General features: G+C 41.1%; 6 protein-coding genes across 6 annotated transcripts; 5 read left to right on the top strand and 1 right to left on the bottom strand.

Moving 5' to 3' along the window:
- Positions 1–3,493: 3,493 nt before the first annotated feature.
- Positions 3,494–7,606, bottom strand: LOC127622822 (extracellular calcium-sensing receptor-like). Its single transcript, XM_052096924.1, has 6 exons — positions 7,389–7,606; positions 6,930–7,227; positions 5,373–6,206; positions 4,977–5,198; positions 4,483–4,606; positions 3,494–4,389 (listed from the first exon to the last, which is right to left on the bottom strand). Exons 1-6 carry the CDS (start codon positions 7,604–7,606, stop codon positions 3,494–3,496), a joined length of 2,592 nt encoding a protein of 863 aa, XP_051952884.1.
- A 12,314-nt stretch (positions 7,607–19,920) lies between these two features.
- LOC127622834 (extracellular calcium-sensing receptor-like) lies at positions 19,921–23,405 on the top strand. The gene is made up of 6 exons (XM_052096936.1): positions 19,921–20,042; positions 20,176–20,464; positions 20,721–21,530; positions 21,767–21,991; positions 22,278–22,401; positions 22,504–23,405. Exons 1-6 carry the CDS (start codon positions 19,936–19,938, stop codon positions 23,403–23,405), a joined length of 2,457 nt encoding a protein of 818 aa, XP_051952896.1. The 5' UTR covers positions 19,921–19,935.
- Positions 23,406–30,225: 6,820 nt separating this feature from the next.
- On the top strand, positions 30,226–36,121 carry LOC127622821 (extracellular calcium-sensing receptor). The gene is made up of 6 exons (XM_052096923.1): positions 30,226–30,446; positions 30,545–30,833; positions 32,580–33,395; positions 33,491–33,715; positions 35,017–35,140; positions 35,223–36,121. Exons 1-6 carry the CDS (start codon positions 30,226–30,228, stop codon positions 36,119–36,121), a joined length of 2,574 nt encoding a protein of 857 aa, XP_051952883.1.
- Positions 36,122–37,623: 1,502 nt separating this feature from the next.
- On the top strand, positions 37,624–41,068 carry LOC127623040 (extracellular calcium-sensing receptor-like). Its single transcript, XM_052097247.1, has 6 exons — positions 37,624–37,850; positions 38,048–38,342; positions 38,611–39,396; positions 39,567–39,788; positions 39,862–39,985; positions 40,176–41,068. The coding sequence occupies exons 1-6, from the start codon at positions 37,624–37,626 to the stop codon at positions 41,066–41,068; spliced, it is 2,547 nt and encodes an 848-aa protein (XP_051953207.1).
- Positions 41,069–50,741: 9,673 nt separating this feature from the next.
- On the top strand, positions 50,742–58,947 carry LOC127622820 (extracellular calcium-sensing receptor-like). The gene is made up of 7 exons (XM_052096922.1): positions 50,742–50,803; positions 54,307–54,477; positions 54,682–54,976; positions 55,521–56,306; positions 56,573–56,794; positions 57,010–57,133; positions 58,034–58,947. The coding sequence occupies exons 1-7, from the start codon at positions 50,742–50,744 to the stop codon at positions 58,945–58,947; spliced, it is 2,574 nt and encodes an 857-aa protein (XP_051952882.1).
- A 7,906-nt stretch (positions 58,948–66,853) lies between these two features.
- Positions 66,854–70,362, top strand: LOC127622824 (extracellular calcium-sensing receptor-like). Its single transcript, XM_052096925.1, has 6 exons — positions 66,854–67,074; positions 67,419–67,710; positions 67,880–68,701; positions 68,853–69,080; positions 69,235–69,358; positions 69,461–70,362. Exons 1-6 carry the CDS (start codon positions 66,854–66,856, stop codon positions 70,360–70,362), a joined length of 2,589 nt encoding a protein of 862 aa, XP_051952885.1.
- The last annotated feature ends 552 nt before the right edge of the window (positions 70,363–70,914 follow it).

Here is a 70,914-nt window from a genome sequence, read left to right as displayed (position 1 = left end):
GCGCAAGTACGTATTTCCCCCAGTGAGCCTTCTTGCACTGGTGTTGTGCAAGATCAGGAAGATGAGGTACAGGTCACCTTGATGGCTCCTTATTGGCCCACCCGGACCTGGTTCTCGGATTTTACGCTCCTCATGACAGCACCTCCCTGAAAAATTCCCCTGAGGAAGGACCTTCTTTCTCAGGGACGGGGCACCCTCTGGCACCCTCGCCCAGACCTCTGGAACATCCACGTCTGGCCCCTGGATGGGACGCGACAGACCTGTGTGATCTACCACCTGCAGTGGTAGCTACGCTTGTTCGCAAATTAGTGTTCTTCCCGAGCCCCTCAGAGATGCGCAGTTCGGTCAGTGCTTTCATTCCTGCAGGAGAGGCTGGAGGTGTATGTAGCTGCTATTGCTGCCCACCACGACGCAGTATAGGGCAAGTCCTTGTGTAAGCATGACTTGATTATCAGGTTCCTTAGAAGCGCCTGGAGACTGAACCCTCTCCGGCCAAGCCTGTTCCCCTCCTGGGATCTCTCAGTGGTCCTCTCAGGCCTTCAGAGACCCCCCCTTCGAGCCGCTTGACTCTCCCTGAAGATGGCCCTCCTGATATCGTTAGCCTCCATCAAGAGGGTTGAGGACCTGCAAGCGTTCTCTGTCAGCGTCACCTGCACATACTCGCGTTATCCTGAGGCCGTGACCAGGCTACGTGCCCAAGGTTCCTACGACCCCCTTCAGGGACCAGGTCGTGAACCTGCAAGCACTGCCCCGGGAGGAGGCAGACCCAGTGCTTTTGTTGCTGTGGCCAGTTCATGCTTTGTGTATCTATTTGGACCGCACACAGAGCTTTAGATGTTCTGAACAGCTCTTTGCCTGGGCAACACCCAATACCTTTGCAAGATTTTACAATCTCAGGGTTGAGTCTGTCTCGTCCCGTGTTTTGTCAGGTCCGAGCCGGTAGAACTCTGTAATGCGGAACAGCCGACCGGGTGTTCCGCTTGCACACATCGCCCTTTACCAAGTTGATCCAGTGCGCCTTCTCTCCCAGGTTAGCCACTAAAGCGAACTTCCTGGAGGTTCTCCACCCTAGCCTTCTGGCTTGTGAATTCAGCGGAGCAATTCGCGTCCAGACCCATTATGAGCCACAGGTGCTCTGTACTGGGGTAGGGCTCCACAGGCTTATTTCCCTCTTCAGGCAACTCCTTGTAATGTATGGTCCCCCTGTCGGCAGACCTGCATCTCCTTTGGGCAGTCCCACTGTCCCCGGTCACCATGCTAGTAGAGCTCCTCCCTCATCAGGCAGGACCTACCACCGCGCCGCTCCCATGTACGGCTTCACAACCCTCATGGTGCATTTGCCTCCCCCTAGTCTGGGCAAGATGTTGTCTCCTCAGGGTCATGAACAATTAAACTGCCTCAGGACTACCCCATAGTGCAATAATGTAAATACATGTCTCATGTACTGTACATATGTAAATTCACATATTTAATTCAATAACTGTACATAATGTACATGTGCATACGCCATTCTGTTGTATATCTTATTATTTGTATATTATATTTATTTGTATAGTCTATTTATGCTCTTACCTAGTTTTATATTCTGTCTCACTGTACTGTCCTTTGTGCACTTGTTTCTCCTATCATCAAAATAATAATAAAAAACAAAATCCTTGTGTACGTGTGAACACTTGGCATTAAAGCTCATTCTGATTATTATTATTATTTACTCAAATGTTTTTCAAGTTTCAAATAAAGAAAAGAGGATGTAATTTTCATTTATACAATTTTTAATTCAATGACTGGATTTTTCCAAAATATACATTACAATATGTTTATTGTAATATAAAAACCAATATTTTTTTATTTATTTAAAACAAATGTAACTATCATGATATATCTTGTTATAGTGATATAAAATTTGTGATCTAGTACTGTAAAGATACTGCATGAATCGTTATTTTACCCTGAAAGTTGGCAAAAATGTCCAAATCCGATACGAAAGTGCTCCACACAATGTCAGCGTTACAAGAACATTAGTTACGGTGTTTGACAAAGGTCAAAATAAATTAAGGGATAAGTAATTTACCATGATTGCAGACATTCCTCTTGGATGGGATTTGAGTTCTCAGTGAGGACACCAGAATAAGTGGAACATTTTAGGTAATTGTTTTGTATTGTTTTGTCATTTTTATTTCTTTAATTGTGTAAGAAAACAAAGATGTCTTTGATTTGGATTCGGACTACTAACCACGGCCCCTAACCACATCCACCACAGTTTTAGCAATAAATGTGTTAAGTGTTTACAGGTATATGCGTTATTAATAAAATTGTTATATCCTTTCTTATAAAATGGGAACTTTCATGGCCCATGACCTATAATAAAATATATATAGATTTATTTATTTTATTTTATTTGTTTATTTTTTTCCTTCACCTGTACTCGTCTGTATGACTCAATGATGAGTCATTGTATTTATACATTGTTTGGTCTTAATGAACCTTTTATATAGAAAAAAGACCAGTAATTATCACAGTTTTAGCACCATTTGTGGACTTTTCAGACGGTCCCTTACCCACCATAAGCAAATTTTCAAACTTAGGCCCTATGTTAATGTTAAATGAACGATCGGGAATGATTTCACGGTGACGCCATCTGACCAGCATAAATACGGGATAAATCACTTCCAGTATTGATTTGAGAGGGATGCATCATTTTATCTTTAAATGCAGAACGATCCCATATTTTACAGGATGGTTGCAACCCTGGCTACAAACTAGTTCCAGAGTTTACTTGCTATCGTAGACAAATGTAAATGTCTACAAGCTGTTTTAAGCTCTCTGTGTTTTGTCCTGTTTTAGTTGACTTGTAAATACGTATTTTGACGGCTAAAGCAACTGAGACTTTCTGAAGCGTACAACTAACATAAAGTGTACATTACTGGTGAATTTGTTTGTAAACTAATCAGTGCTTTTTAAGGAATCTTTTAAGTTAACTAATCATTCTTGTTCATTTAAAATGTTTTGGTTGTGAACGATTTGAAGGATTAATCCAAATCCCAACAATTTATTGGATAGCCACAAACACGCAGAAGTGGAGTGATACTAAACATCAGAACAGGAACACCCCTTGGCTGGAACAAAATGTTGAACATTTTTAATATTGCTTCTGAATATTTACATCTCACATCCTTAATTCCACAATTTTCTCTATCTGTGTTCTGTGCATGTGTTAACTGTAGAGATAATGAGTCTGTCCTTCTACTGAAAGTGAATGCCAGAACTTAGTAAACAATATATTCATTTGAAATAATAAAAACAGCAACAACAAAGTGTATTTAAAAGCAAGTTTAATAACCAGGCAACTTAGGTCATGTTAAATTATTTTTGCTGATGGACAATTGTTGGCTCTCCCTGCCCATCAAATAGGTGTCTGGATGCAGTGTGAAATTCACGCGCATAAATACAACTTATAAGTGATGGCTTGTGACATTCTGTGATGGCCTGTGTACTATTTTTTCATCATCTGCTTTTTGTTATTTTTTTCAGGCTTTAGTAGTACAATATAACATTTAGGAGCAAATATACACAGCAAGAGACCAAAGGCAGAGGCTAGAATAGCGAAGACATGAACAGCAACCATATACTTTCCATATGCGCTCACATAAACTGGAATGAAGGTAATCCACACAGCAAAAAATATGAGCATGCTGAATGTGATGTATTTAGCCTCATTGAAGTTATCTGGCAGTTTTCTGGCCAAAAAGGCCATTAGAAAACACAAGCAAGCTAGGAAGCCAATATACCCTAGCACACACCAAAATGCAACTTCAGATCCTACAGCACATTCAACAGTTAAAGTTGCACTCATGACTTTGCTGTTATTGAAAGCATAGGGTGACTTGGTTGTCAACCATATGATGCAGATTAGGACTTGCACACAAGTACACAGGATTACACTTGATCGTTGTTTAGCAGGGCCAAACCACTTCATTTTATTTCTGCCAGGTTGCGTGGACCTGAAAGCCATTAAAACTACCACAGTTTTTGCCAGGATGCATGAGAAGCAGAGAGCAAAGCTGATTCCAAATGCTAGATACCGAATCCGGCATAGCCCATCAGTGGGTTTCCCTATAAATGTCAGACCAATCAGGAAGCATGCACAGAGAACCATGAGGAGAAGAAAACTTAGATCCCTATTGTTCCCTCGTACGACTGGTGTCTTCCTGTACATTATAAACACACCAAGCACTACCAATGTTGCAAAGGCCCCTAATGCTGAAAATGTCCATAGAATTATTCCCAAAGGCTCCTGAAAGGATAAAAACTCTAAAGTTTTGGGAATGCACTGGCTTTGCGCTTGGTTTGGCCATGTCTCCTTTGAACATGTCAGGCAATCAATTGAGTCTGTGTGGAAATTGAGGGAAAAGGGCATAAAACACAATTTATTTATTTATTCAGAAATACAATTTTAATGAGGAGCTGTGATGAAATCCACACCTGTTTGATTACTGATCTCTCCTTCTGCACATGGTATACAGTCAAAGCAGCAGACTGGCTTTCCTTTTTGTCTGGCCTTCCTGTAGCCTGGCAGGCAGCTTTTACTGCAAAATGATTCTGGTGCCTAATGACCACAGTAGAGAAAGCAGTAGAGAAGCACTACATAGTATGAACTCTGAGAGTGCATACCACTAAGCACTTTCATTACTAAAAGAAAAACCATACAGATAATTCAAAGTGTATTTATAATGTGTAAATTAATCTACTTAACTGAGCAACTCAAAATCTAAAATGTTGCTGAATCATCTATGTATATAATGCAATTGTTTTATTTATTAAACTGGTATAACATATTTTAAAATGAAATCAGCAGAATTAACGGTCCATTTCCATTTACAAAACTGGATTCTACTTTCAACCTTAAACATTAAGAAGAGTTGATGGAAAAGCAAACATAGCAAGGAATATCTGGAGGTGAGTGGGATGGCACACACCTTCTCTCCTCTATGCCACACAATTAGTGGCTCATCTATTACAAGGTCCTTGTCCTCTTCAAGGGAGGCATCAAAGAAACCCACAATAACCAGATGAAGGGAGCCATCAGACCCTCTTTGCATATTCAATAGGTCATAAGATGCAATGGGGTTACCATTGTCATCAAGTCGGACTTCTTCCCCATGTGTTGTGAAGTTTGTTCGTTTCATGTAGTGCAGGAGCTTGGGTCATCATTGAGAAACAGAATGATGCAAAGTAAAGCAAACACATTAAAATACAATAAATGTACATTTGTAGAGGTTAGAGGTTCTTTGTTTCATACAAAATTTACACTGTCTTGTCATTTAGTATCAGGAAAATATAGGGAAAGCATGTCAAATATTAGGAACACACACCTGCCATGGCAGAATTGGATTCAGACTCCCACATGTTCCATTCTGAAAGGGGCCCTGTCCTGGTACACATGTGCTCATGTCATGTAGTGCATGTGCTATTAGATACACAGCCTTGTAAACATTGTATGAGACTCTGAGTTGTGACACGTCTGAATAAATAGTGTACACATCATCCAGGCTCTCTCTGCCATTGCAAGGTGGCCGGCTCTGTGCCATTTCTCCATGTACATGAGTATTTAAGGAACCATTTAGCTGACAATGGAAAGTCTCTTCCCAAAACTCAGAAAGAAAATGAGACATTTGAACATGTGAAACATTTATGCTTTTGATGTAACTGAGAAGTTTTGGAATATCAGCCCTTCGTATGGCAAACCCAAATGTTCCCTTTAACAGATCACCAAAATCATCCCAGAGGGGTTTTGAAGTGGACCAGGCCTCACTGGTAATCCACTGAAGATGCGTGACATTTTGGCGTCTGCACTCTTTTAGTATGCTACGCAGTTCCGTTTCCCCAGAGAAGTTTAGTATGACTGTGGCAGAGGAGGATCTTAAAATGTTCACAAGCTCCTCCACTGCATTTTGGATCACTGCAACAGGATAAAAGTGGACATAAGCGGGACAAATATGAAATCTTTCAGACTCTTTCAGGAATAGCTGGATGGCGAAGCGGGCGTAGTCTGAATCCACACCAATAACTCCAACCCATGTCCATTGAAAATAATGGACAAGCTTTACCAAAGCCTTAATTTGAAAAGCATCATTTGGTATCGTCCGCATAAATGTAGGGAACTCTCTTTTGTTACTGAGACAGGAACATGATGCAAAGTAGCTCACCTAAAATCAAGTCAAAACAAAAGATTTCAGTAAAGTTAAAAATGCAGCTCATAAACTACAAGCCAACACCCAAATTGAAGAAACATTAATGCAAAAACATTGTCAATGGACCTCAATGATAAATATCTATTTTATGTGAGAAATTATGAAAAATAAACATATGCAAAATTATACACAGATATATTGTGGCATGTGTTTCTTTTATGGACACTGAAAAAATGTACTTCATGTAGAAACAGCTAAATTAATTGGTATCATTCAAGTCAAAAATATAATATAACTGAAATGTCCTGAATACATTAGGCTACACCAGCAAAACAAATTTTAAGGGTTGGATGAGGTAGAAATATCTCCTTAAGGTAACCATTACAAGTTTTGGAGTGTTTATTTTTGATCGTAAGTGATTCAAAATAAAATGATAAAAACATAATATCATTCACATCATAGCCCTACTAAGGCAATGGAAATGTAATGATGAATTAATAAAAATGAAAATGTTAAAACACACTGTAAAAAAAATAAAAGATTTGTCAGGTAACCTTAAAATATGCTTCCTGATGTAACATCTTAATGAACTGGTTTTATTCAAGTTATATGAATAATTTATATATATATATATATATATATATATATATATATATATATATATATATATATATATATATATTATGAAGAGGGAGCTCCTAACAACTGCACATTTTAGTTGTTACTGTGTATTTTTACCAAAGGTATTTTGAAAGGTCCTAGAGTTCTCAGAACAGCCATGGACACTCCTGATCCAGCATCTCCCACTATTACAGGGCAGGGCTGCTTTTGTGTGTCTTCACAGCCTTGTCCAATGCCCCTCTCTGGCTGTCCATTGACCAGAAGAAGAGAGTTCTTTAAAGATTCAGGTATGTCATCACAGCTGTCTCTGATGTGGTAGCCCAGAGTTAGGTTTGGCAAAAAGTCTTGCTGCTGGTTTATTTCATCTATAGCAAAGATCATCGTCTGCATCCACCTTATGGCTCGAGAGCTGAAGCTGCAACAGATATAACATATACTTACGGTATAGGCATTGGAATAACTACAATACAACAAAGAAAATTAGCTTAACAACCACATAGATCAATTAATACAATTTCTAAACAAGTGTATTCTTCATTTACATAATATCTTTCAGAAGTTGAAACCAAGACACACAATTTATACTTGGTTGGCTTAGGTTTAGTCTTGAAAGAAGAAACTGATGATATAGGGCTGTTATGCAAAGGGAAAAGTCCTCCCAAAACTATATCTCCACCCTGGTAAAAGCTGTAAGTATTATCATCTCCCTGATAGATGCATTTATCCTTGTTTTCAGACTGACTCTGCACACCGGCACACAGCATAAGCCAAAGAGTTGCATGAAGCCGTGCCATATCTGACACAAATGAAGCTGCTGGGTGCAGCGTACAGTATATAGACAATCTGTGCTGGAGGGATGGTCTTAATTTTACTCGAGGAAACATACCAACCAATAGCATGTCAGCATGCTGTCAATCTTTTATCACGTCACTTTGAAAGTAATCCAAATTCAGCAATGTGACCATGCATAAATATTTTATTAAAAGATGTAATCTGAAAACTCAGTCTAAAATGCTCAAATAAATAAATTTTTCATGTAGGTAAATTTAAACTTAGCTATGCTGGTGCTTAATCTTTGTGCACTCTTCGTTTTTAGAATCACACTAGATTTTATGGAATTTAGACCATGTTTGGCTCTAAATTAATAAATTACACCATTCATTTTCATATAAAATAAGCAGATTTGATCACTTAACTTCAATAAAAACATTCATTTCAGTAAATTGAAAGCATATCTAAACATCAAATTATGTCATGCATTGGATGACTTCTGTGTTTGTCTGCTAGAATAAAAATTACAATTATTACATTAAAAGACAGCTTTGTCCAGTAGATGGCTTCAGTACTCCATGCATTGGGTGATCTCTAGAAGACAATGTTGTAACAAACTTAATTTCTAGAAAGTATCACAAGTTTGCATTGGATATGTTTTTTTATATCCAATTTAAATTTCAAATTGGGTTGTCATGTCATATTTTGCAGTTATGCTCTAAATTGCTGTTAAACCTGACCATGCTGCCACAGTTAAATCTGACTGATACAGAGTAATTATTTTGTTATCTGTCATTTATTTCAAACATCAAATAACAGAATTCTTGCATTGACTCACACAGGGGCCAGACTCAGACTTGTGTGGTATGTTTGATATGTGTGGACAGGATTATCTACACTTGTGAGGGCCAAATGTCCTCATCAGTTAAAGGGTCAGATGATGTTGATCTTCAGTTCTCCTGATGTGCAAATGGTTGTGTGGTGGTTAGGTTTAGTGGTAGAGTTTGTGTAGCAGTTGTACTCTGGTTGTGTGGGCAAACTTGTGAAACCAAGGAAATACAGACACTGTAGATTGAAATCTGGGTGCTTTTATTCCTGGGGAAGTAGGAAGGATCATGATGCCGAGGGAGTGCTTGATCCGGTGCTGCTGGAGCTCTGTGTCAACCGGCAACCGAAAGGAATGACTGAGGGGTCCAGTGCCATTACAGTATTAATGGCACTGGACCTCGACTGAGGTCCAGTCGAGCCCACTTCTCTCGCTCTCTCTCTCTCTCTCTCTCTGCTTTCTCCTCTCTCTATCTATTCTCCCCCTCCCTCTCTGCTCTCCCTTGTACTGTTCCCACTCCCAGGCACGTTCGGGTCAGACCCGGAGACCATCCTGATGCGTCAACACTCCCTCCCTAAACATGGGGGGAGGGGGGTGTATGTCACAGGCCGGAGAATTCTCCGACCTGAGTTTGGCGGTGGGGGTATGTGGCGAGTAGGGTGGGCTGAGCGCCGGCTGTGCAGAGTGAAGCCGGGAAGATAAGTTGCACCTGTGTGTCACACTGGCCTCGAGTTCTAGTGAGGAACGGGGAGCATTTAAGAAGAGGATACAGTGGCAGATGAGAGAGCGAGAGAGAGACTCACAAAGCTGTCTGCATGTGTCTGCATGTCAGTGTTGTGTTGCTGAAAAGGAAACCTTTTGTGTACTGCTGAAAAGTGGCCTTATTGTTTTTGACAGAAAAGTTAATCAATAAAACGTCTTGGTTTACTTAACTGTAACCCCTGTTCCCTGATAAAAGCAGAACGAGATGCTGCGCTGATTTAGCGCTTTGGCAACAACTTTAGGCGTGACCAGCTGTGAATATGTGTGCAAATTGAAATTGACCAGAATTTCTAGCCTCTGCTGGTGACATCATTGGATGCACCTGTAGCAGGGCTATAAATAGATAAGTCTGAAGGGCACGGACTGGACAATGTCTGTGAAGTCTTTCCATTGTAAATGGCGGGGAGCAGAAGGCTTCGAGAGTGACCGGATGTTCAGTCGAGAAAGGAACCTTAGGCAGGTAGTCAGGATGAGGGTGCAAAATTGCTAAAATCTAAGCAGGCTGGCAAGACAGACAGAGCCTGTAGATCCCCAATTCTTTTTAGATAAGTAATTGCCAAAAGAAAAACCATCTTGAGAGTCAGAAATTTATCAGACGTTGACTCTAGAGGTTTGAAGGGGGTCTCAACCAGACCCTCAAGGACTATTGCTATGTACCATGAAATGATCCTGGTCCTATCAGGAGGTCTCATGGCTCCACGAACAAAGCGAGTGAGCAGAGGATGTCTCCCCAACGGTACCCCGTCAATCAAGGCGTGGCAAGCCGATAGAGTGGCAAGTAAACCCTGAGAGTGACGGGGCATGTGCCTGCTGACAATTTTTGACTAACTGGCAGTTAACTGGATCTGCATTATGTGCACTAGACCATATTTCAATGACACCCCATTTATTGGTGTAACTTCTTCTAGTAGAGGGAGCCCTGGCACTTAAAATGGTCTTGATAACTTCAGGTGAAAGCCCAGTTTACCTCAGTTGGTACCCTTCAGGGGCCAAACATGAAGGTTCCACAGCTCAGGCCGGGGATTAAATATTGTTCCCTGCGCCTGACACAGAAGGTCCCTCCTGTCCTATCAGTAAGAGGAAGGACCCTTGCCTGCGAACTCTGGCCAAGACTCCCGGGAGCAGAGAAACTGGGGGAAATGCATACAGGTGCATTCTGGGCCATGCATGCGCCATCGCGTCCAGAACCAGGGGGGCTGGGTGACTCAGAGAGAGGTAGAGGGGACATTGCGCTATCTGTTGAGAGGCGAAGAGGTCCACTTCTGCCCTGTACAATATCACCCAGATTTGTTCCAGTACATCAGGGTGGAGTTTCCACTCCCCCATCGGTATTTTCTGTCTGAACAGTAAATCTGCTCCCACATTCAGGCATCCAGGGATATAAACTGCCCTGACTGACATGAGCTTGCCCTGGGCCCAATGGATAATCTGACATGCCAGAGTGTTCAGCTGGCGTGAACGTAGACCTCCTTGTTGATTTATGTAAGAGACTGCTGCTGTGTTGTCCACCCGCACCAGGATATGGCAGCCCCTAAAATGCTGGAGGAAATATTTCAAGGCCATAAATACAGCCATCAACTCGAGGCAGTTGATGTGCCAATCGAGCTGATGACCCTCCCATTCCCTTTGAGCTGGAAAACCACTTAATACCGCTCCTCAGCCCGTCATGGATGCGTCCGTCTGTGCAAGACGCACCTAGAGTGGGACCCAAAGTAAGGAACCGTGGTCTGAACCACATAGAAAGGGTACGAAGCATGCGGCGCGTAACCCTTATTAGCCTTAGGGGACTGGCCCTTGGATGAAATCCCCTGGCTTTGAACCACAACTGAAATGGTCTCATGTGCTCTAGGCCCAAAGGGATCACCAAGGACGCAGATGCCATGAGACCTAGTATTCGTTGATACTGACGAACCGTGCAACTTTGGCCTAGCCTGACTTTGCTAAGGGTGTTCTGAATGGACACGATTCCAGCGGAGACCACACCTGCCCGGAAGGGGATGTAAGATTGGTGAATACATCACATGGGTTTTTAGGCGGCATGTGGAAAGTGGCGCAGTTGTAGATCCAGCCTCGCTAGGAGGGGGGAGTTTCTACAACACGGCGGCCGGAAGGCAGCTGGGATTGCCTAAGGTAGACGCGGGTCCACTCATAAGGGGACCGTACCACGTAGGAGTCCTGCCCTGTGGAGCACCTATTCCAGTACAGGGTAGATTAAGTACCCGCATTGGATTGGGTCGGCGAGTTCCCGCGCTGTTCTCGCCCTGAGAACATAGACCATTCATAAAACGCTGCTTGCGTGTAATCGCAGCTTTTATGACCGTCAGAGGTGGGGAGAAATCAACCGCATCCAGAAACTACTCAGAGGCGGAAAAGACGTCTTTAAAAAGACGCGTCCTGAAAAGGAAATTCAACACCAGCTGTGTATTTGCTCTTTTTAGAGAAAATAACTCTTTTAACTGTGCTGTCGAAGCACCCAGGGGCAAACTGCACTGCCGTGCAGAGAAGGATAAAGCCGCTGTAGTGCGCCATAGATTCAACAGCAGGCAGCGTCAGAGGAACAGGAACGGGTGTGTAACTCGCAGCTGACTGTATACACGACCATCGGCTCCGAAGAAAATTTCTGAATGAACTCGACGTATTTCCTCACCTTTATACCCGTATGTCCGGGGGGCGGGGTATGCAAATACTGTCTGCCAACTTCACATTGGCCTTTTTTCATAGATCAGAGGCATATTCAGTGCTCAAGAGAGACCCCTAGTGTCGCTTCTTCGACACAACGTCGAAGTGAGCGACAGACAGGGAACATGAAACATAAGTACTGTTGCTTACATGTTGCATGTTTTAAAAATGCACTCTTTTAACATTTTTAAATGTTTTCACTGTTGTGTTCTAATTGCAAAATAGAGTTATTAAGCTTTAATTTGATACCAAGTTTGTGAACATTGATGCATTTTTTTATGGCCACATTCAAACGGCCCACCTGTTGGCCAGTGACAGTTAACAGGTTTAAAATGGGCATGTAAGACGGACTCTGTAGCACCCCCCATTTTCACGTACAGTCACCAAAATTGGTATGTATATAGTTCTCATCAAACTGGACAACTTTCAAAATAATAATTATTATTAGCTCCGCCCAACAAGAAGTCATCCATTTTGGATTTTTTGAATATTGCTTTCTAAGAACTTTTAAATACTCCGCCCAAGGGATTCATGAGACTGTAACCACATTTAGACAACATTATGCCAAGATATTGAAGATTCTAAATTGCAAACAGATTTTTAAATATCGAACAGTGTGTGAAGTGGACCAAGGACTTAAAAGGCTGGAGGGCCAGATACCAACGGGTGATCCGGGCATTAGTATCTTTCATGCGGTGGAGCCACTGCAGTGGGGCATGATCCGAGCAGAGGGTGAAGGCCCGCCCCAGCAGGTAGTATCGGAGGGTGAGGAATGCCCACTTGATGGCCAGACACTCCTTCTCCACGGTGCTGTACTTAGTCTCCCTTAAGGAGAGCTTCCGGCTAATGTACAGCACCGGGCGCTCCTCTCCCTCCACCACCTGCGAGAGTACGGCCCCCAGCCCTCTGTCTGAAGCGTCCGTCTGCAAAACAAAAGGGAGAGAGAAGTCAGGTGCATGCAAAAGCGGCCCCCCACAAAGTGCAGCTTTAATCTGTGTAAACGCCTGTTGGCACTGCTCTGACCATTGGACCGGATCTGGAGCCCCCTTTTTAGTGAGGTCAGTCAGCGGGCTGGTGACGTCCGAATAATTAGGCACAAATCTTCTGTAATAGCCAGCCAGCCCCAGGAAATGCCTCACCCCTTTTTGGTCTTAGGTCTAGGGCAAGTCGCAATCGCCGTGGTCTTATCAATTTGGGGACACACCTGGCCATGACCCAAGTGGAACCCCAGATACCGTACCTCCACACGCCCAATCGCGCACTTCTTAGGGTTTGCTGTGAGCCCCGCCCGCCGCAGCGATCTCAGGACGGCCCTCAGATGTTGCATGTGCCGCTGCCAATCATTGCTATAAATGATAATATCATCTAAATAGGCAGCGGCGTACGCTGTGTGCGGTCTGAGGATCCGATCCATGAGTCGCTGAAACGTGGCCGGGGCCCCAAACAAACCAAAAGGAAGCGTCACAAATTGGTGTAATCCAAACGGCGTAGTGAAGGCTGTTTTCTCACGGGACATTGGTGTCAAGGGGATCTGCCAATAACCCTTTGTTAAATCCAAGGTCGAATAAAATCGAGCAGTACCTAACCGATCGAGCAGTTCATCAACACGGGGCATTGGGTACGCGTCAAATTTAGACACCGCGTTGACTTTTCTGTAATCCACACAGAATCGAACAGACCCATCACTCTTGGGAACAAGAACAACCGGGCTGGACCAATCACTGTGGGATTCCTCTATTACGCCCATATCAAGCATTGCATCTAATTCCTCCCGTACTATTTTCTTTTTATGTTCGGGTAAGCGATAGGGGCGGCAACGCACCACCGCGCCCGGCTCGGTCTCGATGTGGTGCTGTATGATGTCTGTACGGCCCGGTAGAGGGGAAAACACATCCGCAAATTCCTTTTGTAATCCAGAAACCTCTGTGAGTTGCTGTGGTGAGAGTTGGTCTCCACAAGTAACCGGAGTGTTAAGATTGTAGTTTTTGTTTACCTCCGGTCCGAGCTCCGCCCTCTCCGGAACTACCGTGGCCAACGTCACAGAGGCCGCCTCCTCTCTCCATAATTTCAGGAGGTTGAGGTGATAAATTTGACGTGCGCCCCCTCTATCGGTACGTTTAACTTCATAATCGAGATCCCCTACTTGTCGTGTGACCTCAAAGGGTCCTTGCCACTTGGCGAGTAATTTAGAGCTCGATGTTGGGAGTAATACGAGTACCTTATCTCCCGGTGCAAATTCCCGTAGCCGAGCACCCCTGTCATACAGCCGGCGTTGGCATTCTTGAGCTTGGAGCAAATTCTCCTGTGTTAGTCGCCCCAGTGTGTGGAGTTTTGCTCTAAGATCGAGAACGAACTGAATTTCATTTTTGTTATTAGAAGGTCCCTCCTCCCACGCTTTGCGGATGACGTCAAGGACACCGCGGGGGCGTCGCCCATACAGTAACTCAAACGGGGAGAACCCTGTGGAGGCTTGTGGGACCTCTCGTACCGCAAACAACAGGGGGTCTAGCCACTTATCCCAATTTCTAGCGTCATCGTGTACGAATTTACGAATCATGTTCTTGAGCGTTCTATTAAATTGCTCCACTAGGCCATCAGTCTGCGGGTGGTAAACGCTAGTGCGAATCGATTTAATGCCCAAGAGCTCGTAAAGTTTGCGAAGTGTTCGTGACATAAAAGTCGTGCCTTGATCGGTGAGGATTTCTTTCGGAATCCCCACCCGGGAGATTATCTTGAAGAGTGCCCCTGCAACACTACGTGCTGAGATGTTGCTCAGAGGCACTACTTCCGGATATCGCGTTGCGTAATCCACTAGGACTAACACGAAGCGATATCCGCGTGCTGACCGTTCTAATGGCCCGACGAGGTCCATCCCAATTCTTTCGAAGGGGACCTCGATTAATGGTAGAGGGCGCAATGGCGCTTTTGGGGTGGCCGGTGGGTTTACCAGCTGACATTCACGGCACGCCGCACACCACCTGCGGACGTCACCGCCAATGCCCGGCCAATAGAAACGGGCTATTAGACGGAGAAGTGTTTTCTGTTCCCCTAGGTGACCGGCCATAGGATTATAGTGAGCCGCCTGGAAGACCATTTCACGGCGGCTCCGTGGAACCAACAATTGCATTACTTCCTCCTTTGTTTGAGCGTCCTGCGTCACTCTATATAACCGATCTCTAATCATGGCAAAATATGGGTATGAAATGGCGATGCCCGGCCGGAGCTGTTGACCATCAATTACTCTCACTTGGTCAAGAGCATGTTTAAGGGATTCGTCCCACGACTACTCCAGAGGAAAGTCCCCCTCAGGGAATTCCCTGAGAGGAGGGGCGGCCACCTCGCCCCTTCCCTCATCATTCAGAGCAGCCGAGGACGGCCCCGGCTCCGCCTCCCCTGCCAAAGCATCGCACACCGCACACCTCTTTATGCAGGACCCATCCGCACAAATACCCTCTAAAATATCTTTAAAATTCGGCCAATCGGTACCCAAGATTAGCGGATGGGTGAGGCGGGGACTAACCGCTGCCTCCACACTATGGTTTTTTTCCCTGAATTTAATCGCCAAGGTCACCACGGGATACTTGTGAACATCCCCATGCACACAACTCACCCTCACCAGTTTAGCTACACCCAAAGCCCCGGGTTGAACCAAGCGTTGGTGGATGGTGGTCTGGTTACAGCCGGTATCCAACAATGCTTGGTATGTACCCCCCTGGATCCTTACCGGAACACGGTACGCTCCAGCCCGATCGGGGGCAGCCTGCGGGAAGTCGGAGACCCGCACCACCGTCCCTATTTCCATCAGCGGACACTGATCCCGGAAGTGGTCCGGGTCTCCGCACCTCCAGCAGACCAGCCCAGGCACCACGGCCGAACCCGTGCTGGCGGGCGCCCCCACCTGAGGAGGAGAGCGGCTGAAGGACGGGGAAGGGGTAGGCGGGTTTTCCCACGGCCGGGAAGCTGGTCTCGTGAATCCTCCGCGCCTGCGGGGGGCAGGAACAGACCCTGGGGAGAGAGCAGAACGAGAGGGAAGAGGGGAGGGGAGAAAAACAGGGGAAGACACAGGGGAAGGGAGAGAGAGAGAGAGGGCTCCGCCCTGGGAATCGCCGCCATGTGGTCCTCCGCGAGCCGTACGGCTTCCTCCAGCGACGCCGGGCGGTGGCACTGGACCCACTCCGCAGTTTTCCGGGGCAAGCGCTGGACAAACTGCTCCAGTACCACCCGATCGACCAGCTCCTCGACGTCGCGGTCCTCCGCAAACAGCCACCTCCGACAGGCATCACGGAGCCGCTGGGCGAACGCAAACGGGCGGTCGGATTTATCCAGTTTCAAGGCCCGGAAGAGCTGGCAACTTTCTTCCGGACTCCGACCAACCCGTTGCAGGATGGCTCTCCTCAGGTCGGTATAAGCCAGGAGGCTTGCTGCCGGAAGCTGTTGTGCCGCGAGCTGTGCTTCCCGGACAAGAGAGGGACGAGGCGGGCTGCCCACTGGTCGCTGGCCAACCCCAAATTCCCGCCGTGCGTTCAAAGAGGTCCAGGAACGCCTCTGGATCATCTGCCGGCCCCATCTTCTGTAGCGAGGGTGGGGGCAGTGTGGCGCGGGGGTCCGGGGTCGCGGCTGCGTCTGGAGCAGCCTCCTGGCTGAGGAGGCTCTGGATGGCAAGCCGGTCTTCTGCTTGAGCCCGCATTATTTCAAAGAACCGGCGATCCTGGTCCTGTCGGAGCTCCACCAGAGCCTGTTGGTGTCCCTGATGGAGAGTAGCGAGGGACTGGAGGACTTCCGCCAGCTGGGAGGACTCTATGGGGCGACTCTGCTCCATAACTTGGGAAAAAAGATGTTCCTTCTAGTCCCGGGTTTCGGCACCAGTGTGAAGTGGACCAAGGAAGGGACAGAAACAGATGTCAGCTTAAGGGGTAAGCTTTATTATTACAGTTAATTTAGTTTACAACTATTCTGTGCTTCGTGTCAGGCTCTCTCCCCATGCTCTGTGGCTGCTGGCTTTTTATCCGCTCTCCTCATGCTACTGCAATTAGAGACAGGTGTTAGACATAATTTAGCTCAGGTGTGGGCGCCCTTACCGCTTTTCTCTCCCAGACGGGCGCTTGACCACGCCCCCGCTGCCAGTGTTACTAAAGAGAGGCATTAAATGAATGGCAAAAAATGGGAAACAGCAGTCTCTCACATTTTTTGTGTGCAATGTGTGACTTAAAATTGAGATGTATGTTGGGGGCTAATCACATGGATTTTATCAGACCCTGAAGAATACACTCAAAATTGGGACAAGTGGCTCAAGCCACTATTATTTGCAGTATGAGACGTCCCGCAACCCTTCACTGGGTTCTCCCCATTTAAATTATTGTATGGGCATTGTCTGTGCGACGTGCTCAACGTCCTATGGGAAAATTGGTCAGTTTGATTTGTATAGCACCTTTCACAACACACATTGTTTCAAAACGGCTTTACAGAAGGTCAAGCATTAACAGAAGATAAAACTGTAATGCCTATAATGTCTATGAGTCATCATTATGTAATTAGATAAAATACGATTGTGAATTGTGTTTAAAAATAAACAATTAAATAATAATTGTATTTATAAGCCCAGTGAGCATGCTGATGGTGACTGTGACAAGGAACACAAATAAGATGTTGGTTAATGGGAGAAAAATAACCTTGGGAGAAACCAGACTCACTGTTGGGGCCAGGTCCCCTCTGGCTAACATCATGACTATAATGCCAATATTAATTATGTATAGTGCAATTCATGGTTTAAAATGATTAAACTAAGTAAGTGAAATTACGAAAATATACAGCGTGTCCTACGCAGGCGCGTTCGTCGACCCCAGAGGACAGTGTTTAAGAAATTCAATATGTTCTTGACCTGAGAGCAAAACTCCACACACTGGAACAATTAACAAATGAGAATTTGCTCCAGGCTCAAGAACGTCAAAGTCAGCTGTATAATAGGGGTACTTGGCTATGGGAATATACGGGAAAGTCCTTGTATTGCTCCCTACATCGAGCTCTAAATTACTTGCCAAGTGGCAAAGACACTTTGAGGTCACAAAATGAGTTGGGAAAATAAATTGTGAGGTGAAACGAATGGATTGAGGCAGAGAATGTCAGAATTACCACCTCAACCTCCTAAAACCATGGAGAGAGGTGGTCCTTGTGACTTAGGCAATGGTGGTTCCAGAGAGGGAGGAGCACGGACCAGAGGTGCATTTAAAAGTGACCGATCGAGTCAACCCAGTCACCTCTCGCTAGCCCAAATCACAGAGTTTGCCAGGTTGCTAGGAGAATGCTCCGACAATATGTAGTTGTCCATAACGATTATCTGTGCACAAAACAAATGTGTTCAGGATGAATTAAAGGCCATGCTGGATATGGGGGTAATAGTAGAATCCCACAGTGGCTAGGCCAGCCTGGTGGTTTTGGTTCAGAAGAGCGGCGGTGCGGTCTGGTTCTGTGTGGATTATAGAAAAGTCAATGGGGTGTCTAGATTTTATGTGTACCCGATGCCTCAGATTGATGAGATGCTCAATCGGAAAGGCACGGCTCACTTTTATTCAACACTGGATTTAATAATGGGATATTGGCAGATCCCTTTAACTCCCATGTCCTGTGACAAAGACCGTATTTTCCACACCGTTTGGATTACACCAATTCGTGACACTTCTGTTCGGTTTGATTGGGGACCCGTCTACGTTTCAGTGGCTCACTGACCGAGTCTTCAGACTGCATGCTGCTTACGCTACTGCCTATCTCGACTACATCATTATTTACCTGCAACATCTGAGGGCTATCCTGAGGTCATTGAGACAGGCGGGAAACCTAAAGATGTGCACAACTGGCCAGTTGAAACTACAGTATATTCCACTTGGGTCGTGTTTGTTTGCAGCCTACAAACAAACTGACAGCTAGAATGCAAGGATCTGCAAAGCTGTCTTTGCTGCACGTGGAAGATTTTTTTTTATGAGAACCCTTTGAAGTAGTTTAAGAAGTTCTTAAAACTTTTTTCAAATTATCTAATTTTTCACATTATAAATATCCTGACTATACATTGTGAACAGTTGAATGCCACTTTGGTGAATAAAAGTACCAGTTTCTTTCCATAAGAGCAAAATCTGTACATTATTATTTTTGGGCACCAGTGTAGTTATTAGACTTGGTAAAAATATATAGTAGGCCTAATGTATAAGATATGTTACATCAGGGGTGCCCAATACGTCGATCGCGATCTACTAGTCGATTGCAAAGGCAATGCTGGTAGATCGCACAAAATTTAAATGTACTTTCCTTAAATTTTTATAAAAAGAAATATAATGTCTTTCCTTCTTTTAGTTTCTGTCTGACTTGCACTTGACGAGTAAATATTGACCAGGCGAGAATTTTGTTTATTCAGTTGCCATGACAACTAGGTTTGCGCATACGTGCCTTACAAGGGCTTCTGAGAACAGAGTGCGAAATTGCGATGCTAGCAGTGTTTGAGACCTGCTACAAGCAGCTACTGCCCGGATTATGCTAAACTGTCTGATTCCATTCAGTGCAAGTCATCAGAATAAGGTAAATGCCCTGACTATTGTAATCTATTGTGCTGTAGGTGTTTTGGGTTTAGTTTTAAACTGAATGATATCAACATTGAACATTATTATAAATTTTTTTTATTAAATAGAAGATGAATTCCATGTAGGGATACATGCAGTATACAACAAGCATTTTCTTTTTTTAAATTAAACTGTGTTTTTTTTAGTTGGTAGATCTTATTGAGTTGGTCATTTAAAAGTAGATCATCACGTAAAAAAGTGTGGGCACCCCTGTGTTACATGATCAGCAATACTGTTTCTGTTGGTCGCATCATGGGTAAAATCAACGAGCACCTGATTTGATGTATTACTCAGGAGGATATAATTCATAATGAGAATGGCTAACATATAAAACAAAGGGCAACACAAGCATCTTCCTGTCTTTTGTGTTGTTGAGTTTAAAAGAATAATGATTCATATTTTTTTCTCTGTTTTTCACCTCTCCAGTGCAGCTGTTTCTTTAGACTGCTCCCCACAGGGTGACTTTGATCTGCCAGTGTTCATGACTAGTGGAGACTACACAATAGGGGGAATTTTTCCTTTGCATTACAGAGTAGAGCTTCCACCTTCAGGCTACAAAAAGAGACCTTTGGCAGCACAGTGTCGAGGGTAAAGAGAGTTTTTCCTGAATAATTGAATTTTTTGGTCTGTTGTTTAAGTTTATAGAAATTGAAAGAAAATTCAACTATGAGATAACCATCCATTGAATTTTTACAAACTGCTGTAACTGTTTTATATGCAGGTTTGACCCTAGGGCCTTTCGCTGGGCTCTCACTATGAAGCTTGCTGTGGAAGAGATAAACAACAGAAAAGACCTCCTGCCAAACCATACTTTGGCTTACAAGATATTTGATTCCTGTGCCACCCCTGTAACGGCTCAGAAAGCAGTCCTGGCAGTGCTGAATGGGCAGGATGTTGTTCAAAGTTTTATTTGTTCTGGAGCTGGCCCTTTATTAGGTTTAATAGGGGAATCTGGATCCTCACAATCCATTGTTGTCTCCAGAACTCTGCAGCCCTTCAGAATCCCCATGGTAAATAGATACCGTTTTACTCGCTTTTACGCTTTTTCCTGTATTTTTGAAGTTTATTGTTGATTAAAGTGTTTTATCTTTCAGTCTTATATTTCTTATATATGGATTAATAATTATCAACTTAAATATTTCATTTCTTTTTATGAACATATATTATATGCTCTACTGTCAATTGCTCACATTTTTCAGGAATGCATGTAATGTTTGGAACTGAGTAACACTTTGTTTTCTGTTTTATTTCTATATATATATATAGATAAGCTATTTCTCAACCTGCTCTTGTCTAAGTGATCGGAAGCAGTTTCCAACATTTTTCAGAGTGGTCCCCAATGACAATTACCAGGTCAAAGCTATCGCACAGCTCTTGAAGAAATTTGGCTGGACATGGATTGGTGTGGTGACTGAAGACCATGACTACGGCAGGTTTGCTTTACAGGGCTTAAAGCGAGAAATTGAAAATGCTGACATATGTTTGGCTTATCATGAAATGATCCCTAAAGACTACAGCCGGGAAAAGGTCCTTAAGATTCTGAATGTAATGAAGGAATCCACAGCTAAGGTAGTTGTTGTTTTTTCAGGAGAAGGTGAATTTGATCCTTTTTTGAAAGAGTTTATGACTCAAAATATCACAGGAATTCAATGGATTGCAAGTGAGGCTTGGGTTACAGCCTCAATATTAGCGGAAACATATCCATTCCTTGAGGGCACAATTGGGTTTGCAGTCCGTCAAGGACATATTCCAGGTCTAGAGGATTATCTCAAAACAGTAAATCCAGAAAAGTACCCATTTAACCCTCAAGTTCAGGAGCTGTGGGAAGCTTTATATGGCTGCTCTCACATATCCACTAACTTGAACAGTCATCTGCCCTCCTGCACAGGGGAAGAAACTCTCAGAAAAGAGCATTCTGCCTACATGAATACTTCCAGCCCTCGTGTGAGCTACAATGTGTATAAAGCAGTGTATGCCTTTGCTCATTCTCTGCATAATCTCATTCACTGTACACCTGGAAATGGGCCATTTGAAATGTTCTCATGTGCAGACCTCAACAATGTGTTTCCATGGCAGGTAAAAATACCACAGGGTTTGATGAGAACTGATAATCAAACAGAATTGTAATGAATATAATGTTCTGTATCAATTATTTCTTAAAATTAATCTACCTTAATTAAACTCCACCAACAAATTCAATCTCACTTTGTTGTACTTTTTAAACCCAAATGTCTGCCCTTTTCTCAGTTTCTTTCTTCTTGCTTATTTTTATTTATTTTATATTTTTAATTTTATTTTATTTTACATAAAAGCTTCAGCATTATTTACAGGACGTCTCTTTATCTATTTCTGGAGAAGAAGTAAACTTTGATGTTAAGGGAGATTCAATTCCATCATATGATTTGATAAACTGGCAAAGACAGACAAATGGAGATATTCTGTTTGTTAAAGTGGGCCTGTATGATGGTGCTCAGCATACTGGGAGAGAACTGGTGTTACATGAACAAGCCATCATGTGGTCTAACCAACAGAGCAAGGCAAGGTGTTGACTGTGTACTGCACTGCCATCTGTTGTTCTTTGAAAATGGGTGGCAATATGAAATCATTGAGCCCCCATTAGTATAATAAAATTGTATACTATGTAAAAAAAATACAAAATCTGCTAAATGTAAAATAATTGCACTGTAAATTAAGGAAATCTTAAATTAAAGGCTCCCTTTTGTGACATTTATTCTCAATATTTAAAAGTAATTTGCTGACAATACATTTAGTTTTTCATAGACTCACAGATCAATTTTAAAATAAATATAATTTTTGATATAGGTACCTGTGTCTGTGTGCAGTAACAGCTGCACTCCAGGATTTAGGAAGGCTGTCAGTCACGGGGAGCCTCTGTGCTGCTTTGACTGTGTTCCGTGTGATATTGGCAAGATCAGTAATCAGACAGGTGAGAGCACACTCCTGTATGTTATTCTATGGAAAAGTGAATATAAAGACTCCCCTAAACCATTTCTTCATGCTGTCAATACGTTTTTGATAATTTTTTCAGATTCAATAGATTGTCTATCATGCCCTGAGGATTATTGGTCCAATGCAAATGGAACAGTGTGTATACCAAAGCTAGTTGAGTTTCTCTCACATGATGCAATGGGAATCACCCTGACTGTGATAGCTGTTGTGGGAGCCTTTCTGACTATCACAGTGCTGCTGATATTTCTGTATAACAGCGGAACCCCTATAGTCCGTGTCAATAATTCAGAGCTCAGTTTCTTCATCCTGTTGTCCTTGACTCTTTGTTTTCTGTGTGCTCTGGTGTTTATTGGGGAACCAACATCCTGGTCATGTATGCTGCGACACACTGCCTTCAGCATCACTTTCTCCCTCTGCATCTCCTGCATTCTGGGCAAGACTTTAGTGGTGTTGGCAGCTTTCACAGCTACCCAACCTGGAAACAATATCATGAAATGGTTGGGCCCCACACAGCAGAGAATCATAATTTTCAGCTGCACTCTCATCCAGGTGGTGATTTGTACTGCTTGGCTTGTAGTATCGCCTCCTTTCCCCAACAGAAACACTAAATATCAACAGTCCAAGATCATCCTGGATTGCAGTGTGGGCTCTGATCTGGCCTTCTGTTGTGTACTCGGATATATTGGCCTCTTGGCTTGTGTTTGCTTCTTTCTGGCTTTTTTGGCCCGGAAGTTGCCAGGCAATTTTAATGAGGCCAAGTACATCACTTTTAGCATGCTTATTTTTTGTGCTGTGTGGCTGGCCTTTATACCAGCATATGTGAGTTCACCTGGTAAATTTACAACTGCTGTGGAGATTTTTGCTATTTTAGCTTCTAGTTTTGGCCTGCTTCTCTGTTTATTTGCCCCGAAATGTTACATTATTTTACTGAAACCTGAGAAGAACACCAAACAACATTTAATGGGAAAAGTTGTGAAATAAAAATAAATTTGCTTTATTATTGCAAAATATTATATATTTTTTTTTAACTTGCAATGTTAAATGAAGCTCCATCTTAATGTACTTGTGTATGTATATATATATATATATATATATATATATATATATATATATATATATATGTGTGTGTGTGTGTGTGTGTAAAATATATACTGTATATATTGTCCTATTGTGTATTTCTATGTATACTTTATTTTCTATTCACTTTTATTTTATTCTATTTTTATATATATATATATATATATATATATATATATATATATATATATATATATATATGTGTAAAATATATACTGTATATATTGTCCTATTGTGTATTTCTATGTATACTTTATTTTCTATTCACTTTTTATTTTATTCTATTTTATATATATATATGTTTTGTTGCTGTATTATTTGTGCACTGGAATCTTCTGTCACTAAGATAAATTCCTTGTATGTGTAAGCATAATTGGCAAGAAAGCTCATTCTGATTCTGATACATATATATATACCTACCCACCCGCACGCAGATCTCAGGCTTACTTTTGCATTACACATCCGGGCGTTTGCACGTGACCAAATCATAAGAATTCATACAAACAATATCGTACAACATCATACAATTAAAACAGATAGCAGCACCTTCCAGACAAAAAATAAACAATATTTGGACACTTTCTGGTTGTCAAATTTTATCATTATAATGTTTACTCTAAGGCACCTGTGTAAACTTGAGAGTGATTCATATATCCACTATAACTTATAACCATTTAGTTAATGTACAGTAATTGTAAAAATGGCTTAGAATAGGGGAGAACAGGTTTAGCATCATATGTTTGCAGATGCAACATTATTGGATATTTTGTTATCTTATGCACTGAAATACATTATAAAGTATTTTTTAAGTTTACAAAATACTTTTGGGACTTTTATATGTGATAATAATGATTACAATGTATTTAGTCATGGGTTCGTAATACAAATAAAATCTGTCTGTATATCAAATATTTCTGTGGATTAAACATTTTGGCAAAAGCCTGCAGGACTGTGTTTTACATATGTCGCTAAAATATGAGTTTATTCTGGCCAAAACACGTAGGCAGTAAAAGACCTTCTTAGACTGACAGATGTGAATTGACCAACCACAGTTGTATTTTTAAGTGTCATTTGGCAAATCCAGTAATTACTTTTCCCTTAGAATCACTGATTGAAGCAGCCCGGTGCTGTATAAACACAGCTTTGTTTCTTATTTTCAGAAGTTGCATAGCAGCCAGCCAGTCAGCTTGGAAATGGTGATTTCAGACAGCTCTTGCTAGTGTTTTATGCAGTATGCATCAGAATGTTGACTGTGGGCAGTCTGTGGCCTGTCATTTGAGGCTAAGACTATTCTTAATGGAATCAGCTAAATTATATATTTTTTAGCTAGGCTGTAATGTTGGGGCAGGCAGGAGCAGATGAATGTGCAGAACCCAAGTGCAATTATATTGACAACTTGAAATCCAAACATGAAATCTAAATATAAAAGTAGCAAAACCAAAACAGAATATAAATATTAACTAAACTAGACTTGACAGACTCCAACATTACAACAAACAATACCTGACAAAAGGACAATGGCAAATGTGGGGCTTATATACACAGACAAGTGTAAACATTTAACAAGACAACCAATGAAAATACAAGACTGATGACAAGCTAACAGGACAATAAAACATGAACCAATAACAAGACAAGACTAATAAACCAAGGAACCATTAACAAACTAGAACTGATAACAAGATAACCAAGAATATGAAACAAGAACCAATGAGAAGAAAGAACTAATAAACATGGTGAAACACGAGGGTCACATATCACAACCAGGAAATCATATGACATAAAACAGGAACCGGAAGCAATAAACCAAACTTCAAAATAAATTATATGAAAACAAAACATGATCAAAAACACAAATTGATGTGACAGATCCTCGGCTCCCAACACCCAACAATAAACAAACAACAACACCACCACAGGGGACCAGAGGGTGCTGCAGACCACAGGGGACCAGAGGGCACTGCAGACCAGGGCAGATATGGCTGGAGGCCAGGAGACCAGGGCGGATCCGGCGGGAGGTGAGGAATGTGACCTGGGCTGTGGAGCTGGACCTGATGAGACAGACAAGGGCTTTGGAGCAGGGCATGACGACACAGAAGTGGACTTTGGCATGGTGAGGCTGACGAGGCAGCGTGGCATGCTGGACTCGCAGGGCACGGAGCTGCAGGAGACTCTGCAGCAGACACTCTGGGGGAAGAGCCCCTTGGGGTGAGGCTGCAGGAGGCGGAGACCCAGGGGGTGAGGCTGCAGGAGGCAGAGGCATGGCGGTCAGAGCATCTGGGGGCTCAAGATGTCAAGGCGGCCAGGGACTCTGGCAGTGAGATCAAGGTGGCTTATCATGACAATGCTGATGTGGCAACATGGCAGGAACCGGCTCTTGGATGGTAGAGGCTTTGGGCACTGGCTCTGGGATTGTAGAGGCTTCAGGTGCTGGCGTTTGGACCATGGCAAGCGTGGATGCTAGCTTGTGGACGATGGCCACTGGCTAGTTGACCAATATAGGCGTGGCTGCTGGTTCGTGGACTGTGGAAGGTAAATAGGAGGGGGGTTGGATTGTGGACTGTGGCAGTGGACTGGCATGGTGGCACAGAAACACATCCATTCCTTGAGAGCACAACTGGGTTTGCAATCAATCAAGGATATATTCATGCTGTCAATACGTTTTTGATAATTTTTTCAGATTCAATAGATTGTCTATCATGCCCTGAGGATTATTGGTCCAATGCAAATGGAACAATGTGTATCCCAAAGCTAGTTGAGTTTCTCTCACATGATGCAATGGATATCACCTTGACCATGATAGCTTTAGTGGGAGCCTTTCTGACTATGAAAGTGCTGCTGATATTTCTGAATAACAGCAGAACCCCTATAGTCCGTGTCAATTATTCTTCATCCTGTTGTCCTTGACTCTGTGTTTTCTGTGTGCTCTGGTGTTTATTGGGGAACCAACATCCAGGTCATGTATGCTGCGACACACTGCCTTCAGCATCACTTTCTCCCTCTGCATCTCCTGCATTCTGGGCAAGACTTTAGTGGTGCTGGCAGCTTTCACAGATACCCGACCTGGAAACAATATCATGAAATGATTGGGCCCCACACAGCAGACAATAATCATCTTCAGCTGCACTCTGGTTCAGCTGGTGATTTGTAATGCATGGCTTGTAGTGTCACCTCCTTTCCCCAACAGAAACACTAAATATCTGTGGGCTCTGATCTGGTCTTCCGATGTGTCCCTCTTGGCCTGTGTTTGTTTCATTCTGGCTTTTTTTGCACGGAAGTGGCCAGACAATTTTTATGAGGCCAAGTACATCACCTTCAGCATGCTTATATTTAGCTTATATGGGCATTTGTAACTGCATATGTCTGCCAGCCTGGTAGATGTTAAATGTGGAAAAAAGTGTCATACAAAGGTCCAGATCAAATCAGAATATGGTATTGTAATAATAATAAGTATAGCTCCAAGCAGCAATACTGGGGTAAAGCCAATTATTGGCAGCATGAGCAGTGAAAGAAGAATTGTGACACATTTTAAGTTAGAATTATGATGAATGCTGTAGTAGATAAACTGTTGATACGCACCCCCCTTTTTGAGCACAAACCATGAAAATGACATACCTGAACTTAAATGGTTGTAGTTACTGGACCCTTTGGAGTATGGACATAGTTGTAGTATCTTTTGAAAGAAGACACATTGGGCTTTATTTCCTGTCTTTCAGAATTAATATATGTTGTTATTTTTGAAGCTGAAGTTTATCGTAATTGAAATATTTTGTGCTGAACATGTTTTATAATCGAAAATAACAATAATAAAAGTGCCAAGACAACCCAGACATACAATGTTCTCAAAGCCACAAGTCTAAAGAAGATGATCTAACAAAAAATTAGGTTCCTGCAAGCTTTTTTCTCTGTAATATCGCTGGAAGCATACAGAGTAAAATTAAGGCTCCGCCTTTCAAGACAACACAAAATCTGACTGCACTGCTTGGCTACTATGAATAAAACTACACTGCATTTTTAAAAATAGAATTTGGAGACAGGCTCATTTTGTTTACGAAACTCTAATATATAAGATAATATACAGTTTTACAACATGAATGCTGCTCAAATTGCATAGTTTGTTGAAGAACGAAGACAAAGGGTAATTCTTTCAGGCGAGGTCTCATGTAAAAAATGGAGAATATATCAATATTTCTCAGATTTATCACTTTTAAGGACAAAATGTGCTATTGGATGGATGCTCATGGACAATTGACCCAAGTGTGGCGAACTGATTTCATCTGGCAATCATGTTTTCATAACGAAGGTATTAAGTCCCGTTTTGATATTGCATGTTTTCATTTGTACTCCTGGCACAAATAACTAAATTGCTGTTTCTGGAGCATTGCTATCGTGAAACCGAGATTGGATATCAGTGTTGAACCCTTAGACCTTTGAAAAGATGTATAATTTGTTAACATTAATTACATTTATAGATGGTAAATTATATATTAAATGTAAGCAGTGTGATGTCACCACCACGTGCGGGGATTGTGTATCAACAGGTTAAAGATAAAAAAAAAGAAACATCTATGGCCATGTTTCTCAAGATACACTACTGTTATATTTGTGTGTACTAGTTGCACATTAAAATCTCTATCATCGGAAGAACAAAAGTGCTTGCTCATTTGGCTATTAGTACATTTACAAAGAATGTTTACTCAAGGTTGTGCAGAGGGTGTTAAGTGCAACACTGAGTGACTTTAGACATAATTAAATACAGAACTTTTATTTTTTCAAATATTTATTTTGATACTGTATTTTTTAAATAAGTGTTCTTGTTTTACTACAGCAAATGTTTTTGCCTATATGTTTTGATTATTTCCATGACACTAACTTAATTGAAAACAATTTGTCTTCAATACAATAAACTGAACGAAAAACACACCAACATAAACACAGAGCAGCTCCATGTCATTCTCTCTATCTCTCGAACCGTCGTCACCGGCCACCTTTATCCCTCACACGCCCCCAATCAGGCTGACTGGGGACTGCGCGTGTGTTGTTCCAGCTCGGCCCCGCCCTCCTCCGCTCTACACTCCTCCTGGTATTGCCTCAGGCCGGGGAGCCCACGGCATCTGCAGACAGGTCATCCCCGCCTTTCTCGACCTGGGAGGAGGCAGGAGGGTAAAAACAACAACAAACAAAATAGGCGAACAACAAAGGCCAACACGGAGTGACAGAGAGAGAGAGAGAGAGAGAGGAGAGAAAGAGAGAGAAAAAATTCACTCACCGGTTCTCTGATACACCGTCGCGTGGTCCTCGATCACTCCCCCACCCTCGCCTTGCGGACAGCGGCCTTTCCCCGCGTCTGGGCGGTCGGGCTACTCCATCCCCCTGCGGATGGCAGCAGCGCTCCCCTGGGTGGACGGCAGTGTCGAGGACTCTGCGATGGGCATCACTCCTCCCTCCTGGGTTTCAGCACCAATGTAAAGCAGATTAGGGGACAGGAGGAGGCGAGAACCGGCTTGAAAATATAAATAATAGTTTAATGAAAAACTTAAACAAAATACACAAATACACATGACGGTCATCTGCCCGTAAACGATCTCTCTCCCTCCACCATCATCCCTCTCGGAGGCTTAATTAGCCTGATAAGGGACCGGGTGTGTATAATCACGATATATGGTAGTACATGGTGGTTTCGTTCCAATCGGACGAACGGCTTTGAAGCAATTCACTGAAGTAGTTTTGGAACTATATTCAAAGTGGCAACAGACCATTAGGCGAACCATAGCAAATAAAGTATTGTTGCGCTCAGCAAGTCCTCCCGAATTCCATTTTGGCATGCTTGCCATCAACTTCTTGAAACCATTTCTCAGGAATGATTTCAAACATCGAAAAAAAAGTGATAACTTTTGTGTAGCTCTATCTCACAATCACTTTAAAACAATTTTGTTGGAAATTGGACAAAAAAAATTTGGAGTAGAGAAAAAGCATGTTTCCTTAAAATTCAAAATGGCAGAAAATCTAGTCAGGCCGAAACCAAGGTATCAGGGGGAAACATTATTTTGTCTCTAGGGCTTACATTTCAAAAGTTATTAGTGTAATAACGTGTGAAACATTGAACTGTTGGTGGCGCTAAAGGGTTTGAGTTACAGACTACATATTTGTTCAGACTGTCCTCTAGCTGTGTGCAAAATTTCATAACTTTACTGCAAACGGTTCTATAGGCTGCCATAGACTCCGACGGCAGAAAAAAAAAAAAAGAATAATAAGAACACTAACGATTACAATTGGGGTCCTTCTCCCTTCCCAGGCTTGACACCTAATAAAGAATAATAAGCTTGTATACAATACAATGCTTAATTTATCTAATAAGTAATGCTGTTTATTCTAATATGTGACATTAGAATAAAGGATAATAGAGAATGAAAACGTCTGTGTAATTTTTTTATATACAAAAGACATCAGAAGTTATGGACTATAAACATTATACAACACAAAACACACACCAAACTTATTTTACTACACAAATTTCATGATGTTCAAAAACAATTCATTTTTTTTATTTTTATAATTGCAACATACAATACATACAATACCTACAATTAATAAATCCTATTTACAGGCATATTTCTGTTGATATTTTGAATGCTGGTAATGACATGTGACATAATGAGATGCATGGTGACCTGTGTCTGGTATATATAACAGAGTGTCCTGCCCACTGTACTCATGCTGAGGGATGCAGGCATTACTGAGCATGACTGCCCTGCTTCTGTGGCATCTGCTTCACCATCTTAGTGCACTCAGTTCAGCTTCCAAATGCATCTTGCAAAATGACTTTGAGCCTGGCTTCATGGCTGATGGAGATTTTCTAATAGGTGGGATTTTTCCTTTGCACTACAATCAGGAAATGCCAGACCTCAACTGTACTTACAAACCTGGGCCAGTCCAATGTAATGGGTGAGTAAAAGGATTGCATGCTTATAAAGTATAACCATTGTGAATAAATGTTTTGCTAGAAAATTTGTATTTCCTTTTGTCATTTGTTTTATCTGCAGATTCGATCCGAGATCTTTCCGATGGGCCCTTACAATGAAACTTGCTGTAGAGGAAATAAACAAGCGAGCCGATCTCCTACCTAATTACACTCTGGGTTACAAAATCTTTGACTCTTGTGCATACCCTCTGACTGGGCAGAGAGCAGCAGTAGCTGTTCTAAATGGACCAAATGAGAAAGAAAACCCCATGTGTTTAGGTGCAGGTCCATTGCTGGCCATCATTGGAGAATCCGGGTCAGCTCAGTCTATTGTAGTTTCTAGAATTCTGCAACCTTTCAGGATTCCATTGGTAAGTATAACATGAGAACGTTTAGTGGAAACAATAATTATCATTGTCTTGTAACCAACCAACTTTGATATTTGTCATATATTTTTCTTATATTTTACACTCATCAAATATGATATTTCACAATATATATATACACTGTTTGTATGGTAAGGTCTCCAAGATTGTTGTTTCTGGGGTCACACTTACAGTGGAGACACCTGTTGAAGTAATCCACAAATTGCTTTAAGCACATTTCTGATTGTTTGTTCTACATCATATATTTGTATGCATTTGTAATAATTATTTAGTTGATGTTGTTAACTGATCAACTTTATCTAACATAGTTTTCTATGAATATGAATGTTGCCATTTGGCAACACTGGACCACAATGGAAAAAAATACCAGTTATGGAAACTCTGTACTATAATGAAAATGCACTAATGCACTTTCCCAATGAGATTTTATTTTTATAAATAGTGGGATCTATTATATTATTGCATTTACAAATCTATTTGGAAATGTTTATGTATAAATAACACATTCACAATTTGCATTTCGTCTTTTCAGACAAAAATAAGCATGGCAATGTTTGAAGGAATTTACAAGAGTGCACAGTGCCCACTTTTGACTGACAACAGTGAGGATGATCTAGGCTTTAGTGACAGTGAAAATAATCAGCTATTTTGACGAACACATGATTATGATGCACAACTTTTGTTTGTAGGAGTTCCAAGTGTACAAATATAATAAGTAATTAAAGAAATATTGATTTAATTCAAGGGGAAATTGAGATTTAAAACAAACATTTTTAATTTGGAGCATTTTCCATTGTTTTACAGATTTGCTATATGGCAATGTTTCCCAAATTTGTAAACTTTTTTATGCCTTTTTATTTTTATATTTTATTTTGTCAGAAAATCAAATGAACATAATGCATACTATACAGGGTTAATTTAGAGTGTATTAATGTCTGAGTAAATAATAAGAGCAGAGGTTGTTTTGCCCATAATGATGTGAAGCTGTTTAACAGTGTAGCCCAAAAATCAAATATGTACAATTCTTGACACAAAGTTATGTGTCACGAACCCCGCTCCCTCGCTCCGCCCCCTCGAGCTTCCACGCTCGTTCCGCCCCCTCGAGCTCGCACGTTCGTTTTGCTCCCTCGAGCTTCCACGCTCGTTTTGCTCCTACGAGCTCTCATGCTCGTAGCAGGTCTCCCTCCTCGGGCTCACATGCCCGCTCCCAATGGCCAGAACATTATGACCACCTGCACTCGTCTCTATCACCCCTTTATTCGTTTCACCTGCACTCGTCTCATCACCTTTCATTGTTTACACCTGCACCTTCCCCTATAAATACCATAGCACATCCGTTTCATGGGTGTTGGTTATTGTATTTAGTTTCCCGTGTCTTTGCCCCCCGCTAGTCTCGTCTAGTTTTGATCTCCTCTCGTTTACCCCTTAGCTTGCCAGCTCCCCTTGTTCCCCTGTCTTTTGCTCCCACTAGTTCCGTCTTGCTTGTATATTGATTCCCCGGCTTCGACCTCACGCTCCCTTTGACTACTCTCTCCCGGATTTGCCCCCTTGTTTATATCTTGATTCCTCAGCTTTTGACTTAACGCTCACCCTGACCATTCTTCTCTGGACTTGCCCTTGTTTTGTACTGTTGCCTGCTTTTATTTAAATAAAGTAGTTTTTACACCGACATTGTGACTGTCTCAACTTGTATTCGCTACATTATGGCAGTTCTCTTCTTTCTCATGACAGATCAGTTATTTTTCCTCCTGTGCCTGTCTGAGTAATCGGAGAGAATATCCCACATTTTTTAGAGTCATCCCTAGTGATGACTATCAAGTAAAAGCCATTACAAAACTTCTGATGCATTTTAACTGGACCTGGGTGGGAGTTGTACGGGGAGACCATGAGTATGGTCGCTTTGCTCTTCAGGGCTTACTAAAAGAGCTGGAGGATACAGGCATATGTGTGGCATATCAGGAGATGATTCCTCTGTTATATGATCATAAGAGGGCACTGGAAATCATCCGTGTCATGAGCTACTCCACTGCTCGTGTGGTCGTGGTGTTCTCAGCTGAAGGGGAGCTCACACCCTTCTTGAGAGATTACATGGAGCAGAATGTCACTGGGATACAGTGGATTGCAAGTGAGGCTTGGGTTACATCCTCTGTGTTTACAGGTAGTGAATACTATCCTTTCCTTGGAGGGACTATTGGTTTTGGAATACGACAGGGTCAAATCCCAGGGTTAATGGAATATCTCATGACAGTGAATCCAGAAAGTTACCCCTCTAACACCCTGGTTCAGGAGCTGTGGGGAGCTCTATATGGCTGTTCTTCCTCTACCTCTGGATTAAATAATCATTTGCCCTCCTGCACAGGGCAGGAGACTCTTAGGGAGCAGCACTCAGCCTACATGAACACTTCCAGCCCTCGCATTTCCTATAATGTTTATAAAGGAGTGTATGCAATTGCTCATTCTCTGCACAATCTCATTCACTGTTCACATGGAAAAGGGCCATTCAGTAACTTCACATGTGCAAACATACATAATGTCTACCCATGGCAGGTGATTAATGTTAAATTAACTTTATATAAAATTATAACATGAAGTACTGTTAACAAAGAGTCATAAATGTATCTCTTCAATCCAATATTTCACAGCTACAGCACTATCTCCAAGAGGTGTCATTCACTATTTCAGGAGAGACAGTTAATTTTGACATGAAAGGCGATTCTATTCCATCTTATGACCTCATCAACTGGCAGAGGGGCTCAGCTGGAAATATTGAGTTTGTTAATGTGGGCATGTTCGATGGTGCAAAAGAATCTGGACAGGAACTGGTCATCCAGGAGAAGACTATCATGTGGCCTGGCCATCAGACAGAGGCAAGCCGTTCTCACAGTGTATTTCAGTCCATGAGATTCCATGTTCTGAAGATCTGTAGGGTCAAATGGAGGTAAGTGTCACAAATCAGTGGTTCTCAACTGGTGGGTCGAGACCCAAAAATGGGTTACAGGTCTGTTCTGAAAAAGTGCTTTTTTGTTATGTGCAAATAAAAAGCAAACAAACCACATAATCATGCATAGTTAGGATGACAAAACAAAGATTGAAATAGAAAGGGAAAATGCTTCACATATTTTATTGTTTTCGTTTTTTCTATTCAGACATTCTATAGCATATTGTTGGGCTGTTCATGGTCTAAAAATGTATACTCTTCAGTTTTTGTTTACTTCTGTACAATAAAAAAATGTTGTACTATGTTTGCCTGCTACTAGATGTCCAATGTAAAATCAGTGTCTTGAAGCAAAACCAGTTGAGAAGTACTGTCTAAAATGCACAATTGTTCATCAACGGCTGAAGATCATTGGCTTGTGGGACTGAAATGCAAAAGGCGTACTGAATCTTGTATTTGTTCAGAATATAAAGCATGTACCAGGCATACTCTAACCATTATTAAAGAGAATTTGATTTTTAATAGACAATTATTTTCTTGTCAGCTAATGTTAGTGCATTGTTGCACCAGTGTTATAGACAAAAAGGAATGTCCCAGGTTCAATACAAGTAAAGCTAAATCGACAACATTTGTAGCATAATGTTGATGACCACAGAAATATATTTATGACCTGCCACTCTTTATTTATAAAAAAAGAAGCAAAACCTGAGTTCAATAAGGCATTTGCAGTGGAAGAGAAATGGCCTGTCCATAAACAGTAAAATACACAATATTTTAAAAGTATAGCCACACGATGTAAACATTATATATGAACATGATTTTATTGTGATCAAATGGCATAAAACCTTATCTGTGTAAAGTTACATAAAATTTTACAACTTTGTTGCCATGACAACAGAGAACAAGTAAACCCTTTTAGCCATTTTATCACACTAAAATCTTGTAAAGCAGAAATTTTCTCTCATTAAAATAATGTTAACACAAAGAATGTTTACGTCTTGTGGCTATACCTTTGAAAAATGTGTGCATTTTAACATTCATGGACTAGCCCCATTCACTTCCTTTGTAAGTGCCTTACTGTAATTTTGATTATAACGAGACAAGTTGAAATAATTTTTTTGGTAATCAACATTTTGCAACAAATATTGTTGATTGAGCTTAACTTGTGTTGAGCATTCTTTTAATATACACTGATACACATATAATATATGTGTTCATCTGTGGGTTAAGCAGGTGCTGGTGTCTGTATGCAGTAACAGCTGCAGTCCAGGATTCCGGAAGGCTGTCCGTCGTGGCCAGCCTCTGTGTTGCTTTGACTGTGTACCATGTGACAGTGGCAAAATCAGTAATAGGACAGGTTGGTGAACAATTTCAATCATTTCATAAATCTAATGAGAATGACCTTCAGCCCAATTTTTAAAGTCTTTCCCTCTTTTTAGATTCAATAGACTGTATGGCCTGTTCTGAAGATTACTGGTCAAACGCTGATGGAACATTGTGTATTCCAAAAGTGGTTGAGTTCCTTACTTATGATGCAATGGGACTGATCCTAACAATAATAGCTGTAGTGGGAGCCTGCCTGACTTTAGCTGTGTTTGCTGTATTTCTCTATCACAGAAATACTCCTATTGTACGCATCAATAATTCAGAGCTCAGTTTCTTCATTCTCTTGTCCTTGACTCTTTGTTTTCTGTGTGCTCTGTTGTTTATTGGGGAACCAACATCCTGGTCCTGTTTGCTGCGACACACTGCCTTCAGCATCACTTTCTCCCTTTGCATCTCTTGCATTCTGGGCAAGACTTTAGTGGTGCTGGCAGCTTTCACAGCTACCCGGCCTGGAAACAATATCATGAAATGGTTGGGCCCCACACAGCAGAGAATCATCATCTTCAGCTGCACTCTGGTTCAGCTGGTGATTTGTACTGCTTGGCTTGTAGTATCGCCTCCTTTCCCCAACAGAAACACTAAATATCAACAGTCCAAGATCATCCTGGATTGCAGTGTGGGCTCTGATCTGGCCTTCTGGTGTGTGCTGGGATATATTGGCCTCTTGGCTTGTGTTTGCTTCTTTCTGGCTTTTTTGGCCCGGAAGTTGCCAGGCAATTTTAATGAGGCCAAGTACATCACTTTTAGCATGCTTATTTTTTGTGCCGTGTGGCTGGCCTTTATACCTGCATATGTGAGTTCACCTGGTAAATTTACAACTGCTGTGGAGATTTTTGCCATTTTAGCTTCTAGTTTTGGCCTGCTTCTCTGTTTATTTGCCTCAAAGGTTTATATAATTTTAGTAAAGCCAGAGAAAAACACCAAACAACATTTAATGGGAAAAGACAAATAATTATATTTATCATGCTCTTAGCTTAGATCAAATGTGAATTGCACTCAATGAAATTCAATGTGAAGTATGTCCAATTGCCAACAATATGAAATAAATAACTCAGATAGCAAGCCATTCAATGTTGAAGCAATATTGATTTGAAATTGAAACAATGTTGATTTTTGTCATTATTTCATTATACAGTCAACCAGCAAAAATTAAATCATGATTTTATAACAAATATAATACTTCAACTCCTATTCAATTACATTGATTTCTGGTTGAATCTAAGAATTTAAGATTAAACCATTTCAATGCAAAATGAATCACGTTTGTTAGATTTCACTCTGTTGTAATTCACCCCTCTACCAACCCCCATAAATCCAGAATTTTTTTATTTATAGTTTTTAGATTTTATAAGACTGTTAATGTGTTTTGTTAAAGGAATATTCTTGCTTCCATACAAGTTAAAATGTATTGAAAATTTGTTGCATAATGGTGTTAACCAAAAAACTACTTTGTCCCTCCTTTTCTTTAAAAGAAAAAGAAATTCAAAAAATTACCAGCTTTTGTGGTAATCAACATTATGCCACAAATACTGTTGATTAGTCTGAACCCTAAAACGATTAAGCTTAAATTATATTGAACCCGGATTATTCCTTTAAAATGCATTACACGATAAAACATTGCAGAAGTAGTTATCACACAATGGTTCATATTGGGAATTTTTATTGATTATTGCAAAATACCCAGTGTTGACCCATTGTGTGATTACTACTTTATATCTCTATTAAAAAAAAAAAAACTTCTTAGTAACCCTGCATAATTTTCATGAGAAGGCCTTGTCAGGCCGGCATGTTTCCACCATCCAGAACCATGTTTCAATTAATAAATCAAATGTTTTTTGTCTGATGGTTTTAAAATCTTGTCAAAATAATTTGGATGGTAAGGCAAAATAAAATATTAAGACATTTCTCCCGAGATTTACAAGGGGGTGGGGTGACCTTGAGGGCAGTTCCTGCTTTTTTTGTTATGAAGCTTTATTTCACACACTTCACACATACTGTATTGTCATTGTGATTAAATATTAATATTGATAAACCAGTAACACTTTACAATATGGTTCCATTTCTTAACATTAGTAAATGCATTAGTTATCATGAATAAACGATTAACTATATATTTGTTACAGCATTTATTAATATTTTTTAATGTTAGTTAATATAAATATAATTGTTCATTGTTAGTGCATGTTAGTTCACAGTGCATTATCTAATGTTAACTAATACAACATTTGATTAAAAAAAAAATAATGCTTAATGCTTAAAAAGTATTGTTCATTGTTAGTTCATGTTAACTAATATTGTTAACTCATGTTAACAAATGAAACCTTTTTGTAAAGTGTTAATGATAAACCACACCCTCTTATGTTTTACCCTTGCAAATTCATTGCTGCAGTGGCTATTTAAACATGGTGTAATGCTCACCCGACATTTGAAGTGATTGCTAGCCTAGAAAAAGAAATGCAAGGCAATCTTTTATTGGCAGTGACAGTAATCTGCATTGCCAGGCTTTGCCCCGCTGTGTGTGCTGTTGATCCACTGACTTGCATCCTGCAAGGAGACCCGCGAACTCCTGCTTTCTTCATGGACGGAGACTTTATTATTGGAGGATCTTTCACTATTCATTACTCGAACCTAGAGAATCACACCTACACTAGACGGCCACAGCCACTAGAGTGCAGTGGCAGGTTAGCATTTGACATAGAGAATTGAATGCAGTCCTTGACAGATCAAGGTTGAATATATTGATTGTTCTATACATAATGTTCATAATGGTCTTTTTGCTTCTTGTGTAAAAATTTGTTAATGAGAATCAGACATACAAAACACACACACACACATATATATATATATATATATAATTGTAATGTGTGTACTTGAACAGCATGAACTTCAAAGAGCTGCGCTATGCTCGTGTCCTGGAGTTCGCGATCCAGGAGATCAACAACAGCTCAGATCTGCTACCGGGCATCACGTTAGGATACAGTATACATGACTCTTGTGCCTCTGTGCCAATGTCAGTCAAACTAGCATTTCAGTTTGCCAATGGACTTGACCCCATATTTAACTACACTGATTCTTGTGCAAATGCTGCTGCTGTGACTGCTGTAGTCGGAGAATCGGGTTCCACACCATCTATAAGCATGTCAAGGATTCTCGGTCCATTTGGGATTGCACAGGTGATTGCTTATGACATTTAAAAAAAAAATGTTTTGTCTTTATTGTTTTCTATAATACAGAAAAATGTTTGCATTGTATTATTAAAGCTTGCTTAATCATTGTAAACACTGAATTTTGTTTTCTTTATATATATATATATATATTTCTGTCACAAGAATGTAAAGTATGTGATTGGACTAATCAAAAGGTTTATTTCCATGTCCTGTCATATAATGAAAAAAAAAACCTTTCAGAATTGTTTCCTCCTCATTGTGCATTAAACTGTAGGTGAGTCACTCCTCAACATGCTCGTGCCTCAGTGATAAACGGCAGTATCCTACTTTCTTCAGGACCATCCCCAGCGACCACTATCAAGCAGCTGCTTTGGCATCCATGGTCAAGTACTTCGGATGGACGTGGATCGGGGTTGTTCGCAGTGATTCAGACTATGGGAACTTTGCCATGGCATCATTCCTGAAAGCTGCGGAAGAGGAGGGAATATGTGTTGAGTATTCGGAGGCCTACTTTAGGACACAGCCACGCAGTAAACTCAAGAGAGTCTCAGATGTCATTCGCAGGTCAACGGCTCGTGTAGTAGTTGCTTTCCTGGCCCCGGGTGACATGAGACTTCTCTTGGAAGAGCTGAGCCAGCAGCCTCCTCCCCCACTGCAGTGGATTGGCAGTGAGGCGTGGGTTACAGACAAAGAAATGCTGCGGTTTAATATGTGTATTGGTGCTGTGGGCTTTGCAGTTCCACGATCTGTTATCCCTGGTTTACGTAACTTTTTACTTGACCTCTCTCAAGACCATTTGCTGAACTCTCCCCTGTTGACAGAATTTTGGGAGAAATCATTTAGCTGTAGTTTTAAAAAACGAACAGGCTCTCCATCTGGTCTGCCAGCATGTGATGGCACAGAGGACCTGTATGCATTACAGAACCCATACACAGACACGTCACAGTTGCGAGTCTCTAACTTGGTCTACAAAGCCACATATGCTATAGCGCATGCCATCCATGGCATTGTCTGTAACAATGAGCAATGTAATAAAAACATCAATGTTGAGCCCAAGAAGGTAAACTTTCTTATTATGGAATAATTTAACTTTTAAATCCACATGATTATTTACAATAGATTCTGTGTTCCTTGTGAACTGTAAAAATTGCAGGCACTCCTAGAATGTCAGCACCACCACAAATTCTCAAATCATAACTATTTTTTTCTTCACATTCATCCGTCATTCAGGTTTTCGATCAGCTTAAGCGAGTGAACTTCACTAGAAATAATTATTCTGTTTCATTTGATGCCAATGGAGATCCTGTGGCCACCTATGAACTTGTGAACTGGCAGCTTCAGAAAGATGGTTCAATTAATTTTGTGACTGTGGGTCGATATGATGCATCCCAGCCAAAAGGCCAAGAATTTAGTCTAAGCAGATCTGTCATTTGGAACGATGGCAGTGAAAAGGTATGCACAGTTTTGCTCTATTTTATCAGTTTGCGAATATCTGTGAGTGCTGTGTGTCAACTGTCACTTCCAGGTTCCCGTGTCTGTGTGCAGTGTGAGCTGTGCCCCAGGCACTAGGAAGGCTGTTCAAAAAGGAAGGCCTGCCTGCTGCTTTGACTGCATTAACTGTGCAGAAGGAGAGATCAGCAATGAGACAGGTAATGTGTTTGGATATATTCTTCTAATTAAACGATTCACGATTACAATAGGCCATTTTTCTCTTCTTCCCTGTCAAACTAAAAACAAAAGAAACTGGCGTGCTGCTCGCAGAGCTGGTAATTCTAAATCCAACATGTTTTTCATAAATGGGTTTTAATAACTGATTTCTTCATGTTTCAGATTCTTTAGATTGTCACAGATGCCCATCTGAGTACTGGCCCAATAAAGATAATGATAAGTGCCTTCCTAAACCAGTGGAGTTTCTGTCCTGGGATGAGATCCTCGGAATCATCCTGGCTGCTTTCTCTATTGCTGGCTCTTTAGTGGCTTTGAGCATGACTTCAGTGTTCTACAAATACAGGACCTCTCCCATAGTTAGAGCCAACAACTCAGAACTGAGCTTCCTGTTGCTCTTCTCACTGACACTGTGTTTTCTTTGTTCTCTCACTTTCATTGGTAGACCTACCGAGTGGTCATGTATGTTACGTCACACAGCGTTTGGGGTCACTTTTGTCCTCTGTATCTCTTGTGTTCTGGGGAAAACTATTGTGGTGTTAATGGCCTTCAAGGCTACACTTCCAGGTAGTAATGTCATGAAATGGTTTGGACCCCCTCAACAGAGACTCAGTGTTCTTGGTTTCACTCTTGTGCAGGTTCTTATTTGTGTGCTTTGGTTAACAATATCCCCTCCTTTTCCTTACAACAATATGCAACACTACAAAGAAAAGATCATTTTAGAATGCAGTTTGGGCTCTGCAGTTGGTTTCTGGGTTGTACTAGGCTATATAAGCTTCTTAGCTATTCTTTGTTTTGTTTTAGCTTTTCTGGCCCGAAAGCTGCCAGATAACTTCAATGAAGCCAAATTCATCACGTTCAGTATGCTCATATTCTGCGCAGTTTGGATCACTTTTGTACCCGCTTATGTCAGTTCTCCAGGGAAGTTCACTGTGGCTGTGGAGATATTTGCGATTTTAGCTTCAAGCTTTGGTTTGATTCTTTCTATTTTTGCTCCCAAGTGTTTTATTATTGTGTTTAGGCCAGAGCAGAACACCAAAAAATATTTAATGGGTAAAGTACCATGAAAAGCCCCCAGATACTCACAAAGCAATCATTAGTAAGTGACACGCAGACTGTTTATTAAAAGTTATAAAACATTATATTATTTTAATTTAGGGATGCACCGATACTGGTATCGGAATTGGGTCCAATACCACACTCATGTACATGTTCTGGTAAAAAATGCTCCGATACAAAAAACTGATACCATCTGACATACGAATGTCATTACGTAAACATTCAGCGCACAGATTAAAATCAGGTCATGTCCTAGTGAGATTATTTAACAGCAAATACTACAATTTAATGAGATAGATAGATAGATAGTTTGAACGTGAAGCTTTTTTAATGTGAGTGCTTGTGAATGTGTGGAGCTGGTGTTGTGCAGGCATAGAGACACAAAATGCTCATATCTTAGATCCTTGGCTCATACATGGAAAACATTTATGAGCATGCTCTGTTTGTAGCAGATGAAAGCATGCAGAGCTAATTCACTTATTAGCATGAGTCATATCCAGACTATATATTTATTTATTTAAATAGTAGCCTTTTGCAGTTTAATTATTACTGCAATTCACGTAGCAAACCGCTTTTACGGATTGGGAATCTGCCGTTATTAGTACGTCAGAGCTCTTTGGTCTAAAAACACAGACACACTTCAAAAATAAAAGCTTCGCCATAATAAAAGCTAAATTTAAATGAAAAAAGTATGTCAGAAATAGATCACTACTGTATAGTTATGTAATATTCACTGTTATACTAATAATAATAATAATAATATTAAATCAATAGTAACTGTATTATACTTTAGCAATATCTATCATCTGTGATGCTCTATTATGCACTGCTTAATTTGACAGAAATAACTGCAATGTTGTATTTAGCATTGTGCTGTGAGGTTCTGAATAAAATTACTTCATTTGATAAAAATAATACAAATTCAAGTTGAAAATTTATTTTTATTATTTCATTTAAATAAAGTTTTAATTTATTTATTTAAACAATTTTGATAATTAAGTGTAAATAAACTGCTGGTATTGAGTTCAGAAAAAACAGGTAATGGACTCGGTATCGGCGAGTACAAAAAATATCGGCAATTGTACTCGTTCTAAAAATGGTATCGGGACATCCCATTTTTAATGTATCAACAATATCATATTTGTGTTATATGCACAAATATGAACTGTAGTTTGTAAAATCATTGGGAAATGATAGTTAGAGCTAAAAAATTTAAATCATATTTAAATTCAAAATGAGTAAGTAGCCTATTAATACCCTGACATAGGTTAATTTTCACATATGCTATGTTAGCCTAACAGCAGATGTATATTCACAATGTGTGTGCTTCTTTCACGCTTTAACATTGCTTGGTATGTTTTAAAAAAAAAATCTCATTTCTACATGTTCTTGTAATGTTATACTACTAATTTATAAAGTCATTTTACTCTAGTTATCTTGTGATATGATTGTTGTCTAACACATACTTCACTAATAAGTAAATAATTGTCATTTAAAAATGGATAAGCAGGTGTAATGGGAGTCAGCTGGTACTTGATAGCTGTGCAGCCTTTTGTCTCCTCGTTAGTGCGCCCACCTCCCATGCCAGAGACCCCAGTTCAAATCCGCTCAGATTTTTGCCATTTTAGCTTCTAGTTTTGGTCTGCTTCTCTTTTTTTTTTTGCCTCAAAGGTTTATATAATTTTAGTAAAGCCAGAGAAAAACACCAAACAACATTTAATGGGAAAAGACAAATAATTATATTTATCATGTTCTAAGCTTAGATCAAATGTGAAATGCACTCTATGAAATTCAATGTGAAGTATGTCCAATTGCCAACAATATGAAATAAATAACTCAGATAGCAAGCCATTAAATGTTGAAGCAACATTGATTTGAAATTGAAACAATGTTGATTTTTGTCATTATTTTTATTTTTTTATTTTTTTTATAATAATGGTTTATTCGGTTACTAAACATAAAACAGAATGTATATACAACAAATTCATTACAAACAAAGAAGGTAACCGAACAGGTGTAGGCTGAAGCCATGGCTTATTACGCCTACCCTATTTACAAAACAACAACTACCCATCAAATTTTGAACATAAACAATACACATGTATAAACATATGTCTACATACACACATTCCTATATACACATACTGCATATACTGTATACTCATATACATACTGTACATACATTCAAACCTCTGCACTTGATTACAAATATTTATTTATTACTTATGTTATTAAAATTTAAGCACAACAATTATACATAAACTTATCTTAGACAATTTTTCTTAAGCATCCGAATATTTGTCAAAAATTAGGATTTTAAACAGTTTTTTAAAGTAATGAATGGAATTGCTCCTCTTAAGATCATCAGTGAGACCATTCCACAAATCAACCCCTTTTACCGAGATGGTGTTCATTTTAAAGTTTGTTCTGACCATCTGTTTTTTAAACATGCTCTCTCCTCTTAGGTTATATTTCTGTTCCCTGTTTTCAAACAAACATAGTATATTTCCAGGCACTATTTTCCTATTAACTTTGAACATAAAGATGCCAGTATTCAGACTGACTAAATCGGAAAATTTTATTGCTTTAAATTTACAGAATATAGAATTTGTCGGTTCATTATAGGGGGAATGATTGACTATCCTTATAGCTTTTTTTGTAAAATAAAAATAGGTTTTGTGTTTGTGGTGTAGGCGTGCCCCCATATTTCAACACAGTAAGAAAAATATGGAACAATAAGAGAACAATAAAGAATATACAAAGAAGGCGTATTTAAAAAATACTTGGTTTTATGTAATATAGCTATTGTTTTAGACAGTTCCCCTTCTGTCGCTCTCTCCTCGTTGTGTCAGAGAAGCGACACTAGGGGTCTCTCCTGAGCGCCGATATTCACCTCTGATCTATGAAAAAAGGCCAATGAGAAGTTGGCAGCCGGTATTTGCATATCCCGCCCCCGGACATACGGGTATTGAGGCGGCGCAAATACGGGAGTTCATTCAGAAAATTTCTTCGGAGCCGATGGTCGTGCATGCAGTCTGCTGCGAGTTACACACCAAGTTCCTGTTTAATCCTCTGACGCTCTGCATGCTGTTGGACTTTACAGCACACAACAGCGGCTTTCTCCTTCATGCACGGCTGTGCATTCTTGCTCCTGGGTGCTTCGACAGCGCAGACAACTCGAAAGAGTTATTCTAAAAGAGTAATTTCGCTCTAAAAGAGCAAAACACAGCGGCGTTGAACGTCCTTCTCAGGACGCGTCTTTTTAAAGACGATTTTCCGCCCCTGTGTACTTTCTGGATGCGGTGATTCTCCCCACCTCTGACGGTCATAAAAACTGCCTTGCATTCCTGGGTGCGATCACACGCAGGCAGCGTTTTTATGAATGGTCTATGTTTTCAGTACGAGAACATAGCCATGACAGCATTGCGGTCGTAGGCTTTTTTCTTGTAGTGAGAAAAAAGCCGCTTCAGCCGCCGTCTTTCAGCGTCGATGAAAGACGATCTGGGGAGAATAACGGGACGCTTTCGCCAGGTAAATCCCCTCGAAACCTCCCGCCTCCCCGGCACGCTTGCCTGCTTCCCCGAGCTCGGGATTAGTGCGGTCCGCTTAACGGCCTACCGTCCGGTCCCTCGAGCTACCCAGCATTGGATGATGACATCACCGCTGCATCGGAGAGCGCAACAGCGGCATCGGATGCGGATAACTCGCCTGGGCCGCCACCTTCTGGTCTCCGACCAGTCTGAGCCTGACGCACGGAGGTCCGCTATGTTTCCCCGGGCTTAATTGGTTCCGCGGGCATGTGCGCCGGTCACAGCCGCCCCCAGTTCCTTCCGACGCATGACGAGCTGAGCAAGCCCAGCTCCGCTCCGCTCGCTACCCTCGGTGGTAGAACGGTCCCAGACCGCTCCCCCCTGCACGCCATGGCCCCCTCCTGCAAGTCCACCGGGCCAGGGCACTTCAACATCTGCACTCAAACAGGCGATGGCCACCCCCCGTGGTCCAGAAACGCAACAATGGACAGCCTGGTCGCAGTACAGGAGGCAGACAAAGCATGCTTTCTCAAAACGCCCCCCGTCTCCCAGCTCCGTCCATTCGGCGACACCACTTGACGACTCAGCCCAGCGGTCCTCAGTGGTGAAGAAACAGACGGAGGCTATTTCACACATCTTGCCCTGCCGCAAACCTGCCGCCAGGGGCCATGCCCTGTCTGCTCACCGAGGCGTCCTCCTGCGGCTTTCAAGAAAGAAAGAAAGTGGTGCTCCGCCTCAACTAACAAGTGATTGGGCCCAGCTCTCAGCCCCAGCGTCGAGCTCCCCGCAGAAGTTGGACGCCCATCGTCTCACGGACCCCCTTGAGGACCCAGAAGGCTCCCAGACGCTCCTGAGATGACAGACCCAGAGACCGAGACGGCAGCTCCGGAGCTGGTAAGACCACTCCGTTCCCCGGTGGAGGGCCGTAGGAGAACTTTTTTTTTACACTCTATAGAGCTATTTCCTTGTTGTCTCTGGGTCACCTGGCCCGCAAATGCCGTTCTCACGGCACTCTGCTTTCAGGCCTCAACAGTCCCAGCTTCCCGGATGCGGCTGGTTCAGACGAGTTCAGAGGACGCCAGCATCAGACCTCCTCCTCAGTCACGAACCCGCCCCCTGCCGGGTGCGCAGAACTCCCGTTCAAAATGCTCACCCAGAAACAAACTCTATCTGGCGTCCGGCATCTAGATTGGTTTGCAGCGGTAGACCTGAAGGACGCGTACTTCCACGTCTCGATTCGCCCTCGACATCGACCCTTCCTACAGTTCGGGTTCGACGGCCAGGCATATCAGTACAAAGTTCCCCCCCTTCGGCCAGTCTCTGTCGTCTTCACAAAATTCGCAGAGGCAGCTCTTGCCCCGCTCCGAGAAGCCGGCATACGCATACTCAATTACCTCGACGACTGGCTCATCCTGGCCCCCTCGCGAGAGTTACTATGCGTGCACAGAGACCAGGTGCTCAGGCACCTCAGCCGTTTGGGGCTTCAGGTCAACTCGGAAAAGAGCAAGCTCACCCCGGTCCAGAGCATCCCTTTTCCCGGTTTGGAGTTAGACTCAGTCTCAATAATAGCTCGTCTCTCCAACGAGCGTGCTCAGTCAGTGCTGAAATGCCTTGCTTCCTTCAAGCCAGGTGCCGTGGTCCCTCTAAACGATTCCAACAGCTCCTGGGGCATATGGCATCTTCCGCGACGGCCGCGCCGCTGGGGTTGATGCATATGAGACCATTTCAGCACTGGCTCCAGACTCGAGTCCCGAGACGAGCATGGTGCCACGGCACACACAACGTGAAAGTTACCAATGCCTGCCACCAAACCTTCAAACCCTGGACAGACTTCTGCTTTCTACGGGCAGGAGTACCCTTGCAGCAGGTGTCCCGACGCGTTCTGGTTACAACCGACGCCTCCAAATTGGGTTGGGGCGCCGTGTACAACGGGCACGCAGCCGCAGGCCGGTGGAACCGAGGCCCGCTGCGTTGGCACATCAACTGCCCAGAGCTGCTGGCTATTTTCCTTGCCCTGAGGAAGTTTCTCCCGTTAATTCGGGGCAAGCACATCCTAGTCAGGACAGACAGCACCACGGTCGTAGCCTACATAAATCGCCAAGGCAGAGTACGCTCCCTCCACATGTCACAGCTCGCCTGTCGTCTCCTCCTTTGGAGTCAGCAGCAACAGGAGTCACTGCGCACCACTCACATCCCTGGCAACCTCAATGTAATAGCGGACGCGCTGTCAAGACAAAGCTCGCCCGGCGGAGAGTGGAGGCTCCACCCCCAGTCGGTCCAGCTGATTTGGGACAGGTTCAGCAGGGCCCAGGTAGACCTGTTTGCCTCCCAAGAAACCTCCCACTGCCCGCTCTGGTATGCCCGGACAGAGGCTCCCCTCAGGGCAGATGCTTTGGCACTCAGCTGGTCCGCGGGGCTGCGCAAGTACGCATTTCCCCCAGTGAGCCTTCTTGCACAGGTGCTATGCAAGGTCAGGGAGGAAGAAGAACAGGTCATTCTGGTGGCCCCCTACTGGCCCACCCAGACTTGGTTCTCGGACCTCACGCTCCTCACGACAGTCCCTCCCTGGCGAATTCCCCTGAGGAAGGACCTTCTTTCTCAGGGACGGGGCACGCTCTGGCACCCACACCCAGACCTCTGGAACCTCCACGTCTGGCCCCTGGACGGGATGCGGAAGATCTAGCCGGCCTACCATCGACCGTCATAGATACAATCAACCAAGCCAGAGCCCCCTCTACCAGGCATCTTTACGCCCTAAAGTGGTGTCTGTTCGCAGACTGGTGTTCTTCCCGAGCCGAAGACCCACAGAAGTGCGCAGTTAGGTCAGTGCTCGTGTTTCTACAGGAGAGGCTGGAGAGGAGGCTGTCCCCCTCCACCCTGGTAGACGGCAAGTCTCTTGGTAAGCACGACTTAATTATCAGGTTCCTAAAAGGTGCCCGGAGGCTGACTCCCTCCTGGCCTAACCTGTTTCCCTCCTGGGATATCTCGGTCGTCCTCTCAGGCCTCCAGAGACCCCCTTTGAGCCGCTAGACTCAGCTGGACTCAGGGCCCTCTCTCTCAAGACCGCCCTGCTGATCGCGCTCGCCTCCATCAAGAGGGTCGGGGACCTGCAAGCGTTCTCTGTTAGCGACACTTGCATGGAGTTCGGTCCGGCAGACACATACGTGATCCTAAGACCGCGACCGGGCTACGTGCCCAAGGTTCCTACCACACCCTTCAGGGATCAGGTAGTGGACCTGCAAGCGCTGCCCCGGGAGGAGGCAGACCCAGCCCTTTCATTGCTGTGTCCAGTACGTGCTTCGTGTATCTATCTGGACCGCACACAGAGCACCAGACGCTCTGAGCAGCTCTTTGTCACCAGACGCTGTCTCCAGTCAGAGGCTTACCCACTGGGTTGTCGATGCCATTCCACTGGCTTATCACACCCAGGCCGTGCCCCCCTTGCGGGTCCGAGCTGACTCCACCAGGGGTGTTGCGTCCTCATGGGCACTGGCCAGGGGCACCTCCCTAGCAGACATCTGCAGAGCAGCGGGCTGGGCAACACCTAACACTTTTTCGAGATTCTACAATCTCCGAGTTGAGTCAGTGTTTTCTCAGGTCCGAGCCCGTAGAACTCGGTAACACGCTAACGATCTGACAGGGTGCATCGCTTGCGTCTAGCGCCCTTTCCCTCAACCAGGTAAAATAGTGCACCTCCGTTCCCAGGAGATCCCATCTTCGGGTCGCTGGTTGACTCCTCCCTAGCCCTTGTGGGTCCACAGTTCAGCGGAGGAACTCGCTGAGCCAAGCCACTACGGGTACCCAATCTACCCTGTACTGGAATAGGTGCTCCACAGGTAAGGCCTCCTGTTCGGACTCCCCCTGTGTGTAATTCCGCGGTACTGTCCCCTCACGAGCGGACCCCCGTGTCTCCCTTAGGCAGTTACAGCTGCCTCGGTCGCCGTGCTGTATGCTTCCCCCCTCTACGAGGCTGGATCTACCACAGCACCAACTTTTCCACATAGGCCCTAACAGGCCATGTGATGCATTCGCCACTCTTTGCCTCCCCTGCCGGGTAGGTGTGGCCTCTGCAGGGTCTTCTCCCCCTGAAAGAAGGGCTAAGACCCCCTTCCCTCAGTGCGTGTAAGGGCCCCGGCCGTAGTTGCTCTATGCCAGAAACATAGAGAGAAAAGAGGCCCAGCCAGGCTGGCCCGTTCCCAGGTTGGCGGCCATCACCTTGTTCCCAAACCATTGCTTAATTCTGGATAGTTCTCTGGTCACATCAATAGTTAATTGGTGAAGATTTTCCCCAGATACATACAGTGTTGTGTCATCTGCAAATAATACACATTTTAACAAATCGGATACCTTACAGATATCATTAATATATAAAATAAACAACTTAGGACCAATCAAAGAACCCTGGGGCACCCCACAAGTTACTTTACGCATTTCTGATTGATGCTCATTAAAATGAACATACTGATGTCTATTATCAAGATAGCTTTCTAACCAAGAGAAAGCACGGCCTCTAAAACCATACCGCTCTAGTTTATTCATTAACAATTTATGATCTATGGTATCAAAGGCTTTTTTTGAGGTCGACAAAAACACCCAAAGTAAAATACTTTTTGTCTAATGCAGATGCTATATAATCAACTAATTTAATAACTGCCATTGAAGTCGATCGACCACTTCTGAATCCATATTGCTCATCACTTAATATCATGCATTTTTCTATGAAACTATCAAGCCTCTTCAAAAAAAGTTTTCCAGTATTTTTGAAAATTGAGATAATAAGGAAATTGGTCTATAGTTTGAGTATAAATGACTATCACCACTCTTGTAAATTGGTATAATTTTAGCAATTTTCATCTGATCTGGAAACACTCCAGATTTAAAGGACAAATTCAAGATATAAGTCAGGGGTTCTAATATTAAATGGATTATATTTTTAACTAGTTTCATATCAATTTTATAAGACTGTTAATGTGTTATGTTAAAGGAATATTCTTGCTTCCATACAAACTTAAATTGACAATTTGTTGCATAATGGTGTTAACCAAAAAACTACTACTTGTCCCTCCTTTTCTTTAAAAGAAAAAATTATATAAAAATTGGGGTTACAGTTAGGTACTTACTTTACAAATGAAGTGAATGTGGCCAATGTCCTTTTGTGGTAATCAACATTATGCCACAAATACTGTTGATTAGTCTGAACCCTAAAACGATTAAGCTTAAATTATATTGAGCCCGGATTACTACTTTAAAATGCATTACACGATAAAACATTGCAGAAGTAGTTATCACACAATGGTTCATATTGGGAATTGTGTTTGATTATAGCAAAATACCCAGTGTTGTCCCATTGTGTGATTACTACTTGATATCTCTATTAATTTTTTTTTTATAAAACTTCTGAGTTACCCTCCATATTTTTCATGAGAAGGCCTTGTCAGGCCGGCATGTTTCCACCATCCAGAACCATGTTTCAATTAATAAATCAAATGTTTTTTGTCTGATGGTTTTAAAATCTTGTCAAATTAATTAGGAAGGGAAGGCAAAATAAATATAAAAAATTATTAAGAAATTTCTTGTGAGATTTACAAGGGGGTGGGGTGACCTTGAGGGCAGTTCCTGCTTTTTTTGTTATGAAACTTTATTTCACACACTTCACACATACTGTATTGTCATTATGATTAAATATTAATATTGATAAACCAGTAACACTTTACAATATGGTTCCATTTGTTAACATTAGTAAATGCATTAGTTATCATGAATAAACGATTAACTATATATTTGTTACTGCATTTATTAATATTTGTTAATGTAAGTTAATACAAATACAATTGTTCATTGTTAGTGCATGTTAGTTCACAGTGCATTATCTAATGTTAACTAATACAACATTTGATTTAAAAAATATATATATATAGTATATGTTGTAATTAACATGAACTAATAAATGCTTAAAAAGTATTGTTCATTGTTAGTTCATGTTAACTAATGTTGTTAACTCATGTTAACAAATGAAAACTTTTTGTAAAGTGTTAATGATAAACCACACCCTCTTATGTTTTACCCTTGCAAATTTATTGCTGCAGTGGCTATTTAAACATGGTGTAATGCTCACCCGACATTTGAAGTGATTGCTAGCCTAGAAAAAGAAATGCAAGGCAATCTTTTATTGGCAGTGACAGTACTCTGCATTGCCAGGCTTTGCCCCTCTGTGTGTGGTGATCCACTCACTTGCAAGGAGACCCGCAAACTCCTGCTTTCTTCATGGATGGAGACTTTATTATTGGAGAAGCTTTCACTCTTCATTATTCAAAGAAGATGGAGAATCACACCTACACAAGGTGGCCACAACCACTAGAGTGCAGTGGCAGGTTATTGACATAGAGAATTGAATGCAGTCCTTGACAGAGCAAGGTTAAATATGTTGATTGTACTATACATAATATTCATAATTAGGGCCTGAGCACCGATGGCGCGAGGACCTTATTGTTCTAGGGTCCTTGCACCATCGGATGACTGCGATTCGTCACCGTTTATTATTTTCTTCCCAAATGAATCGCATTTTTGATGGCCTATACATACCCGAAAACTTGTGAAACTTTGCACAAACATCAGAAGTGTCAAAAATGTACATCTGATATGGGTTTCAGAATTAGGTGTGGCAAAATGGCTTGATAGTGCCATCTACAAATTTTCAACAATATGCGCTTTACTCTACAGTTCACCTACACGTACGAAAATTGGTACACATGGGTAACATGCCACTACCTACAAAAAAGTATCTTGGACCCATGCCCTATACTCAAGAGGAAGTCAGCCATTTAGATTTTTCTCTTCAATTGTTGCTCAGTTTTTGCCATTTCCAGGCCTCATACTTTAACAAACTACTCCTATAGATTTCATCAGATCTACTTCATATTTGGTCATTCTAATTTAAAGGCCTTGGTCGATGCTAAATTGCAAAGCTTTTGAGTTTTTACTGCACATCACTGTGTGACAAAGTTCGATGTTTCGCAATGAAAAAGGAAGTTGTTATAACTCATACATACAATGTTCAATCTGCCCCAAACTTCACGTTTGATAATAGTCCCGGCCTGAATACATCTACGTGCCAATATTGAGTTATAGTCACAGCGCCACCTACTGGCAACAGGAAATTACATTTTTACACTGTGAAACACTATTAACAACATTTAAGTGCTAAAAAATGAGTGATATTCCCCTGGCACAGCAGCCCCACCGGTCACCAGGGTGCGAGTGCCTGTTCATCGATGCATGCAGCCTTAATGGTCTTTTTGTTTCTTGTCTAAATATGTGTAAATGAGATTCAGACATAAAAAAATATATATAAGTGTTAATTTATTAAAATAGTTGTAATAATAAGAAGTTATATCATAATATAGTTGTAATGAGCTGTGTTATGCTCGTGTCCTGTAGTATGCGGACCAGGAGATCAACAACAACTCAGCTCAAACTGGAAGGAAACCACACTTCCCGACATGCAGGCAGAGACAGGCAACAAACAGATACATGAGACAGCAACAACTAGACAAAGAGAGCAAGGTTAGACACTTGAGAGCACAAATAATAATCTAGCGAAGACAGTGAGGCACACAAGGATTAAGTAGGTGTTAGGAATAAAACATGGATCTCGTTGTAGTTTAGCACACAACACATCTACCATCAAGAATTCCTCGGTCCCTTTCAGTGCATGCCCAGGTAAGTGCAGACGGGAGTCCGCATATCTGAAGACTTCATGAAGGTTGAAGAAAGAACGACAACACACAGTTGCTTCTATTCAATCTACTCAAAGTTTATTACAGCAAGCATAATATTTATACCTTTCATAGAACAAAGAACAACCAACAGCCAATAGTATAGTGATAGCAAGACTTGCGAGAGAGCCAAGGACAATAAATGTTGACCGGAATAGCACGGGAACGGTAATCATATGAGGTCAAGCAGTCCTAGATATTTGTTATGTCCGACTGAGATATTTAGCTCAAGGAAAGGAGCATGTGGTGGCTGGAGCGCAAAACATTCCAAAAGAGGATAAGACAAGATAAACTAACAGCATCTATGAAGGTCATGGACTCTTTGTGCATATGGTGTGATTCTGTGATTCGCACACATACATACAGAGTTAGATGTCAATCTAAAGACAGCATGTACAATTTATATTTCTCACAGTAGGAAGTGCAATCAGACTGAAACAGGTGTAGATAGCATGTTAATCAGTGGCATGATCAGCGCCTTCCCGGGAACGATCAATGTTCCCATAGAAACACTGAACATGCGGGTCGGCTCCACTTCAAAACATGAGGGAGAGAGAAAAACAAAACAACAGAATAATTTGGCAAACTCACCGGAGCTGTGACAAGATAAAAATATATAGATATACATAGATAGATAGATAGACAGACAGACAGACAGACAGATAGACAGATAGATAGATAGATAGATAGACAGACAGACAGACAGACAGACAGACAGATAGATAGATAGATAGATAGATCGATAGATCGATAGATAGATAGATAGATAGATAGATAGATAGATAGATAGATAGATAGATAGATAGATAGATAGATAGATAGATAGATCGATCGATCGATCGATCGATAGATAGATAGATAGCTGGGAGGGACCATGTGAAGGTTAGTCGGTAAGGGTAAGTTGGGGAAGTGTCAGGTCCAGGTATAATCGTAACACGGGGGGATATTGGTCCGGCTTGGTTTCCCTAGGCCTCGACTTGTGAGGGGAAAAAGGCTCTTCATTGACTTCAGATGTGCCCCATCACGCACTGCCAAATGGGGAAAAGTGACTGCGCCCCTCCTCTCTCCTGTTCACTCCCGTCGAGAGCCAAGGGTTGCTGATCCAGAGGGCAGGGCGTCACTTCATGTCACATTTGTGATATGACTATTTACTTTCATTCCTATAGGTCAAAATGTGTAAAGATGAAATACTGTATGTTCATAATTACAAAATCTTACTTTTGATGATGTTTGAATGTAAGCCATTCTTAGTCTCATAATACCTGCTTGCTGCAATACTTATATTTAATATATTTATAGATATATTTATTAGCTTTATTAGCTTGCAACAGTGACATTCAAAATGAATATGTGATTTCTAACTAATAGTTTAGAAATATGTAATGTTTATTAATATTTTTTTGTTTGCTTGGCTCCTTAAAAGCAACTTGAATCTAAAATAAATTTGTATTAACTTATTATTTCTTTTAAGTCTTCTCGAGATGCTTTGGATTTTTATGTACTTGAAATGTATATTGCTTTTTATGTTCTGTCCCTTGATTATAATTCATGTCTGCATTGGATAAAACAAAGCTCTTGCAAAACAAGCAGGAAGGGGATGTTAAAGAAAATATTAAGTAAATATGCTTTCATCATGACATTTCTCTTGGGTTTGGGGGGGGGGGTTGTGTGCTTATAGAAGGCAGGACCTGGTTTTGGTGTTTTGAAACATTATAAAACTGTACACTTGAGGCACATATTGTTCTTATGATTGACAGATATTATATATTAGTCACACCCTCTTAGTTTTCCAGTTGCAGAGTTACAAAATTGAGAATAGTAGTGACTATGGTGGGTATTTAAACAAGACCTTGCTTGCCTGACATTTGGAGTGCTTCCTGGTTTAGCAGGAGAAATGCATGTAAATATTTTATTGGTAGTGACAGTTCTCTGCATTGCCAGCGTGTGTGGAGTTGATCCAGTCACCTGCATCCTGCAAGGAGACCCTCAACCTCCCACCCTGTTCAAGGACGGAGACTTTGTTATTGGAGGGGTTTTCTCAATTCATTACTATCTGAGGACAGAAAAGAACACCTACATTAGAAGGCCACAGCCACTACAGTGTGGTGGCAGGTTAGCGTTTAATAGAGGATTGAATACAATCCATAAAAGAGCAGGATTGACTGTTTTTTATTGCATTTTTCTTGTTCTGCATAAATGAGCTAATCAGAGATAAAAAGATATGTGAAATCTTAAATAGAGTGTTTTTTGTTTTTGTTTTTAAACAATGTTCCAATAATGTTATAATTTCGTTTTTTATTGTCTGTACCTCAACAGCATGGACTTCAGAGAGCTGCGCTTTGCTCGTGCATTGGAGTTCGCCATCCAAGAGATCAACAACAGCTCAGATCTGTTACCGGGCATCACTTTAGGCTACAGTATATATGACTCTTGTGCCTCTGTGCCCATGGCAATAAAAGTAGCGTTTCAGCTTGTCAATGGGCTAGACCTCATATTTAATGAAACTGGTTCCTGTGCAAATTCTACTGCTGTTACCGCAGTAGTCGCAGAATCTGGTTCCACGCCGTCTATAAGCATTTCAAGACTCCTCAGTCCTTTTGGAATTCCACAGGTGCCTGCCCAACTTGTCAATTTCATTCAAGTTTATTTATTTATCATCAATAATAACAATATAGCCTATTTCGATATTCATTATTGTTTAGCTATCCGTTTTTGTTAGTTGAAAACACAGACATAAAAGCAATGGCTTGGCTAACACATGAGGGGAAAGTTTAAGAGGCCGTTAACACAGGACGCGGTAGACGCGGCGCAACGGAATGGACAAATATTAAAATTATTATTATTATCATTATGATTATTATTATTATTATTATTATTATTATTATTATTATTATACATTTTAATTAATTAAATAATTAGAATCTTTTTTTCTTTTCTTTTTTTACTTTTCACTGCGTCTTAAAAGAAGATCCGCCATGACGTATAACGGTCAGAGAAGTCCTTCTACTCTGACGTGTCTATACGACCAGCCTAAATATTTATATGTTTTGAGTGAACGGATCCTTAAAATGTGTTATCCGCGTAATGAAATCTATAGATGTTTTGTGGTCGGTTACTTCTTTTTCCTTTTTCCTCCACTTTCTGGTACATAATAGGTGAGTCATTACGCAACATGTGCGTGTCTCAGTGATAAACGGCAGTATCCTACTTTCTTCAGGACCATCCCCAGCGACCACCATCAAGCGGCCGCTTTGGCACGGTTGGTCAAGTACTTCGGATGGACGTGGATCGGGGCTGTGCGCAGTGATTCAGACTACGGGAACAATGGCATGGCATCATTCCTCAAAGCTGCGGAAGAGGAGGGAATCTGTGTGGAATATTCGGAGGCCTACTACAGGACCCAGCCTCACAGTAAACTCAAGAGAGTCTCAGATGTCATTCGCAGGTCAACGGCTCGTGTAGTAGTTGCTTTTCTGGCCCCGGGTGACATGAGACTTCTCTTGGAAGAGCTGAGCCAGCAGCCTCCTCCCCCACTGCAGTGGATTGGCAGTGAGGCGTGGGTTACAGACTCAGAATTGCTGCGGTTTAATATGTGTATTGGTGCTGTGGGATTCGCCGTTCAGCGCTCTGTTATCCCGGGTTTGCGTAATTTTCTACTTGACATCTCTCCAGAACAGGTGCTGAAATCTTCCCTGTTGACGGAATTTTGGGAGAGCGCATTTAGTTGTAGTTTTAAACGACTGGCAGGTTCTCCATCAGGTCTGCCAGCATGTAATGGCACAGAGAACCTACGTGCATTACAGAACCCATACACAGACACGTCACAGTTACGAATCACTAACATGGTCTACAAAGCCACATATGCTATAGCGCATGCCATCCATGGCACTCTCTGTACCGACAAGCACTGTAACAAAAATATTCCAATTGAGCCCCGACAGGTAAGTGTTCTCAATCATGGAATAATTAAATTTATAAGCCCATAAATTATTTATTTGGCTACAAAAGCGATTTAAAATGTTTGAATATATTTGGAACATTCTTTTAGTTTCTGTGAACTGTTCACTTTTATACAAACAAGCACAGCTAGTATTTCAGTGCAGTTTTTATTTTATTATTATAATTTTTGTATAAAAATAATATTTCAGTAACACTAAACAGCATAAAGATGTCTAACATAACTTAATTTCTTATATCCATCATTCAGGTTTTCCATCAGCTTAAGCGAGTGAACTTCACTAGAAATAATTATTCTGTTTCATTTGATGCCAATGGAGATCCTGTGGCCACCTATGAACTTGTGAACTGGCAGCCTCAGAAAGGTGGTTCAATACATTTTGTGACTGTGGGTCACTATGATGCATCCCAGCCAAAAGGCCAAGAATTCAGTCTAAGCAGATCTGTCATTTGGAATGATGGCAGTGAAAAGGTACACTGTAAAAACTGTTTCATTAGGTACTGTAACGTAAAAAATGTGCTTTGTGTGGTAGCATCTATATGAACTATATCAGCCTGTCAGATTGTGGTACAGCAACGAAAACAGTTTTAATAGGTTAGATTAAGTAAAATTGCAGGCTATCACTTTTTTAAATATATAGAAGTTTTGTTCTATTCTATGTGATTGTGAATATCTGTCACCTCCAGGTTCCCGCATCTGTGTGCAGTGTGAGCTGTGACCCAGGCACTAGGAAAGCTGTGCAAAAAGGAAAACCTGTCTGCTGTTTTGACTGCATAAACTGTGCAGAAGGAGAAATCAGCAATGAAACAGGTAATGTATTTGAAAATATGTTTCTGAATAAATCAACCAAGATTCGTATGTATCACATCATTAAGTTTTAACAATTCTGGTTTCGGTTCCATTTCAAGATTCCATTAATGAAAGTACTTTTGAGGAAAAAACATACTAATCTTAAGTAATAAATTATACCATTCACTACAAATATATATATATTGTCTGCCTAAATTGCGGCAGAGACTGCCATGCAAGGATAGGACTACTGAGCCACTCCAGATGTTGCCAACAACAAAATTGACTGAAAAAGATAAAGAAGGCGCAGCCATTGTCTTTCGAGACAGAAGGGGCCTATTATATATATATATATTCCGATGCTAAATAAAAACAATACTATTTTTGCTAAAGTATTTTAAGATGATTATCATGTAACCAACTAATTCAGCAGGTGAGTGAGTCGTTTTAGACCATCGAGTTTGTCTGCGAGTCATTTTGACTGATGCATAAAAAAGAACTGGTCCTTCATTATGAAGACTTTTCTGGTTGCTTGCAAAACCCAATATACAGTGCAACCAGCAGAATCCTATTCATTCTTGAAAGGCACTTATAGGCCTTTAGGGTAAATCAGACCATGTGAGAGAAAGATGTGTTTTCTATTAATTAAAAAACTAATTTTTTTAATACTTTGCTTGACCCTTTCTTGCTGTCTCACTACTTTAAAATCAAGCAAGTTCACTACTCAGCTACAGTATCATTTATTTTGCTGAGATGCTGTGGATTCTGTGGCACAGGAAAGACTGCCACTGACTATTTTAGTACAGTGTTACATCCACAACAGTGGAAGAATGCAGATATTAAAAAAAGTACATTTTCTACATCTCCATTTTTTCTGTAGTTTATTACTGTTGAAATAAGCACACATTCTTCATGTTTCAGATTCTTTAGATTGTCACAGATGCCCATCTGAGTACTGGCCCAATAAAGATAATGATAAGTGCCTTCCTAAACCAGTGGAGTTTCTGTCCTGGGATGAGATCCTCGGAATCATCCTGGCTGCTTTCTCTATTGCTGGCTCTTTAGTGGCTTTGAGCATGGCTTTATTGTTCTACAAAAACAGGACCTCTCCCATAGTTAGAGCCAACAACTCAGAACTGAGCTTTCTGCTGCTCTTCTCATTGACTTTGTGTTTTCTGTGTTCTCTCACTTTCATTGGGAGACCCACCGAGTGGTCCTGTATGTTGCGTCATACAGCGTTTGGGATCACTTTTGTCCTCTGTATCTCTTGTATTCTGGGAAAAACATTTGTGGTGTTAATGGCCTTCAGGGCTACACTTCCAGGTAGTAATGTCATGAAATGGTTTGGACCCCCTCAACAGAGACTCAGTGTTCTTGGTTTCACTCTTGTGCAGGTTCTTATTTGTGTGCTTTGGTTAACAATATCCCCTCCTTTTCCTTACAACAATATTAAACACTACAAAGAAAAGATTATACTAGAATGCAGTTTGGGCTCTGCAGTTGGTTTTTGGTCTGTACTTGGTTATATAGGACTCCTAGCTTTCCTTTGCTTTGTTTTAGCTTTTCTGGCCCGAAAGCTGCCAGATAACTTCAACGAGGCAAAATTCATCACATTCAGTATGATCATATTCTGTGCTGTATGGATCACTTTTGTGCCTGCTTATGTCAGTTCTCCAGGAAAGTTTACTGTAGCTGTGGAGATATTTGCAATTTTAGCCTCAAGTTTTGGCTTGATTTTCTGTATTTTTGCTCCCAAGTGTTTCATTATTATTTTTAGGCCAGACCAAAATACCAAAAAACACCTAATGGGTAAAGTACCTTCAAAAGCCCTTTGATATCAAATTTAATTGACATTTTTTCAGTCATTCTCTTTTAGTGTCTTAGCACAATTAGATGACTCTGTGAATCTGTATGTACCTCTGCCATTTCTCTGCCAGTTTATGACGTCATAGCACTCTGAGACACACAAAACAATCACTGAAGATGTTCACACACACACACACACACACACACACATTTGTGTGGCTATCCTTATGAGGACTCTCCATAAACATAATGATTTTATACTGTACAAACTATAGATTATATCCCCAAACCCTACTCCTACATCTAAACCTAATCCTCATAAAAAAAATTCTGACATTATTTAGTATGTTTTTTTAAGCTATTTGATTTATTTGGACACTAGAAATGTCCTCATAAACCACATTTATAGCATAATGCCCCTGTAATTACCAGTTTGTAACCTAAAAAAAATGACTCATTAACTACCCAGACCAGCCCCCACATACACACAAACTAAATGTTTGACATCATATTCTGTGATTTTAATATAGCTGTGTGTTTTAATGTTTGTGCAAAAATATTTGGTTTAAAACATAAGATAGAAATGTATGTTATGCATGAAATAATAAGTATACATGAATTGTATACTGTAAATATTCTTGTTATAGCATTTTTTCAACGGTTAAATAAAGGATCAAACCCAGACTGACTGCTCTTATTACAGCATCGATGATCTCAGATTCTCTGTGTCCCTTGTTCACTCCAGCGTCAATCCGGTGCATCAAGTTGTTGTACGACAATTTATCTTTCTGTCCTTGTTCTCTGATTTGGCCATTCATCTTAAAATCACATCAAATAGTGACTTCAGGAATGACATTTGGATGTTGAGGAAACACAGAGGGGCTTGATACATCAGGAACTTTCATACTTAAACGTTGAATTTCACACTTCAGCATGCTCATAGATGACTCAAAATAGTGCTGCAGTTCTGTGTACTTTTTTGCCGTGTTCCGGGGGGCAAGGAGAGGTGATGAAGCAGAGACCTACATGTTAAAATTTAGAACATCTTAGTTATAACACTTAAAGCGTTTATTGAAAATTGTATTAATTGGACATATAATATACCATAAGAGCTTTTTAACTGTCTGGGCATGCTGGGACAGACTTACCTCAGTTTGTCCCCCTGCCCACTGAATTGACCCCATATCTATCTAAAGCTGCTGCTCCCATGGATTCTGCCAAATGTATTATGTCATAGAGGGGCACAGGCTCTCTATTCTTGTCGAAATACACCTTGTCTTTGAACTGGTAGGTAAAATATACTTTCTTTAGGTCGTGAAGAAGCTGTTGCATAAGACAAAGTTGCACAATATTAAGCTTATATAAAAAAATACTTTAATTACCTGATATATAAATATTCCAAACAATTGCTAATTTAAAAAGATGTGTGATTTTGAAAAGACAAAAGATTTGTTTTTCAAACACAAATATCTTATCACCTGCCATGGAGAACATTTTGACTCTCTTTGACAATTCAAATTTGTAATATGAATTTTTTTCCACCTGTCACATTGTAACAGTCGGTGCAATGCATGGGTATTGGCATACACTACTGTGATACATTTGTACATTCAGACACAGGAAGAGTCAGGAAACAATGAAGCAAATAAGTTTGTTCAAATAAGACTTTATTTTCTGTCTCACACTGCACACTCTTGGACTTTTGGGCTCTTCACTCAAAACGAAAACACTCCCTGAACACATACACTCTTCATAAACTCTCAGAACACACGTCACGCCACACTCTCGTGTCTCTCTCCTCTCTGGCGTGTTTTGGCTGCTTCTGATGTCACTCTCCTCTATCACTATAACAAGAAACAGCTGTTAGAAATTATGCCAACCAGCTAGACGAGCCACACCACTCCCTCTCTTTTTGTGGACCATGCCGCCATCCCCACAACTACTTTATAGACATTATAGGAAATCCTCACTTGTGATACATCAGTACAGCTATTTTCAATGTCAATCAGATCTTCTGCGCCAGTACATAGGGGCAACTCACAGTCACATTTGCCTTCATAACCAAGTCAGCATCCAAAAAGCTCCTCCCAAAACATGTTTGTAAAACAGATTCAACTCTAGGAGAGGGCCTTACATTTAGGAGAAACTCAGCCATGCCTAGAATGCTGGTACCCCTGAAGGCAAATCCCAGTGTTCCAGTTAGAACATGGTGACGCTCAGGGACAATGAGAAGTTCGGCTGTCACCCAAGCTTCACTGGCCACCCATTGCCAATGTGGCAGATTCCTACAAGCCACCTCAACCAGGAGATCCAGCAGTTGTCTTTCAGTGGCAAATGCTATACCACTTGTGCAGTGGAACCCTCCAGGCTATCAACAATGGAATGAATTTGAGCCTGGGTAGAGGCTTTGAAAAAAGTGTGGTGAAAGGCTACACAGTCTCCCAGTCTATTTAGCTGCTCGGTAAAGGCCTGGATTCTGTATTAGGTCATCATATGAACCATACTGTGCCCACCCAGCGCCAGCCAAAGTGGGAAACCAACTGAACCAGTATCTGAAATACATTACTGGGGACAGTATGGAGGAAATAAGGGTACTTCTTGCCATGTGCAAGTCGCAAAGTAGCTTATCTATGTGGGAAACCAGCAGAGGAAGAGGGAGAAATAAAAACATAGAAGTTAGAAGAGAGTTTTTTTTTTTTTATATATATATATATATATATATATATATATATATATATATATATACTGCCAGTTTGGAGTGAAAATCAACATTGAAGCATTGCATAGAGAACATTGAAAAGGTAAATGAATAGATGGTTAATGGTTGATAGGTTTCTGATTATTTACATTATATAGCCATATGTGTTGTCAAATCTGTGAGATATGTTTTTATGCACTGCAAAGTTTATGGGATTTTTTTTATTCTTCTCCCTAGGAGATGTTTCCCATTGTGTCCTACTAAAAATAATATTCACAACCTCGCATTCATGATTATTTCACAACATGTTTTTTTTTTTTAAACAGCTACAAATTATCAATGAGTATACACTGAAAACCCATGGGAAAGCTTGTGAATGAACAATAATAAAACTTGTAACATGCATTGCTGTCATATTATTGAAAGTAAAAAATTAAATGCCTGTTAAATGCTTTGGCTCATGGTTCATGAACAAAACAGATCACCAGGCATGTGTGTCCTCCATCATCCATCTTCATCCATCCATCTTCAACCGCTTATCCGAAGTCGGGTCACGGGTTTGTCCTCCAATAAAACATATTAACTGAAAATAGAAGTGTGTAGCTGTTAAATGTCGAATTGATTTTTATAAGCATTTAAGGTTTTAATAAATGCAAGTCCTTGAAAGGTGGACACATGTTTGTCAAGACCCATACCTGAGTTTGACTAGAGGAGCCGTTCACCAAGGACAGCGCGCTCCGCAGGCTGGTATTGACATGATCACAGCTGTCCAAGGTCCTATAACCTAGTTTCACTCCTGGTAATAAACTGGAGTAACTGTTCATTTCTTCAATGGCAAACACCATAGTATTGATCCAGCGGCATGTTCAAAAGTCAAACCTCAAGGAGATGGTAAGAGAGGAAAGACAATAGGAACAGAGCTGGTTGTAGTAGTGTTGAAATATTAACAGATAGGCCTGAGGAATCATGACCGAAAGAACTAGGTCGCGAGTACAAGCGGCCGAAATGGGCTTCCTCAGAAGGGTGGCGGGCTTCTCCCTTAGAGATAGGGTGAGGAGCTCAGTCATCCGTGAGGAGCTCAGAGCAGAGCCGCTGCTCCTTTGCGTCGAAAGGAGTCAGTTGAGGTGGTTTGGGGATTTGGTAAGGATGCCCCCTGGGCGCCTCCCTAGGGAGGTGTTTCAGGCATGTCCAGCTGGGAGGAGGCCTCTAGGTGGAGAGATTACATCTCCACACTGGCCTGGGAACGCCTCGGGGTCCCCCAGTCAGAGCTGGTTAATCTGGCTTGGGATAGGGACGTTTGGGGGCCCCTGCTGGAGCTGCTGCCCCCGCGACCCGACTTTGGATAAGCGGTTGAAGATGGATGGATAGATGGATGGAGGCCTGAGGAAAATAGATCAGATATAAAATTTTAAAGGTGATCAACAGGATGCAATTGTTCAATATAAAAATAATGCAGCAAATTGTATGAGTAGCAAGTCTTTGCAGCCCATTCAAGTCTCATTCATGTTACATTTAAGGTTTTAAAACCAACTGGAACATTCTTTTTACATTTCAATACTGTTCTCCATTCTCTGCAGTTTCACACACCCACTGCATTCTTGATGTGTGGTGTCTCGGAGTACGTGTGGTCAGGCTCTGGAGATATGTAGTGCAAGGGAAACAGCCCTCCAAATAAAATATCACCATACTGTTCTAGTACTGGTGGATTAAAATAAACCAGTCTCCAGCAGCTATTGACCAATGTGGTGCAGACAACTACTGATAAGTAAAGCAGAAGAAAAAGACCCAATGGTACCAGTTTAGTCACTGGCATCTTATTGGCCATTGCTGGATCTTTCAAATCAAACCATTGACACAGCTAATGAAGACTCAATCCAGCGTGTATGAAAGTCTAGAATTACCAGCTATGTAAAATATGTAAAATATATCATAGTCATGCCAAATGAAACATTATGTGAGACTGGACAATAATATACACAGTGAAGTAGCGGCTCCATGTGCTTTAACATCCATAATCTTTAGATCAAACAGAGCCTTGATAGATAATAATATGGACCTTATTAAACTATAGCAATCTATAACTTTTAGTTTCTGAAAATATAAAGACATTGATAAATATTTTAAATATTATTGGTAATATTAATGTTTATGCTGATTGTTTTTGGACACTTACTGTAAGCCACACTTAAAAATGCATTCATGTTATTGCTGAAAATAAAGAAAATTGACAATAGATATACAGTACAGTTTAAAATGAAGACAAAAGATATTTGAACTTTCTGGTTAAGATTAACATCCATGCTGTTGAATACCATAAAGTATTTTTTGGTTAGTAAAAACAAACTTAACTTAACTTACAAGGGAAGTCTATGGGTTGTACATCACATCTATGATGTGTTGAAATGGCAGTCAAGCAAAGCAGATTGAAGCTGAGCATGTTGATGCACTGGATGAATACATTTACACTGGGTGAAGGATTATATTGGAACCTTGAGATGAAAAAAGTAATTAACATTTCATGTAATCTTTTTTGTAAATAGGTAATCTAAACATAACACAAAATAATTATCCTAAAATTAGTATATTTTGTGTGTATTATCATGAGTGATGGTGTGTCCATCAGCCCTTATGTGCAGTGAGAAATGCCAAATTTGATCCCACCCAAATTTGTCCAAACAGCCTTTGTAAGCTAATTTAAGCAATTGCCATGCAACAAGGAATACATATTTGACACGACTATTCAAATATTGTATTGAGGGCTCTGTATATGTGTTTTAGTAAGAATGTTGGTGTATATATATGGGTGCTTGTGTCTAAGTGTATGGGATGTATTGGCCTATTGGTAAAGGTTGTTTTGTGAGAAATTACATGTACACCGCTTGTCATGATGTGACTGCCATCTACTGGACATTTTAAGGAACACACTCTCCTACAAATACTTGATCAGCATGTTACAGTTACAACCAATGCTTTTACAGTATAAGGGAAACAAAAGGCCTAGGCTTAAGCAAATTATATATATATATATATATATATATATATATATATATATATATATATATATATATATATATATATATATATATATATACATACATACACTGTTTCCAAAAAGTATTTGGAAATTGAAGCCACACTTGTCAAAATGTTTTTGCAGTATATATATAATACATGCCAAACAAATTGTATTTATTTTAAAGAGATAAACTCACTTTAAAAAAACAAAAACTAACTTTCAAGCAAAACTTTCACAAATAAATAGTTCAAATTTTGAACAATGTATTTATGGTTTTATAATTAGAATCTTAATAAAGGTATTTGGTCCTGATTGTCATACTTAGTGGAACATGTTCAAAGTTAACCCTTGTGTGGTGTTCACTTTTTGGAGCTTTTGGTACTGTTCGGGTGCAATTGAGGTTTTAAAAGCAATACAGAAATAAAAATGTGCATAAAAAACTAATATATTGTCTTTATCTCAATTCCAAACAATATAGATAACATATATGATTAATGTTTGCAATTACTCTCTGCTAGATCACATTTAACAATGGAAGTGTCATTCATTATTTGTGATAGTTATAATTTATGTAAAAAATCCACTATAATAAAGACTTGGATATCTTCAGAACAGAATGTCTTAGAGACTTGCGGATTTGCGCCTTTGAGTCAGGTTAATAAGCAGCCAATAAGAATCACTCTGTTTAATAGTTAACCACTCCCTAGGAACCATTTAGAGCACCCTAGCAACCAGTCCATTGACATCCATTCAAAAAGGCTGAAAGAGGGATGTATTCGGATCAGAATGTCCTAGAGCCTTGAGAGTTGGCTTGTTTAACTTGTTTGAGCAATCAGTCTTCAAGTATCATCATGGAAACTAATTAGCGATGCTCTAGCAAACATTTAGAGCACCCTAGCAACCAAACCCCATTGACTTCCATTCCAAATCGCTTAGATGTGTATCTCAGGATCAGAATGTTGTAGAGACTTCATTGTTGGCTTAATGACTCATGACAGAAACAGGCAGCCTTCTTAGTATCACCCTGGCAACTGCCTAGCAACCACATTGGCTTACTCTAACAACCAAATAGCAAAACACATATCTCTGCACCAAAAAATCGTAGAGATATCCGGGTTGATTATTTCACTCAGGATAGCAAGGAGCCTTGATAGTATCACCCTGGTAACTGCCTAGCAACCTGATGTGGTTACACTAGCAGCAATGGAACAACACCAATATCTCTGGACCAGAACATCGTACTATGATGTGGGTGGCCTTTTTCAACTTGGGGCAGTTGGTGTGACATTGTTGTGAGAAACTTTGCCATGGCAAGCACCACTCACATTTTATTCAGGAAATGTACCTATCTAGTGAGTGATTAGATTGTAACAATGTAACAGGTGTATGTGTGTGTATGTCTCTCTATCTGTGTGTGTGTGTGTGTGTGTGTGTGGGTGTGCGCTCTCACTCTATGTGTGTGTGTGAGTGAGCGAGTGAGTGAATGTGTGTGTGTGTGTGTGTGCGTATGCGTGCGTGCGTGCATGTTTCTGTGTGTCTGTCTGTGTGTCTCTGTGCGTATGTGGGTCAAATTGACCCAAACATCGTATGAAGGACACAAATGTGTGGGGGCATTGTAGCATGTGTACTCAATATTTATTTTTTCTTTTACATGTTCTTCACAGAAAATAAGCCAAGGCCATGGAGTTTTAGGTTGAAAAATTGTATCCTTGTATCATTTTTCATTTAGTAAAAATTTAAAATGGGTCAATTTGACCCCAACACCACATAAGAGGTAAAGTGATGAACTACTTCACCTTGTGTGAACTAGGGGACTGAATTAGTACTGCATCCTGTAAAAATGAACCTGCTGGGAGAAGTTCGTCAAAAGTAATTATAAAAAATGGCTCAATAATTGATTGATGAGAAACAGTCCATCAGTGTTTGTTTTAAAAACAAATTATCAAATGCAATTTCAATTAATGACATGAGTCTTTCACCCATGGTAACAACCTTTCTCATGTTCATTTAGCATGAAATAATCTATTTGCATTTTAATCATTTTTACCAGTAGAACAGAAATGGTGGTCTACCACTATCCTGAAAAAAAAGAAATGAAGAAAAAAAGAGACATGAAGTGACATCTTTCCTGAGAAACCCATGTGACACCACCTGATCTATAAAGCAGTGCTGCACACAATCCCTAGTCATACAGATCTGTGGGTGAGAAAGAAAGACAGAGATGTGGATCACTCTACATATATGTCTTTATCTGTCCTTTATCTGTATATGTGTAGCTTCAATCCTTAGCTCACGCACATGTCAACTCCAGGGACACTTCAAGTTGAATGGTTTGTACCAGGATGGAGACCTTATCATAGGAGGCCTTTTTGCATTTCATCTCATCGCAGTGTTTCCAGATCTGAACTTCAAAAGAGAACCAGAGCAGCCACATTGTGAGCGGTGAGCTTGGGCTAAAAAGGACAAACAGCCCAAAAACTGCAAGAGGACAGGACAAACTCATGACAATGACAAAAGATCATTAAAATAAGCACATCCAGAACAAAGTCTATCTTCCTAATAACTTTTATTTGATTTTCTATATTTTTATTCACAGCAGAATTATTGTGTAATGAAACGTTTTTAATGTACCTGTACAGAAATAACTGCCATTAAAACTGCATTCTCACTCGAGCTCTGTGAAGAAAGAGTTAATCTTATTATCAGATTTTATTAATAATTCCATTGTTTTAAGTTTGACATTTTTTAGAGTGACTGAATGTCAACATTTGTGCTGCTTTTTCTAGATTTTATATGGCAAGCTTCCAGCAGGCACAGACAATGGTTTTTGCCATAAATGAGATAAATCAAAATCCCCACTTGCTGCCTAACATCACCCTAGGTTATCATCTGTATGATAATTGCGTGAAGCTAGGAGTGGCATTTCGTTCTGCATTGGCTCTGCTTAGTGGGACAAAGGATTCCCTGACCTACCTCAACTGCACGGGTCCACCACCATTGATTGGAATAGTAGGTGATCCAGGTTCCACTCACAGTATCGCAATATCCAGTGTGCTGGGGCTGTTTCAAGTGCCTATGGTAGGATTTGGTGATGATGAATATTGATATATACAGTAAAATATTATCATGTACAAAAGCGCTGAAAATTTCTGCACTTTTTCTCACTGAAGTTACTGCCTATATGTAAGAGTAATTGCTATAGCAATGGAAAATTTCTTATTTTTTCTTTGTCATACTGTGTTTCTAGGTTAGCTACTATGCCACCTGTTCGTGTTTAAGTGACAGGAAGAAGTACCCCTCCTTTTTCAGAACTATCCCCAGTGATGCCTTCCAGGTGCGGGCTATGGTTCAGATCTTGAAGCATTTTGGATGGACTTGGGTTGGTGTCATATATAGTGATGATGATTACGGCATCTATGCTGCTCAGTCCTTCCAAAAGGAGGTGCAGTTGTTTGGAGGTTGTGTTGCCTTTTCTGAAATCCTGCCCCTTGATAATAACCACATGAACATTAAGCGCATAGTGCGAGTGATTCAAGCCTCTACAGCAAGAGTTTTGGTGGTGTTCTCAACCGAGGCCTATTTGTTTCCACTGATGGATGAGGTTGCACTCCAGAATGTAATGGGCAGGCAATGGATTGCAAGTGAAGCCTGGGCCAACTCACCTGTTTTTCACACTCAGCATCTTTTACCCTTCCTTGGGGGTACGCTGGGCATTGCCATCCGTCGTGGAGAAATCCAGGGACTTAGTAAATTTTTGCTACACCTCCGTCCAGACAATGATGCAAGAAATAATATGGTGAGAATCTTCTGGGAGAACATGTTTGGGTGCAGTTTTGAGACTGAAAGCAGAGAGATTGTGGAAGAGAGACAGAGGTGTACAGGGCAAGAGGATCTGAGCAGCACAGACACAGCATATACTGACGTATCAGAGCTGAGGGCCTCCTATAATGTGTATAAGGCAGTATATGCCTTGACACATGCTCTGCATAACCTAATGCAGTGTGAGGAGGGGAAAGGGCCTTTCAGTGGGAACAACTGTGCTGACATTAACAACCTGCAGCCCTGGCAGGTAAGAGTGTTGTCCATAGAAATACATATTATTAGTTACTCTAAAAATTTCGAATTTTATTGACCACATAAATGCTAAACCAATGAAATAAATATGCAATATATTTAAACAAAATATAAAGATATACCTGTCCTGTCTACAAACTGTATAGCTGGTTCACTACCTACAGAATGTGAATTTCACCACAAGTTTTGGGGATCATGTGTCTTTTAATGAAAATGGAGATGCACTGTCCATCTATGATGTGATGAACTGGCAGCCGAGTTCTGATGGGTCGATCATTGTTCGCACAGTTGGTGTTGTAGATGAAGGGGCGGCAACAGGAAAGTTACTCACACTGGATGAGGATGCATTATACTGGAACTTTGAAACAAAGAAAGTAACTAACGTATTTTACTTTCAGTAAATTGTTCAGTAAACAATTTAAACATAACTATTGTATTCATATGCTTAATGGTCATTAATTGAGAATATTTTTTAGAGTGTATTTTTGACAGATGTACGCATCACTGTTATTATGAAAAATCCTTTAGCCTCCTGAGTCTGTGTGCAGTGAGAGCTGTCCCCCAGGCACCAGACGAGCCACAAGGAAGGGCCTTCCTGTCTGCTGTTTTGACTGCCTGCCATGTGCAGATGGAGAGATCTCTAATGCAACAGGTGAAGTGAGTTAACAATGTTAACAAACACAAAACTGTATTATTATTTAATCATAACTTTATCAACAATCTTTCTTTCTCTCTGTCTTTCTCATACACATAGATTCCATTGAGTGCACATTATGCTCAGATGAGTACTGGTCCAGCCCAAAAAAGGATCAGTGTATCCCTAAAGAAGTGGAGTTTCTGTCTTTTGAAGAGCCCCTGGGCATCTCTCTGACCACTGCATCCCTGCTTGGCACCTGCTTCTGTTCTGTGGTGGTTGTCATATTTGCCCATCATCGCCATACTCCAGTAGTGCGTGCCAATAATTCAGAGCTCAGTTTCCTGTTGCTACTCTCACTCAAACTGTGTTTCCTTTGTGTGCTGCTGTTCATTGGCCGTCCACAGTTGTGGACGTGTCAGTTAAGACATGCCGTGTTTGGTATTAGCTTTGTTCTGTGCATCTCCAGCATCCTGGTCAAGACTATGGTGGTAATAGCCGTGTTCAAGTCATCTCGACCAGAGGGTAAAGGAGCCATTAAATGGTTTGGAGCTGCCCAGCAAAGAGGCACAGTATTGGTCCTAACTGCCCTCCAGGTGGTAATAAGTGTTGTGTGGCTATCAACTGCATCTCCAACACCCCATAAAAACAGCCAGTATAGGTCTAAAATAGTTTATGAATGTGCTATTGGCTCAGTTTTTGGTTTTTCCATGTTACTCGGCTATATTGGCCTTTTGGCAGCAGTGAGCTTCTTGTTAGCCTTTATGGCAAGGAATCTTCCAGATAATTTTAATGAGGCCAAGTTCATTACTTTTAGCATGTTGATCTTCTGTGCTGTGTGGATTACGTTTGTTCCAGCATATGTCAGCTCTCCAGGGAAATATGCAGTGGCTGTTGAGATTTTTGCCATTTTAGCGTCAAGTTTTGGATTACTAGTGGCCACATTTGCCCCAAAGTGCTACATCATCCTTTTACACCCAGAGAGAAACACTAAAAAAGCCATCATGGGACGATCAACTTAAAATGACTAGTTAAAAGCTGATATGACTCCAGTATGTGTCATTGATACTGTCAAAGTGTACTGCTTGTTGAAGCTTGAGTAAACAGTTTTAATGCAAGTTCAGAACAGTTAGTCTAACTTATTATTTTTGAATACTTTTTGTGTATAATTTTTTTTAATTATTTTTACAGAGATTTTATTGAGAATTGTATTCACTTTAATAAAATCCTTTTCCTATATGCAAAATAAATAGATTACAAAATGACTATGACGTTATGAAACATATTTCTGACTCATTAAACAGAAGAAGGGAATTTAGTTATTAGTAATTAAGTTATTACTCAGAATATTGTCATTGCAAAGATCCTCAAAGACTTACAATGTATTACATTTACATTTATGCATTTGGCAGATGCTTTTATCCATAGCGATTTACAGAGCCCTTATTACAGGGCAATCCCCCCAGAGAAACCTGGAGTTAAGTGCCTTGCTCAAGGACACAATTGGTGGCTGTGGGGATCGAACCAGCAACCTTCTGATTACCAGTTTAACAGTTATGTGGTTTAGACCACTA

The sequence above is a fragment of the Xyrauchen texanus genome, chromosome 29 (assembly GCF_025860055.1).
Source record: "Xyrauchen texanus isolate HMW12.3.18 chromosome 29, RBS_HiC_50CHRs, whole genome shotgun sequence".
Taxonomy (NCBI): Eukaryota; Metazoa; Chordata; class Actinopteri; order Cypriniformes; family Catostomidae; genus Xyrauchen; species Xyrauchen texanus.
Note: the sequence above shows the minus strand (reverse complement) of the source record. Positions and strands in the feature narration are given on the sequence as shown.

What these genes read in the sequence shown, in the direction of transcription:
- LOC127623040 (XM_052097247.1), top strand. Translation starts at nt 37,624, where the DNA reads ATGCAAGGCAATCTTTTATTGGCAGTGACAGTAATCTGCATTGCCAGG. An exon ending in CCACTAGAGTGCAGTGGCAG is followed by an intron (nt 37,851 to 38,047) that starts GTTAGCATTTGA and finishes GTACTTGAACAG; the next exon opens with CATGAACTTCAAAGAGCTGC. An exon ending in TCAATGTTGAGCCCAAGAAG is followed by an intron (nt 39,397 to 39,566) that starts GTAAACTTTCTT and finishes TCCGTCATTCAG; the next exon opens with GTTTTCGATCAGCTTAAGCG.
- LOC127622824 (XM_052096925.1), top strand. Translation starts at nt 66,854, where the DNA reads ATGTGGATCACTCTACATATATGTCTTTATCTGTCCTTTATCTGTATA. An exon ending in ACAACCTGCAGCCCTGGCAG is followed by an intron (nt 68,702 to 68,852) that starts GTAAGAGTGTTG and finishes CAAACTGTATAG; the next exon opens with CTGGTTCACTACCTACAGAA. An exon ending in GGAACTTTGAAACAAAGAAA is followed by an intron (nt 69,081 to 69,234) that starts GTAACTAACGTA and finishes AAAATCCTTTAG; the next exon opens with CCTCCTGAGTCTGTGTGCAG.
- LOC127622822 (XM_052096924.1), bottom strand. Translation starts at nt 7,606, where the DNA reads ATGGCACGGCTTCATGCAACTCTTTGGCTTATGCTGTGTGCCGGTGTG. An exon ending in ATCCAATTCTGCCATGGCAG is followed by an intron (nt 5,199 to 5,372) that starts GTGTGTGTTCCT and finishes TGATGACCCAAG; the next exon opens with CTCCTGCACTACATGAAACG. An exon ending in TGTGGCATAGAGGAGAGAAG is followed by an intron (nt 4,607 to 4,976) that starts GTGTGTGCCATC and finishes TGTGGTCATTAG; the next exon opens with GCACCAGAATCATTTTGCAG.
- LOC127622820 (XM_052096922.1), top strand. Translation starts at nt 50,742, where the DNA reads ATGCAAGGCAATCTTTTATTGGCAGTGACAGTACTCTGCATTGCCAGG. An exon ending in GTCCTTTTGGAATTCCACAG is followed by an intron (nt 54,977 to 55,520) that starts GTGCCTGCCCAA and finishes GGTACATAATAG; the next exon opens with GTGAGTCATTACGCAACATG. An exon ending in TTCCAATTGAGCCCCGACAG is followed by an intron (nt 56,307 to 56,572) that starts GTAAGTGTTCTC and finishes TCCATCATTCAG; the next exon opens with GTTTTCCATCAGCTTAAGCG.
- LOC127622821 (XM_052096923.1), top strand. Translation starts at nt 30,226, where the DNA reads ATGCAGGCATTACTGAGCATGACTGCCCTGCTTCTGTGGCATCTGCTT. An exon ending in AACCTTTCAGGATTCCATTG is followed by an intron (nt 30,834 to 32,579) that starts GTAAGTATAACA and finishes TTCTCATGACAG; the next exon opens with ATCAGTTATTTTTCCTCCTG. An exon ending in CAAAATCAGTAATAGGACAG is followed by an intron (nt 35,141 to 35,222) that starts GTTGGTGAACAA and finishes CCCTCTTTTTAG; the next exon opens with ATTCAATAGACTGTATGGCC.
- LOC127622834 (XM_052096936.1), top strand. Translation starts at nt 19,936, where the DNA reads ATGACTAGTGGAGACTACACAATAGGGGGAATTTTTCCTTTGCATTAC. An exon ending in ACAATGTGTTTCCATGGCAG is followed by an intron (nt 21,531 to 21,766) that starts GTAAAAATACCA and finishes TTTACATAAAAG; the next exon opens with CTTCAGCATTATTTACAGGA. An exon ending in CAAGATCAGTAATCAGACAG is followed by an intron (nt 22,402 to 22,503) that starts GTGAGAGCACAC and finishes TAATTTTTTCAG; the next exon opens with ATTCAATAGATTGTCTATCA.